The sequence below is a fragment of the Dreissena polymorpha genome, chromosome 9 (genome assembly GCF_020536995.1).
Source record: "Dreissena polymorpha isolate Duluth1 chromosome 9, UMN_Dpol_1.0, whole genome shotgun sequence".
NCBI classification, from domain to species: domain Eukaryota; kingdom Metazoa; phylum Mollusca; class Bivalvia; order Myida; family Dreissenidae; genus Dreissena; species Dreissena polymorpha.
Genome location: NC_068363.1, coordinates 93,578,037 through 93,650,125, shown reverse-complemented (window position 1 = coordinate 93,650,125; position 72,089 = coordinate 93,578,037). Strand labels below are relative to the sequence as shown.

Genomic DNA, 72,089 nt, shown 5'->3' with positions numbered 1-72,089 from the left:
AAAAATATTCAAGCATATAAAGTAATAACTGCATAATTGATTGAATATTGTTGAGCCGTTTTTACGACTAAAGACTGCATAGGTAACATAATGGATGACAGTACACACACCCATGTAATTGCTGTCTGGATGATGAGTGTACACGTATTCGAAATATCGACACAATTCGAAAACGCGTTGCAAAATTTAATGTATAATAACTTAAGAAAGTCAACTGACATCATAAATAGAACATGACATAGATGTTTTGTCACGGAGCGGCTAAACAATGACCAGAACTGCCAAACTGACGGCTAATATTTCTGTTTTGCGATCTTACCGATCGTCATTTATCTTAGTTAAATCGACAATTGTTATGTCTATAATTCGCATAATGATGTTTTCATTCACAGATTCATTACATACATGGCTACACAGTAAACGAGGATACTGAATCAGGCGCTGATATAAACGGTAATAGTTCATAATCATTAATTATCACAGTACAAATTCGATAAATAGTTGCCATCTCAAGCACTTTTAAAGAGTTAATACTAAAGCTGGCGACTATCCAACATTTATACTTATATAAACGACATGAAGAGGATTTTTATAGATACGAATATGGCTCTGATGTACGTGTTTATGTCCCAGTTTACGCAGTGGAGTCACGTACAACCAAAGCTAATTGGAGGGAGGAAACTTTATATTATAAATATATTTATAAGCCTATGAACATGGTAACCTAATTTATATTCCTTTTAAGTGAATAGTTTCATCTTTGAACATGTGATGTTCGTTTCTCGGATGCTATTATGTTTGAGGTGTTGAAACTTATAAACAAAATAAATCAGAACTCGATAACCTGTGTATTTTGTGAATTTTCTTTCGTCAAAGGCGGAATTATTTGCCCTTTTTCTTTGCATTGTGTGTGATCTAAACGTATATAACTAAAGTGATGGACGTTAATTAATATCGTATGTATCATCTGGAACTATGCGTCTGAGTATTTCGATGCAGTTTCTTTTGTGGATATATAAGACAAAAATATTTTTTTTTAAACATTTTAGCCCGTGAGCCGCCTTCGATTCAAACAATTTTACTGCTAAAGTATTGGATTTAAGCATATTCACATATTTGTAAAATTCATTAATCTATTCTGGTTGTATAATTTGTTTCCCAATATAAGGCAGTAACAGAGACTATGGAAAAAAATATATTAACGTAAAATAAATTGATTTAATGATTGTGATAATCTAGCAAATAAATTCATTTTGTTATAAACACATATTTAAATACATTGATACAGAGCTGTAGAACTTTAAATATGTTTACATGTTTCATCGTGATGTTTTGGATTCATTTGTATTGGTAGGGTATCAAGAATATGATCCTTGGTATAAACAAAGTGTTCGTTCAAGATGCGTAGATGTCGAAGAAATAAACACCTGCGCTGGCGCACGTTCGATTCCCAATAACAGACAAGAAAAACGATTTTTAATGGGTATGGTTAACTTATGTAAGATTGTTCTTAAGTTGCATATGCATTGTATAGTAATCGATCCTAACAATTAAAAATATTTAAATTTATATCTGCATTGATTGTTAGCTTTTAGAATCGATGTAAGGACAATCGGATTTTTTCCCTGAGGCAAAGAACATCTATTGCTGATGCTGGATGAAAGTAAGTGCTTACCAAAGGGCATTTAAGGTTCCCCGGTTGGCCGCTAGAATTCAATAATAATACCCGGTCGTTAAAAAACATCCGATAAGTGCAATTTTCAGTAACACAAACTAGACATTCTGACCCTCAAAGTTTTCTGTTGTCGAATTTATCTTCTTGTTTCTATGTAACGTAGTTTCGGTATCGTTATTTGGCAACCAGATCAATTCAGTACCCGAGGCGCCTGCATTTTATAAACCTAGATGCGCCTGTCGATTGGTCATTGTGATAGAATTTGAGCAGTACAAGATGCCCACACATCGTGTCAGTTGATTAACGCATGAACAGTGAGGATATCCCTGTCCCGATTGGACGTCTATTTCATCAAATCTTTAAATAGTAACATATGGCGTAATTTGTTTGATACTGTACTTTTTAAACTGGAACTAGAATTGAATACGGGATTACGAGAAAACTATAGAGATAGGAAAAAATGTAAGTATGTTGTAAATTAAAGAGTATCGTTTGTACCGATGTTTTGGTAAATCGATCGAGTCGTTATTATATGAATATAAAAAAGATATAAACAAATGTAGTTATTGTTATCAATCATCAAAACCGTCATTTTGCATGATGAATGTTTGTATTTTTAAATCAAAGTGACATTGGTAACTCTTCACTTACCAATTCTTATTGTCCTCGGTCATCTAAAAAAAACCTGTGGAAAGCACTAAAATGTATATAGTTGTGTAAAACTTTTGAGATTGTCATTGTTGAAAAAGCAAATTTAATATTCTTTTGAGTGGATAATGTAGAAAATAAAATATGTTTATCAATATATATTATCGAAGAATAAAAAGAGAGTATACAACAAAATAGTTTTGCCTTAATATCATTGAGATTGCATGTAATGCGCAATAAATCATACGCATCTAGACATGAATAACAATTCGGCCTAAGATCTTCGAGAAGTCATCGATCAATTGCCAACCTAACGCCGACTAAAACATGGTTTGAAATAAGTCTGCAATAAGACGTACTTGATCTTCGACAAGTCAGCGACGAATGAATGATGAAATTATTGTTTACATAAACACAATCATGATGTTTTTAATAGTTTAGTTGTTAACAGACTATGTTTTGGTAGTGATTGTTTGTATCTTTTTTTATAAATGTAGAAATGGAAACAATTCCAGTGGTACAAAAATAAGTTAGCACAGGTATGGTATCTACCGATGGGACGATGGAAGTATGGGTTTCATGATATACATTTTCAGCAGCGTTAAGTCAGTATGTGAACGTATACGGAAAGAGTAGTGATCATAGATTCATTTCAACAGAAGTATATACGATGTTCATAGGTGATGCAATATGGACACAGTGGACATCATGGTCTGAATGTGACTCCACTGCATGTAATGTCGAGGGAACGAGGAATCGTACACGACAGTGCTATGTACTGACCCCACATGTCCAAGCGAATTGCAATGGCGGTGACACGATAGAATTCCAGAAGTGCACAAAATCCTGTATCGGTAAATAGTATTGTATTATCAGCAGAAAGCCTTTTTAACTCATCTGAGCACAAAGAGCATGGGATTAGCCAATTATGTCACACGCACAGTGGCTCTCACTCCTCTTATTTTAAATCACTCCTCCTGTTCAAAATGACACTCCCCTTTTTTCTCGTTCCCACGACACACTATTTCGAGGTAACGACTTACCAACTCGTTGGAACGAGTTAGCTGTGTCGTGAGAACGACATACTAAGTCTAGGGAACGAGATAGAAAAAAGTGTTAAACTAAATGAAAGAAGAATGCAATGAAAAAAGAGCGTTGCAGTAAATACAAGAGTGGTGTTGACATGGCTAGCTCGTTCCCACGAGTTAGAATATCGTTCCCTCGAGTTAGTATGTCGTAGGAACGAGATGGAAAAAAAGGAGTGCAATGGAAAAAAGCAGGAGTGCTATGAAAAAAAGGTAGTGAATGTCACCTCTATGCCAACGTACGTACGTCTTCAGACATATTTCATGTATCAACAAGATAAATTTTGATGCAAAGCATCAAAGGGCGTCGGGAATTTCAATGTAAAAGGCACTCAATAAAGTTACATAAAAACGATTTTTTTCTGCTGTAAATATCAATATATTGGCCGATTATTTTAAACAAAATAGAAAAAGTTATTGGTATAACCATTATCTATGATTTTGTGTTATAACCCCCAAATAACCATTATCTATGATGTTGTGTTGTAACCCCCAAATAACCATTATCTATGATTTTGTGTTGTAACCCCCAAATATTTCATAGTTCATTTTATTGACATTGGTTTCCTTTTTTACTGGCATCCGTATGCAGTTTTCATTAATGGAACAGAACTGTGTAGGTTTTAAAAAATCTGCTTCATCTTGTAAGCGTAATTTCATATTTTTCTTAACCTCAAGGGTAGATGATTCTGAACTTATTCTTACGTTGCTCATTTACGATAGGGGTTGAGTACTCATTGATATGAAAACACTGTAAAAGTTTTAATGTGTTTACGAACCCCCCCACCCTCTCACACATATATTTCATGGGCATAATAAAAACAAAAAATGGTTACAATAAAACAGCATATTTATTTAAACTAAAATGACTACATCAAAACAAAAAGTTATCATAGAACACAAATGAAATAATTTGATTCTACTGGGGCTCGAACCTTGGGTCTCTCACATGTGAAGCGAGCGTGTAACCACTACACTACGGAACCGCTTGAAAAATCACCTTGTAACTAAGATATTAATAGGTGACTGTAGTGTAACGGTTATCAATAAAGCAATTAACCGTGTAATCGCTGTCGTCTTGTAAAATTGAAGACAATACGCGTTTACCAAAACTCGAACAGCAAAAGTCTGCGCTATTGTTAGAAAAACCACAAAATAAATATATTTTGATTATGTTTTGTTTTTATGCAAAACCAGAAAGTTTCACCGGTTCGCGTAATTGCCCAGTCCCTGTGATCTTTTATTATTGCCCAGTCCCTGTGATCAGTTATTAATTTAAAGAATTAACTTTGCATTATTGGCAATAAATGTTGTAGTAAATGTAATAGGCACAAATGCAGTACTTATTTACACTAATTTACACAAAAAAATCACCACTTTACAAGATGTTCTGACAACAAAAATATATACATTGATCCGTAAAATAACTTCTCCTCCCATAAGCGGAAAAAAAACGTATTACATACTCGTGAGTCGCCTTACTTTAGTGCGACGCCAATAATATCTTTAAATGACATAGTTGCTTAACCACAAGATTAATTTTTCTAAAACGACACAAATATTATATATTACATGTCCTCGAGTGCTCATGTCAGGATTTAAAAGGTTATTGTGGACATACTATAAATGGCAAAATTACGAACGCTCTATTTTCTAAATATGTTATAAAACTTCTCTCTATGTACCTCTTAAATGGAATGAAAAGCTATATATTATATTTATTACATTATCTTTTTCCATAGTATATTTTACGCTGGCTTTATCATTGTTGCATTTAATACAGAAACGGAATAAAATCAAACATGCAACACTATACAGGTAGTAAGACAACACTATACAAGTAGTAAGACTAAGGCAAGACGAGCATTAGGTATTGTCATTACTACACTACTTAAGCCTATAATGCGGCTCTTCTTGGTAAATAAATAACGCTTGATGGGGGGGGGGCGGATCCCACAGGACATCCTCCGGTGGATTTTAGGGCAATGCCCTTGCTTGTGCACAGAGACCCCGTAAACTGATGTCTTCTTGCTTATTTTTAAAGCTTGAAATGCTATATTATATAGACATTCTTTGAACCAAATACTACTAAGACTATTCCGCTTATACGTTGCTTTTTTCTATTTCCCGTACATACTCATGTTCACAAAAATTGCTTTATATGATATTTAAATAAAACACGAAGAAAAATTACGGACTTCATTGAAGTCCGTAGTCTTTATTATTAAGTTCATTTCTGTACCATCGTCTTGTGGTCTCAATACAATCTTCCTTCATCGCCATTGTTGTTTGCAATTGCATTATCCGATTTAAATAAATTACGTTCGTCCATCCTAGACTCTTGTTTTACTTCATCTTTAAACCCTAGTCCATGTGTTTAGTCAAGCTCTATAGTGACAAAACAATTCAGTTTTGAAAACTGTATTAATTCGTCAGCAATTATAAGGAGAGTTTAAATTATTAAATCATATACTTGAAAGGATCTGCTTAAGACCAATCGTAGTGATATACCGGACACATGGACATTTCAAATTGGGAACGTGCTCTGCGCGGCGCCCTGCTATTTCTTTCTCACGGGAGCACTGCTTCATCTTAACCTGAGAAAATGTTGATCAAACTCGACATAGAATATCATTAAGTAATTCAAATTATTGAAATAGCGCCCTTTCAGAAATAAATTAAGCTCAATATCTTTAAGATATACACTTGACCGACTTAGATATGTTTTTCTTAACTAAGCTTTTGATAATAGCTAGGTTTAACACATATCTTTGTTTTGTAATTCATTTTGTTATAACCTGAACTGTGGTTGCTATGGCAAATGATTGGAATAAAGTTAAAATAATTCTATTTTCATATTTTATCAATATATTCATAATAATTTTATTAATATGACTCTATTTAAGTAACATTATATTGTATTCAAATGATAAACACGGGCGTTTGATCATTTTGTACAAAGATGATCATGCAAAGTCGTTTTATGCCTCAATATTATATAGATGAAATTTCATACTTCTTTAATTTAATAAAAATGACCAGCCTTTTTAAAATGTCCACTAACAACAATCAGTTCGGATTTTCCATCATATTGGTAAACGATGTACCACTATGCACACAGCATCGAAATATGATATGTAATGTTAATATTGATTAATTAGCAAATAACCGTAAAAATGGTCTTCTCTAAAACATAAAGATCGAAAGGTTTAATATTTGTATGAACCAGCAACACTATAACTACATAGGCCCTTTACTAAATGTGTAAAAATCTAATATCAGGAGTCAAAATTGGCATCAACAGGGGGTCACATGCTTTGTATAGACATGCATGGTTTAAAAAATATGTAAAATCACTACTCTCGTATTTGGTTTATGACTTCATAAAGTAGTCATCTACAAAGTGTGTTTAGTTAATGGCCCTTTCGTAGTTTTGTGTAAGCTTTAAAAGAAAAGTGGCGGAGACTTTCAGAATAGGAGTGTTCTGTTTGTTAGATGAGCGTGTTTAATTTTTATATGTTAGTGTGATATAAAAAAAAATAGCAACATATGCGAAAGAAGATTAGGCTCAAACCTGGTATGATTACGGGATTATTTACAAAAATTCCACGAACTCACTTAATTTGGATTAAAATAAAGTCTCCTTTTTCAATACGAAGTTGGTGATTTAATATAGATCATATAACTATATCATAATTAAGTAATATATATATAATATATGGAAAGATGTAAAGCTTTGAGTAGGATAAAGTAGGTGACTTTCGATTCAAAATGAGCCCCTGAAGTCACAGCCATGAGTACAAATGTTAAAAGCAACAACGATATATCTACTTCTCTCTTCCCTGGAATCAGTCTAGTTCAAGATGTGTAATATTTGGTGTGTATCATTATTTAGTTGTTTTCATAAATATTTGTTCAATCATGCTTCAAACCTAGGCCTACGTTCACATATGTAGAATGTATTATTAAATTACTGTGAAAAGTAAAGAGCTCGAGGTGTCCTTGACGGTGTATCCTTTCATCAGGTCTTTAAACACATATTAAAAGGGAAAGTATTTGATATTTGCCGCAACTGTTGCACATTAATTAACGATTACAATGATCATACTATGACTAATGATTAATCGACATAAATATGTGGATAAGCATTATGCTGTGGCCATGATCATAGATATCTGATAAGGAAATGATCCAATTGAATAGTTATCTTTTAAGTGTTTACATGCACTGGCAATATATTCGATTTACTCTTCTTAATATATTTTATTTAGAATTGTGATTTTTTTACCTTATAGTGCCTTGTTCCGACAGCTATACGTGGTCGCTATGGCATGACTGTAACACAGCTTGTGATGGTATTACAACGAGGACGGGAATGTGTGGGAATGGCACTGTAAATGTCACCATTTCAGAGGAAAAAAATTGTACCCGTGACTTATGCCCAGGTAGTCATGTTTTATCAACTTGTTTGATGATATTCAATCCTCGGCATGTTATTAAATTAATTATGTCCACCAAAACAAGTTATGATGCTGAAATGTTAATATACAGATTGGTCTATAGTGTTTCCATGTGTCCGTTTATTTGCTGTTTGACATCAAGTTTCAATATTGGAAAAACACCCTATCTCAAATCCGTATAAAATAATTCCAAAACCAGAAAAACATCCTTTTTAGTAAGATCTTATATTAACCTTGTTACCGTATAGACGCCACGTTGAACTTCATGTGTCGATGAAACTTGATTAGACTGATCTTAACATAACCAAGTTTGATTTCATTCAAGTTTAGTCAAGACAATGTCACCAGGTCAAATCGTAGAAATCTATGATAATTTAACATTTATGCATGACCAAAGAGCGATGAAATCTAACATGCAGGTTTGTATTTACCTTATCTTAGCCAAGTTTAAAGCTAAGTTACATGGAGTAAAAACATGGTCACCTTGTATAATATTTGAGCTCATACTTGATCCGTAGGCTGCGTGACTCTTTTGGTATCAAGTGTATTTGCTGAGCCATTTTGCATCAATTGAAGTTATAGTAAGGCGCATTGTTAATTCAGAGTTTGTGTGTGAATTTGTCATGTGAAACGTAAATGTCACAGTGAACGCTTACAGTTTGTACATCTTATTTAATTGGAGACGATAAAAGTTCGAGTCCGGCTAATAACTTCATTTTTCAAGATGGTACTAAACATACCAGAATGAAGGATCACGTGAGTTTGTGGTGTTCCCCTTTTAACTTTAATTGATGTATACACGACGGAAAGTGGTGCTTTATTTCCAATTACTTTTAAAAAAAAATCTTAAGAATTTCAACGAGTGCATAAAAAACACATTTATATGCAGCTTATGGCAATGTGAAATACATCGGAATTACTTTTAATAAGCCTGTGTTCTTGTTCAAAATTCCGGCATCTACTGCATTCATTGTACACGGCTTTGCTTCACGCAACGTGAAATTCTGTCAACGATTTCAGACGTATTCAATGATTTATTCTTATCCCTTAAGATATCGGCACAAACTGCAAGAACAACTGTCTTTTATGCACTAAAGTTTTTGCAAATGTATTTCAAAAGCTTAAGATATTTTCAAAAAGAAAGTTCTTAACGATGAGTTTACATTCTGTCCAGCCCGTGTGTAAAACCGGGGAATCCCCGTTGATTCTGCAAATGATCATTGTAGCTAGTCGACGTGCCGCGCGCAACAACCATGCTGCTCGTTAAAGGCTCCAGAATACGGTGGACACTTTAAGTTTCGCAAATATTATTTGTGTTAATTGTAAACTACTCTTTTTCATGAAATACAAATTTTATAGCCGTTAAAAAATGTTAGTGCTTTAGTATGTTTGTATCTACACAGTTGATGGAGCGTGGTCCGAATGGGGGACATGGGGTGATTGTTCAACAAATGTGAATCTGGTACAAGGATTTCGTTTCAGGTTTGTAAATAGTTAAATTAGTTGATCATTATTTCCGCAGTTGTTTTCGATAGTTTTATCTGAAAATTCGAAAATGAGTTGAATGTAATAGTTTGCAACAGCTGCATTCAAGGTTTATCGAATGAAGGTAGTCTTGAATCAGGATGCCTTGCCGTCCGGCCGTCGGGTTCTAAGACCGGGAATTGATCGAAATCTGTAACTGGTACCAATTTGAAAAATGTAATAGGTAGAAAGATCCCATTAAAGAAAAGTGCAGTTCAAGAGCCATAACATTTTTTTATGTTAGTGGATTAACTCGTTGAATATTGTAGGTCCCTAAGTTTTGAGAGACATTAAGCGTTGCGTTTGTCCGTCTTTCAGACCATTATTCCATTATTGGATGGAGGTATGGTTATGTAATTGTGTGTTTAGGTAGCTAAGATGCAGTGGCGTAGCCAGACCCAAATTTTAACCAAGGCAGTATATTTGGTCATTCTTGGGTGTCCGGGAGCATGCCCCCCTGTAAATTGTTTTATACCTAGAATGTCTCTGGTGCGTTTTAAAGGCCATTCAAACCACATTTTATACCTAAATTATCGGAATCGTGGACGCTACATATGACCGTTTAGTATCAATAAAGTTAACCAAAAAAAAATCTGCTACAAGTTTATTGTCAATTTTAGATTATGTTACATAAACGGTGTTTGAAGTGACAATGATGTAACAACTTTAATTACAGAAATATAGTCATACAATTCATTTGAAGTCAGATACAAAAAGAAAAAAATTGAGACGCAGTTCTCTCATACAAGCCATAATATATATATGGATAATAATATTGTGCTTTATATATTTATTATTGAAATACTTAAATAATATAGATCTACCTTATAATATTATCCATTTTATGGTTCTTTTATCATAAATAAGTAGATTCTAGACGTAAGCCTATAGACGCACAGCTCCAAAACAAGCATTGCAATAGGCATTGACAGCACAGTTATCTTGTCATTGACATGCTTGATATAATAACATTATATTTACTTTAGATATTATTGGTTACGAGTTTTTTTATAAATTTTATTTTTGAGTTTACATCAAATCAGCTTAATCCTTGCTGTTGTAGTTCAGACAAGTTCACCGTGAAAAAATTAATGGACGATTTTTTTCCATTTAATGTTTCAATACATTACATCAAAAGCGTTGTCAATCATAAGCACATATAAAAAGGACCATTGATGGAAGTTATTTAGAAAAAAAACACGGACCTACTGGGATTCGAGCCAACGCAGTGACAATATAATAGTGTTCAATGGATCCAGAGTCTGACGCCTTACCGATTGCGTCACAGGGATATATTGATTATCTTGAGGAGTACAAATATTTAACTTAAATCAGTAAAGTTTCTGGCCATTTTTTTTTCAATTTTCTTGTGTAAAGTTTTTTTTCAGCACTGCGTCATCATTTTCGGTCAGTTCTATCATCAACTACATTCACTATAAAAAAACACTTCAACTTCTTTATATTAAAAAAGTTTAATACGCGAACGGGATAATTTGACAATTCTAATGTAAACAAAGATTCTTACCACCTAAAACAGTCCCGGATTTAACTTGACGCCGGCCATGAAGAGGAGAATACCTATAAAGCCGAAAACGCCAAACACCCGAAGTTTGTCTAGGTCCGAAATAGACCCAGACCTGGCCGGATTTTCCAAATCATTTTGCTAGGCCATTTTGGCATCAATTGAAGTTATTAAATTGAAATTATTATCTGCCTCAACATGAACCAATTGTACTTAATGCTAATATTTCTTTGAGAATATCAAAGTGCCTGGCTACGGCGCTGAGATGACCATGATTTCAAAGTTAATTTAATTTGGATTAATATATTTGTAAAAAGATAAACATATTTACAACTTTCCAGGCATATGCAAATGTGCAATTGAAAAGATACTCATACATGGCCCAAGTTGTAATTTGTTTGACAGAATTGAGTAATAGCTCTTTGAAAAGGGGTCGGTAAACAACACGTTTATATATTAACACTTATACGTGATGAAGTGCGTTATTAACAAAGGCAAAGTAACTGGCTTATCCTTATATTAATCAATAGCCTTATGAACTTGAAAAATTTGCGAAACGAAGCTTACAACTAACAAAAGTAATACACACGCTTGTCAATTTTAATGTTCATAAGATATTGTTCAATCACCTGCATTTGTCTTTGTAAACACTGTGTTGATTGGGTGACTTTACTAGTGACATTTCTGCCCCATATATTATCATTATATTTGTATATATTATGTTTTAAACATAATGTCAAAATACACGTTAAAATGAAATATTTATATGTTGGTTTATTTATTAACATGTATTATTAAAGAGTATTATTATAACATAAAAAGTTGTACCTCACTCACTTACTTACTTACTTACTTACTTACTTACTTACTTACTTACTTACTTACTTACTTACTTACTTACTTACTTACTTACTTACTTACTTACTTACTTAATCCTCGTCACCTTATCTGGGGCATAGATCGCTACCACAGCACGCCATCGGTCACTTCTTCAAATGACAATCCGGCCTTAAGGAGTTCAGCGTGAAGGGTTCGCCACAATGTGAGAACCAGGACGACTTCTTTTCCTTGTTCATTAAGGGTTCAAATCCAGGACGTTCCGCGCTATGCTGGGCTGGTTTCTTCTCAGTGTATGTCCAATCCATTTCTATTTCCTCTGCATATTGCAGTAGTGTGTTTTGCCTAGTTTGTGCGCTGTGTAGCTCCTGGTTGAAGTTTTGAAGAATTTGTCTTGATGAAGACCATAACTTTTTATCCAGGTTCTTTGTGTGCCTCCTAGTTTCACATCCATATAACAGCATGGCCTTTACATTCGAATTGAAAACATGAACTAAAGTTTAAAGTTGGATGGCCCTGCTGTTCTAAATCGTTTCAGAATCTTGCTTGTATGTCCTCCTCAGAACATCCTGTCCTACTTACGACGCCGCAAAGGTAAATGAGCTGGGAAATATCTTCAATGCTCTCTCCTTTAGTGAAATGGTGCATCATGTGCCGCGATGATAATGAGGCTCTTTGTGTTCTTAATATTCATTTCTTACATTGTGCGTCTTGCAACTGTTTGTAGACGATATGTCTTCGATTGGATGTGCTTAACTAAATGGGACAAGAGGCCGATGTTATCGGCTAAATCCATGTCATCCGGTTGTTGAGTGAAGATCTTCTGAATTAGACTTGCCTTTTCAAGTGTGGTTCTCATCACATAATCGATAACGACCAAGAACATCAGTGGGGACAGTAAGCAGTCTTGTGTGACACCGTTGTAAACTCTTTCGCTATTTTTTCCATTCCATTACACTCTTGCAGGCTTGTTTCGTCAATAAAAATCCGACTCCAGTTATGTGTGGATCTGCTTTTCCAGGTTGTCATGAGTATATAAGTGTGATATCTGATGCACGGGTTCACTTTCCTGCCGTCGCCCAACGTACCTCGCTAAATCCAAGAAACGTACCTCGCTAACTCCAAGAATCTGTATGTCGCACCAGTCCATCGCTCATGCTACCTGAGCAGCTCTTCAAGTCTCGTGTGATGTTCTCACATTACATACTTCATTCCTCAAAACGTTCTTGTAGGAGAGATTTCTCGGAATATTTATCTGCGTCCTTGTCGCCCTGTCGGATTGAAACAGTTGATCCGTATTTGTTTTCGGGGTTAAGGTTTCTTTAGCTGTAATCATTTAACGTGAACAAGGTGCTAGCCTAAAACACTACGTTCCTCCTTTCTCATCCGGGCTTAGGGCCGGCGAAGGCGGCGTTAAGATTTGTAGTATTTTGTTATACTGAACGCAACATTTTCAATCTAAAAGATGCGATTTAACGAACAAATCATTATTTCCTTTGATGATTCGTTGCATCGGTTTTAAAATGTTCTATCCAAGCGGAAGAAAAGTAAACAATCCACACTGTGCAATATATGCATGTTTACTATTTTTTATGAACTTAAATTTTCTTCAACTCCGTGATGGATTTCATTGAAACGTAAATAGCTAAATAACGTAAATGTGTAGATAAATCATTGATTTAAGAGAAACTAGTTGTTCTCTGCGACCAGTTTTAGCGAAACGATTCAACTTATTTGCCCAGTGTAGAATATATGGTGAGTGTGTCTGTGTCCAAACATTCGTTGCAGGGATTATGGGTTATATATAAATATTGTCATGGGCATATCTAAAACTTGTCGAGGTATCAAGTTAAAACTTTTTTCTTTTTTCAAAATGTTAGAGTTATGGAGCTTTGATATTTTTCAGGTGCGTTCCTTAAAAAATAAGCGAGGTGATCTTCATGTCTATATGAATCCAATCTGGGTTAAGTAAATTGCTCACGAGCCATAACTGTTGTTTTTGTGTTGCTTTTAACGTGATAATGTTGTGATTAGTCGGTCATCCAATCCGCGAAAAGCGTCGTTCATTGTCAATATTAACTTGTAAACACTCAAAAGTCCACATTTTTACCCTTCTCAATTAAAACTGATCATAAAATATGTCAAAATGATTTCTTGGTTGAGTTCAAAACATGATGACATGATGTCAAACTTTAGGGAACCAAGTCAAATTAAATAAAAAGGTCGTATCATCATTATTGTTTCTGAATTGTTTTTTTTTTATACAAGTAAGGATTTATATATAACTATAATGTAAGAGGTCAATTTTCTTAATCAAAGCAAAGTGACTCATGTGCAAGTCGTGGCGTTGCACGCATGTTCTAGAAACATTTTCTTTACCATCACTAGTTTTTTGTATCACAGAAAGTATTTGATCAGAGTCATGTTCGGTACACGTTAAATCTCTGCGGAGAAATAGGAGTATTTACGGGTGGTACTGTGAAAAATATCATGAGTAATAATGAAGATGGTAATGGTTATGCTGTTATTATTATTATTTTGATGATGATGATGATGATGATGATGATTATAATGAACTTCATCAACACATGAGGATCGATCAGGATAAGGACTGGGGTTGATTCGTTAATCGTTACAGCAATTAATGCTTGTTGTTAAACAGTTGCATTAGTCTCTAAAAATTCTCTATATTACTAGATACCATCAGTGTTTACCGACAAATCTACATGGTGGAGCTGATTGTCAATAGTTTTAACATTTTATTGTCATATGCAATTTGCTGTTATATATGATATGCAATAACTGTTTTTTTTATAATATCCACAATTTAATGAACTATTTAATCCAGTAAAGACAGGTATAATAGCATACAAAAATTATGAAACATTTATAGAAGAGCGTAAATTATGTTTTTGCTACAGCACTTAAAAAAGTAATATTACATGTTAAAATTATGATTAAATATTAATTCAAACTATTATCAAAACGCAAATCAATACATCGTCTTAAACTGACAAGCAAAAAAGTATTACCTTGTCAACAATTTGATTGTTTAGAATTAAAAAAAAACGTTCACTTAAAATAGTCATTACCCTTCTCACTATTTAACAATGGTACAATATTTAATGTGTCAACGTTTTCTAACTTTTAAAGTATATTTACTAAATTTTATAGGCATGATCATAATATATTCTACATGAGCATCTGTTTTATGAAAATATATGTTGGCCTTTTAATTTAAATAACAATTGGGTAAACAAATGAAATTGTTAATGATAATATTACACTATTCATAAAGGCACTAGAACCCATCAATTTCTGTCGTAATGGTTCAGTATTTACGCATGCAAGCGTTAGTCTGTAAATCAAACTATTTCGTACCTTCAACTTCATCATTAATATTTGTATCTTACCTCGGTTTGCGTTGTGCTGTATGCGTCGTCAAATTTTGGTTTGTTACCTCAACTTTTACTTTAGTTTAATGAAACTTTGTCGAAATATTCACCTCGAAACTCTCTAGCCCAAATCGATTCCGCGAAAAAAATATGTTAAAAAAAACAGGTTGCCAGGTTGAATTTTAGTAAAACGTTCTATTGGAACCCATTTTGGTGAAAGAATATTTATATTGACAATTTGTATAACAAGTTTGAATTTGCGCTAAAAACAATATCACGAGGTAAAATGTCAGAAAAGACACCTAATCACTCTTTAAGCCTTGATGATACTAAATATTGTTCTTCAAAATTTCTAGGCCAAGGTGTAATCTGGTCAAGTTGAGAAAAAAGTATCCTGTAAACCGTATTACACCAACCCCACTCTGACAAGCATGCATTGTGAACATATGTGACATCCTATGTTACGCCTTGTTATGCCCCTTTTTTCTATTAGCCAGATGTTGGACACTTAATATGTAACATTAGAGTTTGGTCAAGTGCAATGCTTATTGAGATAATGGTAAACACAGGTATTGCCTAAGAGGTCATATTTTTAAGAAACATGTTCACATATGTTTGTGTTAAATGTCATTAACATTAACATTAAAGATATCTAAGTTACAATTCTTAAATGTCTAGATTAATCATAGCTTATAACCATAGCCATAAAAAATAGATGAATACACATATTGCCTTCAGTGAGATTCAAACCCGGAACTTCTTGAAGCATTAGCAAGGGCACTACCCTTGCGATACGCATGCATATACTTTTGAGTGAATTATAAACGCTATGTAAATAAAACAGTGTTCGGTTGTGTGTTTTATCGAGAGAAATGGTTATTAATTTACCGATTTCAAATGATGCTTAGCTATTAATTAAGCAATTATTTATACATTTTTGAATATATGACAGTTTTTTCTGCAAAACGTCATTTGAAGAAGAAAAATAAGGCCATTTAATAAAAATAATTATAATATTAATATCTTATTGACAACATTTCCTTAAGATGTCTTCTCTGAAAAATCAATGTCAACAGGTGTAGTTATAAGTGTTCTTTAGTGTGTTTCTGCTTTGTTTGTTAAAATCGTTACACTGGGTTCAATATAAATCATGCCATAAGTATCACATTTAACGTTTCCACATTCAGAGGGTCATAAAGATTCGTCATTCCTTTCGTTAGTCGCAATATTTTGTATTGATACTAAAGTTATGGAGCTTTACAAACATATTAATCACCTCCATAGTCTGTCTAAGGTTGATTTCGACGTAACCAGAGTTATGACTCCTGTAGCACAGAATGGGCGTTTTTTTTGTGTGTAGCACGTAACTCGGAATACATTGAGTAAAGATATATGTATTTGTTACTTTCTTTTCGACAATACGGGAGTTCTGGTACTTAAAAAACAAGAGCACCGCATAACGGGTGCCACGCTCGGCTGCGAAAGCTTGTCAGAATTATTTCTTTAGAGGTCACAGTGACCTTGACCTTTGACCTAGTGACCCAAAAATGGGTGTGGCGTGTAGAACTCATCAAGGTGCATCTACATATGAAGTTTCAAAGTTGTAGATAGAAGCACTTTGATGTTAGAGGAAAATGTCAAGGTTTTAGCACGGCGGACGCCGGACGGCGGACGACGAGCTGGCTATGACAAAACTTCGGGTTTCTCCGAAAACAGCCGAGCTAAAAATACATTTTAGTGCACTGGGCGAGCCTTTGTTGTCGGGCTCAAACTTTTCAATCGAACGACATCTCCTTAATCACTGAGCAGATCATCATGAAACCTCACTTGATAGATGTTTCATTTATTTTCTTTCGAAGTTGTTTAAATCTTTCTGGTTTCTTTATATGTAGATCTTCAGAGATAAAAATAGATTTATTTAAGCAAAATAACAAATCTGGAAGCGCAATGGTCAGGGGTTTAGTAATTGGTAAGAATAGTCTCAAAGCGAGATTTACTAGGGTTGTTCAAATCTTGACCCTAGCTACGTCACAGAAAACACATTATTTATAAACATGTAAAGAATACGTAGTAAATAACGTTTAACATCTCGAACATTTGTATGTAACATCAAATGACGGTCATGTACAACGTAAACATTATGACCTGGGATCAAATATGTCAATGTCTAAGGAATCACTTAACTATCGAGGCTATGTTTTTATATTGGGATAAGTGTGTCGGAAAACGGTGTCACCATGTCTAGAAATACAATATTACCACTCTTAAAACCATATGACTTAATTTTGATGCAACATGGAATGCTTTTCATGAAGGTCTAAAACTATGGTTGAATCTTGATCAAGTAGGGGGCTTGAAACGCGTGACAAGTGGACACATTGTCCTTAAGATCATCATTTATCTTGTTATTTAGTACTGTTAACTTGGGTTTTGAAATATTTATTTACATATTTTGAAAAATAACCTAAACCTAAATTTGAATGAAATTGATAAATATTAGTTATTTGTTTTAAATCCCGTTTTTCAGTATGTATTTAGTTTTATCATATTTCTTTTATCAGCTGATTGGGAAGAATGGGGTCAGTGGACTAAATGTTTGAGTACAAATTGCTCGAAAGGTACAACATTAAGGTAAGAGTTAACAAGTATTTGGGTGTTCGATTTCAGTTGACCTACGTATGAAATGTTGTTGAATTGCACGTGAATATAAGCACCGGCATGCCATGTCTCCTAAACCTAATGTAAGATGTTAATGAAGCTTCAGAGGAAACATAATTGCTAACCCTCTTCATATGAATATACAATTGTTACTTCCCGTTTCATATATAGTTTTAAACGATATGATACAGTCTGAAAATACGTATACTAATAATTGCAGATTTATAGTTTGCGGAGATTTTAATTAAAGTATAGGAGTTAAAGATTATGTGGAAAATAATGATTTACAGCGATTAAATGAATTACCAGAAGATTATATCGCAGATAGTTGTTTACCAAGATTAAGCCAAGATAAAGTTGTTAATGAGCATGGTAATTGTCTACTTGAGTTTTGCAAAATGACTGGGTTAAACATTTTGAACGGTAGAGTAGGTGTAGATAGTACAATTGGAAAATTCGCTTGTGTAACCAGCAAAGGGTGTAGTGTTATCGATCTTGTTATGTGTTCACCTTCTTTATTTAAATGTGTTGATCAGTTTGAGGTCTCTGATCCTAATTTAATATCGGATCACTGTGTAGTACACTTTTGTATAACTACCTGCAATAATGAGGATTCGTTTGATGATATTGATATAACTGCTTTGTTAAAAATAAATATGCTACTGCAACATTCATGTACAAATGGGATAAAACTAAAACCGATCTTTATATACAGTCACTTCAAAATGAAAGTATTATACAGTCTTGGTCTCAGTCTCAGTCGCTACTCCACAGAGTAGCTCGAATTCCTGGACACTATGACGTCAATTCGAACAGGAAGTCTGGTTTCAGACTTAAACATTAAACCAACATATAGGCACCTCTTCCTGCACAAGGACTCGTGTCATACCGAGTCTACGAAGAAGGCCATTCCGTACGGCTTAGGTCTGAGGCTAAAACGAATATGTTCGGAAGCGACGGACTACACAAAACTCAGAGATGGGATCAAAGAGCAACTACTGAAGCGATGATACAATGGTCGATTTGCCGTTACAGAACTGAAGAAAGTTGATAGCAAGAAGCGAGAAGATCTGCTGCGTACGAAGGTGCCTTCGAAAAGTACTTCCAGGGTACCGCTCGTTATCACTTTCTCCAGAGCGCAACCAAATGTCGGCCATATCCTCCGGAAACACCTGCCCACACTCAACACTTCGGATCGAATGAAAAACGTATTTCCTGAACCCCCGTTAGCAGCATTCAGAAAAGACTGCAACCTGGAAGACATATTGGTACTTAAAAACACAACCGAATGTTTTTCCGGGTTCCAAACAGGAGCGGACCTTGTGGGGCACAGAGTTGCGCAATCTTTCCGTACATGATGGAAGCCGAAAAGTTCAGAGATACCACCGGCAAAACATACAATGTGCGGAACGAGGCCACCTGCAAATCCACCAATGTAGTCTACGCTGTGCACTGCGAACGATGTAAGACTTTTGTATACATAGGGGAAACGGGAGATACCCTGTACCAACGACATCTCCTTAACCTGTCCCGGATACGGACTCGACACAATAACCCGGTTGCCAAACACTTTAACACAAACGGCCACAGCGTGACTAAAAAATTAAATGGATCCCGCAGTACCGCAAGACCATTGAACAACTATTATATATACAATTATATATATATATATATATATATATATATATATATATATATATATATATATATATATATATATATATATATATATATATATATATATATATATATATATATATATATATAATAAAAGTAAAATCACGTGTCTGGGATTTTAAATATATATTGATATAGCCAACGCGTTTCGCACCGCATATTGTTAATACAATATGCTACATCAAAATGTCATGGAGATAACGTCATATCAATTATGATGTAATAACGTCAATAAAAATTAAATGAAATTTTATTGGGGTTTAAATACATGTATCAAATGTTGTTCTTCTGCTAACCTAGCTGAAATATTGTTCGAGAATAGCTTATAAAATGAAAATATTTTAAATTTTGGTTCATAATGTGAACATTCAACTAAATGTTTACCTTAAGGCATCTGTCTTGTTGAGGGGTCTCGCATTTGTTGTTCATGGACAGATCGCCTATTTCTAAGTTTATCGCCAGTTTGGCCTATATTATATTTTTTTGCATCCATTGCATACTAATACATAAATCTAATTTTGTATATCACATGACATATTAGTTTTTATTTTGAACACTTTGCCATTAAAATCAAAAGAATTCCCTTCAATAATATAACCACAAAGGGCGCATCTAGGGTCATTACATTTGGATACTCTTGGTTCTTGAGATGAAACGTAAGATTTGGTAAACAGACGTTATAAATTAGGTGGCTGTCGCTTACATTTTATTATCTTCTGATCTGAAATTATTTTAGACATAACCGGGTCCGTTTTTAAAATGTCAATGTTGTTGTTAATACGCCAAACAGTTCTTTATTTTTTGTATTTTGTGTTGAAATAAATGGAATTATATTACTCTTGTCTTTTTGTGTTGATATTGAAAGTAATTCACGTTTAGAGATGGAAAGTGCCTTTTTAATACCTGTATTTATAATAGATTTAGGATATTTTCTTTGTATAAGTGAATGCTTTCGTTCATTTATACGTTTTAGTTCAAGTGTATCATTCGAAACTATGGTACAAATTGGCGTTGGCTATATCAATATATATTTAAAATCCCAGACACGTGTTTTTACTTTTATTATATAATATTCACAATCTGGATTATTACATTTTACGCATATAACTATAACTATATATTACAAAAATAGGATTCAGGACTAATGGGATTCACAGGGATTTACACAAGGGCTAGACATAATGAAAACCACAGTTAAGAGCTTTATTGTGGCAAATATTTAAAGTTATTGACATACGTCAGCAAAAATTAATAGTGCATACAAGTGTTTCTTGCAGTTTGTTCCGATATCTTAAGATTAAAAACTAAATAATTGAATACGTCTGAAATCGGTTCCAAAATTTCATGTTGCGTGCAGCATAACCGTAACTTTACTGCCTCACACATCGAATTTTTTGCCAATAACACAGGTTTATTAAATAAAGTAATTCTGATGTATTTCACATTGTCAAAAGCAGCATAAAAAACGTTTTTATGCACAAGTTTAACAACGTTATTTAAAAAAAAATACACATTACAAACCGGCTTGTTTACATCCGTTAACGTTCAATTGTGAATCCCACAAAGTCGCGTGATCCTTAAACCTGGTCAACAAGCAGCAAGTTTTCAATCGTTGTCCCGAAACTCGTCACATTCCAGCTTAAACTGGTTTGTTTCGTCACTATTATAAATACATCATACGCCTACGTCATATATTGCGTAATTACTTCAGTTGAAACCGAATTAACGGAGTACTGGTTATTGTAGTGAACAAACAAAATATTATGCGTCCGGCCCAGCTCTTCTGTATGTTATTGCCTTAACTGACATTTTGATCGCGACGTAATACTATTATGTTCATTACGGCATCGTTTGATGATGATGCGCGAGACAAAAAATCCGAATTTTACCCAGTATTCATAATCAGTGATGCACACTTTTTACCTTTGAACATAGCTGTATCCGTGGTTTTTTATAGTCACCTTGGTGACAAAACTATAGTTATGTATTATATTGCTGACAGTGCTTTTTCAGTTATATTGGGCGAAAAAACAACATGGAGTTGTTTAAGTTTATTCGTATGTGTGTATGCTGCTTGTGTGTAGGTGCGTGCCTTTGTTTGTGGTGGTGGATGGGTGATTTTAACCTATTGCTTCATCATACATAATTGGAGTCAACATCTCGCAGGAAAAATTAAAGGTCAGAGTGGGCACTTAAAATGTTATTGTTATAAATAAAATGAATGAAGTAAAAGTATGTGGTGTCTGGCATATTTTTCTTGCTATGATATGCAATTTGAATATGTAATTTATTCTTTATAATATTATGCCTTCCACTCCTGACCTTGTTAGTATATCAAGTTAGTTGAAATTTACAGATACATGTATGTTTTTTTAAGTGTCTGTTATAATTAATGTATACATGTGTTCATCCAAATGTCGTTCTGGTCTTTTCAGAATTCGCAATTGCAAAATCCAAAACTGTAATGGTGCTGAATTCGAAGAAAAAGATTGCTATCTCAAAGATTGTCCAAGTATGAAACCCTGTTTATCTCACCTACTCACAACGTGCCCAGTGTGAGCTTTAGGGATCACATTTTGTTCGTAATGCCTTGTCTGAACTCATTGATCTCATTTTGTTCACATATGTTTATCAGTTGTTAATGAAACTGCACTCATTTCTTTGATTATCATTGGCTGATCATCTTTCACATTGATATAGTTAGGCTGTCCGCTGCATAATGAAGGCCAACAAATATAAACAAAGTAATTGTAAACAATTTGAAACACCTGCTGTGAAACCAAAGAAAAGGAAGTACATTATGTATATTTAAAAAAATCTAAAATCACACCGCACCCCTGACCACACCAAACTGATGATATGATACGAACTTGTCTTCCCCTTAATATTTCGTGCTGCCTGTAACTAAAATCGTGTAATTGTCGGATATCTTGAAGGTCAGACTTTGATAGCAAATGTAAAAATACTGCACGGAGGGTCAATGCTTTAGTCTGTGTTAAAGCGATGTGGGTTTTCTTTACTTTCAGTAAAAACCTTACTAGTAATGGGGCATCAGACATTCGTGATCTCCATAGTTTTCAAATCATAACCCTTTTGTCAAAACAGGTCACAACCCAGGTTACCGTTGATTCATATAGACTTATTGACACTTAATTCCAAGAAGTTTGCAATTTGGTAATTAGATACAAGTATTTGTCTTGTACTCAAATCATTCCCCAAACGTCAAAACAGACCACGCCATGTGAGCCGTTATGAACCCGCACAGTGATAGGCAGTGTAACTAGGCACTAAGCATTTCCCTTGTCGGGGGAGCCTTCATTCCTAGGATTGTAGACTCAACTACACAGCCTGTACCCGGGGAATTGATTTCTCTCGAACGATAAGAGCTAAATTAACATTGATATATAAGTGGTGATTAAGGAAGGAATTTTGACTTCTACTAAATTTCGGCAAAATTATTGCCCTTTTGTTGGTTTTTATTCAGTTATTTTAACTCTAGAATATACATTATTAGTAATCAATATTCGCCCTTAATTTTGCTCTAACTTTAACAAATGAATAATATACATGTGATCATGATTCGAATGACTGGCATTTTACTGTGATCGATTTCTTTAGAATTATCTCCCTTTGTTTAAAAAAAATAGCATGATAGTCAACAAACTTGTGTGCCATAATCTCCTCTTTAACTGCTCGGTAACTTGCGCACAATATTTCACAGCTGAAGGACCTGAATTTTAGGTGATCGAAAGGAAAGAACTGCGTCTACTAGAAGTACCTACACAAATGTGGCCTGTGTCGTGTCTGTGACACATCTAATTATTATACTCTTAAATAAATATATATATATATATGAAAAAACATTCACTTAATGCTATTCTCTGAAACAACAAGTCACAGAAAAATAGGTATATGACATGTAGTAAGGGTTGTGTACTAAGGCGGTTCCTGATTTGCCTGGAGGGCGACGTTGATCACGACCTGTTGTTTTATATGGTCTTGAAGTAATGTTAATGTATTATTTGTATTTGTCTGTGTATTAACAAGGCCCATGGAATTTTTTATTGATATGTTGCTTCGAATTATACATTTGAGGGGCGAAAGCGGCCATATTGTGGTTATTGGTTATTGAAGACTGTATAACTCGTCCAAAATCTTTAAACATGTTAGAGATATAGGGTGATCTTCGCCCTCTTAATTAAATCAATTGATATAAATATTTACCTAGAATATAGAACGTTTTTATTTTTCGTTAAAAATAATACTCACAAAAACATGTTGTATGAATATACTGAAATGTGATGAAGGAATTCAAAGAAAAATAGGTGAGTTATAGTGTTATGATCCTTATAGTTAATGGCGCCTGGGGAGCCTGGGATGGCTGGTCTGTCTGTGACTGTAGAGGATTTCGTGGGCGATATCGCCATTGTGCCAGCCCGCCTCCCACAAACGGTGGACAGGATTGTCAGGATTTATCATACGAAGTGGAAATGTGCAAAAAGACAAGCAATTGTTCAGGCATGTAATACTAAACAAGCATTCGTTCTCTACACAGTTTGTTTAAATCTCATGCCTAAGGTATCGTATCAACAGAAACCTTGTCCTAGATCTCCACAAAGTGAAAGGCATTAAGCATTGCATTTGTACGTGGGAAAGTACGTCCCTAAGTTTTTCTCGCAATTTCTATATTTACAGACTGTGTGGATTTCATACCAACGATATGAACTTAATGATTATAATCATTTATGTGTTCGTATAAAGGGAGTGTGTTTGTCCGCTATTGAATATACATGAAGAGTTCCCAAAAGTCCCCATTAAGTGCCTGGCAAATTTCACTTAAACTTTCACAGTTGATTTACACAAACGTGTTTATGATTTAAAGAACGGCAAATATTCTGTGAACAGTTTTGGCAGAATTATCTTCCTTGGTCATTTTTTTTTCATTACATAGTATATAATCCACAAACGTGTGTGCTCTCAACTCATCTTTAACTAATTGATGGATTGCGCGTAATTTTTTACAGCTGAAAGACCGGAATTATAAGTGATCGAAAAGGATTGAATCGAGACTTCGACCAGTTAAGGCATACTTTTGATCTTTTGTCATTTTTGCTTATGAGCAGATAGTGTTCATGGTTAGCTTTAAGGATACCGTGGTGTCAGTTGTCCATCAGAGCGTGAGGTTCGTTAGTTGCGTGCGTAAACTTTTTTCTCTTAACAACTTCTCCTCCTTAACGCCTTGGCAGATTGTGAAGAATCTTCACATGTATTATCCTTGTATGACCCTCTCTCAAATTTGCTCAACTCGTTCCGGTCAATTAAATAAGTATGTAACAAGAGATAAAATACATTAAAAAATATATATTAAAAAAATCTATACAAAAAAACACAACAGTCAGGGCTTTAAAATGTTAAGCATAATATTGCCGTTTGGCCTACTACTGATTTTTTTTCAAATCAAAGCCCTGGGGTCAAAACTTGCCACGTATGAGGGGTCAAATAATTTATATGAACTCATATTCTTGTCGGAAATCATAACAAATGTGAGCCAATTAGTGATATCTTCGCTCTATTATTTAAATCATATGAAATTAATATTAACGTAGTCAAAAGTGCGTTTGTAATTTATAAAACCCACAACATTCAACAGCAGCGCATTGTTTAAAAAACACATGCACTACAATGTGGTGTGGAAATGAAACGAATAATACGTATATATATCTTCATAATTATGTTTCTTAGTTGACGGTAGCTGGGGAGGTTGGGAGGGCTGGTCTGTCTGCTACTGTAACGGATTACGTCCGCGATATCGCAAGTGTGACAGCCCGCCCCCCTTGGATGGCGGAAAGTATTGCAACGGTTGGAATTTAGATGTGGATAAATGCAACCGAACAAGCAATACTAACTGCCCAGGTTTGTACTGCAATATTTTTGTTTATGATGAATAATGTTTAGCTAAAAGGCAAACATATTCATAAGCTAGCAAAATAGTTTAGTTAAAAGACAGACATAAACATGTTCACAAAAAGCGATATGTATTTCTGTATACAAACATAGTGTAATAATTAGACATACATGTCACTAAATGTGTCGCCATTGTTTGATATTAATAGTTAATGGAGATTGGACTAACTGGTCAGCGTGGTCCACTTGCTCCGTAAGCTGCGAGAATGGAACTCAAACTCGAGACCGGAACTGTACTAATCCATCTCCAGCTTATGGAGGACGAGATTGTGGAACAGATGATAGCGCGTTTCGGAATTGCAGTACCTCGATATCTTGTCCAGGTATGATTAGATGCGTAACTTACATAATCAGTACATTATAATAGTCTATGTGAAGTAAAGAACTTTCTTCGGGAGGTAAGATTATAAACATCTTAAATTGATAGACATTAAAACCTCCAGTTACGTAACGAGCCTTTTGTATACACCAATTAAATCATTACAATTAAAGAGCGGTTTTTCGTGTGTGCGAGATGTGTGTCCGTATAATACATTATTAGAAAAAAAAACATTTTAATATTAATAGCGTTTGACTTAAAATCAGGTCGTTAGGTAAAATTTTAGAAAAACCTTGAAATCTTAAAAAAAAAGAAACATTTGTGACTCAGTCTTGATGAAACTTGGTCATATTGTTTATCTTGACAATATTGACAAAATATTTAATTTTGTGTTGATGGCACCATGTCAAATCTTTGGGAAATCATCTTACCACTGTCGCAGCAGCCTACCTTATAAATCAATTTTAATGAAACTTTTTAATGACAATCTTTATCTTTACGATTTCAATGCCATTTAAGTACCTGAGTCAAGTGTGATCAAAACTTCAGTCACTCAGTGAATTGCAATACTTTGTATACTTTGACTATGATAATTTCGTTTGTTAATATGAATGTTTCAGAGAAGCTCATCTGCCACTGAATATTCACACATGACCGTCATGAAAAACATGTAATGCGTCATCTATTACTCTTTAAAGTTTTGAACTCGGTTCTGGTGGCATACACTTATAACGGTGTGATTAACTATTAACTAGAATGTTAACACATTTGATACCTACTTTTTCACAGTATTGCGTTAAGACAAATCCAGTAATAAACCTTTAAAAACCAACACGCACCCATACACAATCACTCATTCATTAAAAGTTTGAAGAGTTTTGACATAAACACGTTAAAATGCTAGCTTGCGCATTGACACTATTTAATTACAGAATACCGATGCTTAAATGTTAATTATTAAATAACAAAAGTTCTTTTTCTCTATTAGTTGCTGGCGGTTGGTCCACGTGGAAAGACTGGTCGAGCTGCTCTGCCACGTGTCAGGTGACGGGTCTGCAGTACCGTAACAGATCATGTGACAGTCCCCCTCCTGGCATCGGTGGAAAAAACTGTACTGGCGATATAGGAGACACAAGAAACTGCAGTGGATCAGGTGCCTGTCCTGGTGAGTCGCAAAGTCACTGTATCTGACTCGTAGCACATGTAAACGGGAAATATATACATCACTTGAGCTTTATTGAAGTTTCTGACATACTATGGTCATTGTTTGATGTTTTCTCTTCAGTTTCTGGTGGTTGGTCCACGTGGAGTAACTGGTCTATCTGCTCCGCCACGTGTCAGGCGACGGGTCTGCAGTATCGTAACAGATCATGTGACAATCCACCTCCTGACAACGGGGGACAAAATTGCACTGGCGATGTAGAAGACATAAGGAACTGCAATGGCATAGGACCTTGTCCCGGTGAGTTGCAAAGTCATTTTTAGCTTTATTGAAGCCTATAACATACTATAATATTGTTTAATAATTAAATGAGATATGTCTTCGATTACCGTAAATTTCCGACCTTCACGTTTTGTGCCAATATAAATAACAAATAAATAACAGCGGTAACAAACACAAGCCTTTTTAAAATCAATGCATTCCACGCTGACTTGTTCTTATAAGAATTCCACACAATGATTTTAATTTCTATAATGTCATTATTGTTGACATTATTGTAAATAGTCAGCCATTTTGTTTTGCTTCCCTTTATTCGCGGGTATGACGCCATACACAAATGACCGGCAAGGTAGAGAAATTATAATATTCTAACTTATTTTAAACTGTTGAAATTAGTTTTTGGTGCAAATGCGAAATAGACAAAAAATCAAAACACGAAATAACAATAGAATATTTACACATGAATAGTGTTAATTCCATTTATATTTCAATACTCTTCTATGCAATATGGAGAGAAGAGTGTCTACGGTCTCCTGACACTCTGATTGGGATAAAGTAGCTTAAATGAGTCCATTGCTGACACGGTCGCTCAAACCATCAAACTGGGCCCATTTGGTGAATATTAATGATGTTGAACCAGACACCCGCTATGGTGTGAACAAAGGGAAAATAACATATGTTGGTAAAGCCAAGCCCACATCACTGGCACAACCAATGAGCGGAACTGTTTAGTTTTTACATATGGTCACTGCATGTGAACAATAGTCATCCCTTGATATAATACTGGGTGTTTTGTGTTAACAAGTGATGCCGTTTTCAACCAAGTTAAACACTAAATCTCAAAGGGATTGTGCTTTTTGCCTGTTTCAAGATTACCAAAATAGTCCATAACAACAGGTTCTTTTGTTGTTTTCGTTCGGGCCAACTTTGAAGACCTGACATTAATTGTCTTCAGTTCAGGCTTCTGAAACCTTATAACAATTAAATGAGAATGTCTGGTCTGGGTTTTTCTTTCCAATGCTAACCGTATACTCTGTTGATACTTCATTTCATTCCTTACATGTATAGGCATACCCGTAGTTGGAATTGGTTTGAAAATGTTTAACAAAAATTGCCTCTTCAAGTTGTGAGAAAATTTAAGCAGATCACAAAACTACTGTGTCTGAGTGGATTTGTATCAAGACCCTGACACGTAATGTATGTTCAAGCATTCTATATAATTTTAAGGCTCTAAGGACGGACACATTCTCTCCTGAAAAGCTTTGTAAGCATTTATAATGGCAGTGGGTGAGGTGGTGAATAAAGCCTATACTTCTTCCGACAAGGTCTTAGAAATGCACAATAGAATATGTTTGGCCTCATTCAAGCTCGAAGCGAAAAAGTTCCTTATGGAAGTCTTACTACAACAGCAGACGACAAAAAATCATTATGTCGTATTTTTTTAACAAATATTAGAAATTCAATTGTCGGATATTATTGGTGTAAAGAAAATAGGGTGTTAAGCCTATACTATTTTAATGCACAGTTTTTACCTGATCTAAAAGATTTTTTTTTATTTTCAAAATTGTTCAAGTGTTCTAATTGAAACACACACCAATCTAAATTTTTCAACGAATCGCAGGCGAAGAGACAAATCTCGCTTCCGAACACGTGACAAAATAAAATTCCGCGAATCAAGGATAGTCGAGAATTTAGGGGAGTAGATCGTATAAAGTAAGTTATTTCATTGACCGCATCCGCTACAACCATACCTTTTAATCTAGAAATATGTAAAGAACTTGAACAACTTAAAAAAAAAATCATTAATAAGTATCTCCAACTCAAGCAAACAGCATTACATCGCAATCTGGTAAAGTCTTTCATGATTTAGGACTTCGCGTTGTATTTTGATTGAGTATGTATTCTGATCCTCACCAGTCGATGGCGGCTACTCTAACTGGCTGCAGTGGTCCGATTGCTCTGCCACGTGCGAAGGAGGAGTCAGATATCGTTCTCGTGAATGTAATGACCCACGTCCCCAGAACGGAGGTAGCGATTGCAGTGTCCTCGGAGAGAGCACTGATAAGCCAATGGTCTGCAATATACAACCGTGTCCTGGTAGGAAAGTGTTTTCGATATTTTAATTTGCGTATTCATATATACTAATTACTTTCTTTGTGACAAAATTCATATCGTCTTACAATTTGTATAGAGAATTAATTATATAATTATAGTTTAGATGATGGGGGTTTTCCCGTGTTTGTGCGTGTGTGTGTGTGTGTGTATGAGAATAAGCATGCGTGCGTGCGCGCGCGCGAGTGTGTGTTATTTTTTAACATAACATAAGCTTTACGTTTATTGTCTTTAACAAGTACCATTAAGCTCGCCTCAGCACAATGTACATGGGGTAAGTTTTTGGAATTGCCTTTGCCTGTCTTGCGGGATACGTAAACATTTAATATATGGTACATCTTCTTACCCGCTGGTGAAATGTTAAGGAAACTTCATCGGAATGATCTTTGGGTAATGCAAATTTTTCTAATATTGTGATCTGCTGCATGTATGTCACCAAAACAGATTTTTTTTATAATTTATAACTACATCTATAATAAGTTGACGGGCACTGGGAATTGTGGTCGAAATGGAGTAGTTGCGACGTGACCTGTGGTAACGGCACGAAGACCAGAGACAGACTGTGCGTGGGGATTAAAAACGATGGAAAGAACTGCTCTGGACATGCGCTTCAAACTGGAGCTTGCCATGGAGTAGTCTGTCCAGGTTTGGATTATAATATGCTTTTTTAATTTTATATTGATAAATTGTTTAAGCACTTACGTAATATATCAACAAAGACAAGAACAAAAATGTACTACGACTACTACTACTACTACTACTACTACTACTACTACTACTACTGCTACTACTACTACTACTACTACTACTACAACAACTACTACTACTGCTTCTACTACTACTAATTAATGATAGTATGATGATAATTTACCATGATATGATGCTCAGGGTTCATTATAGTATGCTCATTGTCCATTCTATGATGCCCATTGTACTTTATATAGTGTACATTATATAGTGATTAGTGCCCATGATATGATGCTCATTGTACATTATTTGATGATACTTTTTTATTATATGCTGCGCACTGTATTTTATATGATGCTCAATGCCCATTATATGATGCTAACTCTTCTTAATGTGATGCTCACTCTTCTTTATTTGATGCTCACTCCCCATGATATAATTCTCACTCTCAGTTATATGATGATCACTGCACATAATATGATGCTTACTGTACATTATATGATGCTTACTGTACATTATATGATGCTCACTGTACATTATATGATGCTCACTGTACATTATATGATGCTCACTGTACATAATATAATGCTCACTGTACATTATATGATTCTCAATGTACATTATATGATGCTCACTGTTCATTAAATGGTGCTCACTTTAGTATATGATGATCACTGTACATTATATGATGCTCACTGTACATTATATGATGCTTACTGTACATTATATGATGCTCACTGTACATTATATGATACTCAATGTACATTATATGATGCTCACTGTACATTATATGATGCTCACTGTACATTATATGATACTCACTGTACATTATATGATTCTCAATGTACATTATATGATGCTCACTGTTCATTTAACGGTGCTCACTCTTTAGTATATGATGATAAGTTTCCATTATATGATGCTCTCTGTACATTAAACGTTGCTCACTCTTTAGTATATGATGATAAGTTTCCGTTATGTGATGCTCCCTGTACATTATACGGTGCTCACTTTTCATTATATGATGCTCACAGGTCACTATATGATGCTCACTCTCCATTATACGATGGTGTTAATTTTAGTATATGATAATTTTTTTAATAACTGGCATATATAAGTAAAACCTGTACTGGCCAATGCTCTACTGACCAAAGTTGCTGTATACATACAAATCACAATATTTATTTTCGTCTAGTTTTGTTTCCATGATGAGTTGAAAATCTTCAGGCGACATACTCAATAGCTTTGTTCATCGCCATAGTCCTTTTTCCTTTAAACACAGTTGATGTAATCAGGTAGTGTTTTAACAAAGGAACGACATATGCAGCAAAGAAATTACGCTTTAATTTCTTCGTCCATTTTCCGTCGACAAGTAAAAAACAAACAATTCACCATGATTTTACGATTTTACACTATTTAAAGTTGCTTTCACTGTTCTTAATCTGCAAATTGTTAAAAAAAAACTTTAATTTAAAGCATTGCGTTATTCGAGTACATTCTACATTTTTAAAGAAAGCTACACAGCAATCTCATCGGTTACATTTGAGCGATATTTTCCTGAACTTGTATTCACACTTACTTTTAATAATTCATATTAAACACACATATACATCATACATTATTGCAATCGCGTTTCAAAATACCAAGGCACTGGAGTCATTGAATTGAATGCATTATGCAATCCACTGACGTAGTGAAAAAAAATTCAAGCGTTAGCAGTTTGGCGATTGGGTTGCATTGAATTAAAACATGTATAAAAACGCTGCACTGGATTAATTAATAACGGCTATTATTCCTATACGGCACATTGTTTTGGAATGCATTCATTCAGTACATGAATATATTGAAATTTAAGAACAAATGAATGAGGATATGCTTTCATGTTAACGAGTTAAATCGTCAACAAGGCTTAAATTCATTTGAACTTCATTTGAACTTCAACCGAAAGTGAAAGGCATAAAAAACGTGCGCTATGCCTATGAATTAGGCGTTTAGAGCAAACGTATATATGAACCATATAAATTTCTCCTATAACATAATTTAGCAGTAGGATAAAGTCATATGCGGGTTCGGTGCTATTCGTAACTACTGTGACATGCTCCAATTACCTATACTACTTCCACCACAACGATCACCATACGACCGCACTACGCTACTGAAAAATATAACATTTGGTAGTAAATGGCGTATGGGGACAGTGGGCAGACTGGTCAGTTTGCAACTGCAACAGCACACAGACACGTGTCCGGAAGTGTGACAGTCCAGCACCGGTAGGGTCAGGTCAGCAGTGTCAAGGATCAACACGGGATACTGTGAGCTGTTCAGACAAACCAACAACGTGCCCTGGTAAATAAAGTTATACATCTGTTTTAGGTGCCGTATAGATGCTGTGTTAAGAGTTTTATTCACACCTTGGTAAACAAAAACAGTTTGAACGCAATTTTCAAAAAAGCATGACGCTTATCTGTTATTAACACAACTATGGTCATTGCTAAAACAGTTTTGGATTTTGTTAAATATGTAAGTCTTATAAGGGTAGACGGGCACAATTCATATATGGTATTGAGGCGACAAAGTATTTTAATAGTACCCGTCAGAAAGCAATATTTCCAAAGAAAGATTTAGCTAGTGTGAGTTTCTAAACACATTTGTGTTCATCGAATGGTTATACAATTCACAGGGTAAATTGCAACATACGCATCTTTTAAATCTAAACATTCCATGAATCAAAATGAGGCAAATATTTCGTTTTTTAAAGTATTATTGTAAGTTTTATTGAATCGATGAATAAGGAGAATTCACTAGATTTATGACTGATGATTTACTTGCAGTGGATGGCCGTTGGGGAAGCTGGTATCCGTGGGTTGTATGCTCTACGACCTGTGGCCCTGGTGAAATGGTACGGGTAAGATCTTGCAACAACCCGCGACCACAAAATGGAGGTCTGTACTGTGATAGTGACGAGAAGGGTGAAGATGAGCGTAAGGGGTGTCAAGGTCCACCATGTCAAAGTATGTGTATTAGTCGTTTAATATTGTTCCATTAATTGATAAATAAGTATTATATCGCATGTTCAACAAATGTATCTTATGAGATAGCTTAATATGTTTTATGTTTTCCTTACGCGTAAAAAACTATACAATTTGCCCGACACATAGAACTCATACTTTTAAAATTTTAACACTGATATCAATAATACTCACATATGACGCCAAAAATACTTTATTATGATTTTTTTTCAAAATCAGTTGACGGAAGCTGGTCAGACTGGACTACATGGTCCGCGTGCAGTGTCACGTGTGGGAATGATTCCCATTTCAGGAACAGGTCATGTGACCACCCTGCACCCGCCTACGGTGGAGTGAACTGTGCTGGCAGTGACAATGAAAATGGGAGCTGCACACAGAAACATTGTCCAAGTATATTAAACAAGCTTTATCAGCCATTAACAAGACAGGAAATATCAATCTTTATACTGTATATTCTAGAAGAAATCGATAAAATAATTTAATGCGTAATGCAAAAAGTGTCTTTTCTTAATCGTGCTTAAATAACGTTTCTGTGTAATTTAGTGGAAATATTAAGTCTTGTTACCGATCCCGAATGGTGTGATGCAGGCACATGCAATTAATATTTGGTGAGAATACTCAGTGAAAAACCCTGTAACGAATTTATCCTATTAATTACTACGTACGTAATTCCGGCCACTTTTGGTGGTTTTATTTTAATTTCCCACGCTGAAGATTTGGGATCGCAATAAAATTTCACACCAATAATCCTGGGTTCATAACTCATCTGATGTGTAAGTTTTATTCGGATGGGACGACTGGAAGATACCCAAATTCTCCAAATTATACACCATATAAATCGTCAATTTTTCTGTGTCAATTGTACGTCAAACATCGGCCACTTTTTGATGTCCAATACATTCTTTATACTTAAATTTATCATGTTTATTACATTCCATGGGTTAAGGCCAACGTGTTTGGTCAACAATGATGCATGTTTCAACAACTTTATCATTAAGTTATTGTTTTTATCTCCACTGAAACTTACCCTTTAAATATGAAAAATAGCGGAAATCAATCTTTTCAAGGTTCCTCTGCAGTTGGTTTGATTTCTTTGTGTGTTTTGTTGTTTTATTAGTCCGTTTAACATAAAATGTTCATGATTTTTTTACAAATGAACAAATGTTTACTTTCTGAATGTCAGAAATAGCTATAAACAGCTATAAATAGCGTTCATCTTCTTGGTATTGGGAGGTCCAACACGGGAGTAAAAGGTTACAAGATACCATAATTTATAGATTGTCAATGCGACGTTCTTTTGAGGGTCCTATGAAAGTTAAAGATAAAAAACTTTCCAACATTAAAATATATTGATTATTTATTCATTATTATTATTCGAAAATTGTTTAAATATGATTTTTTTCTTTTAATGCAATTTAATAATAAAACATACATTAAACTGCACAGACACACATAACCTCACGAACGCGTTCGCACACACGCACTCTCGCCTTCACGCGCACACGCAATCTCGCCTACACGCGCACACGCAATCTCGCCTTCACACACTTCCGCCTTCACGCGCACACTTAATCTCGCCTACACGCGCACACGCAATCTCGCCTTCACACGCACACGCAATCTCGCCTTCGGGCGCCCACGCACTCTCGCCTTCACGCGCACACTCAATTTCGCCTTCACGCGCAAACGCAATCTCACCTTCACGCGCACACGCAATCTCATCTACATACATACTGTACCTCATTCTTCATACTCCCAGGGATTACACCTCTTACATGTCCATTCAACCCCATCACACAAACTTGTCACCGCCATCATCAGCTCATACTGCGTCAGACACCCACCATGATACCAACATTCACACCCATCACACCCATACCACTCAACACCCCTCTCTTCATCATCCACACGTCCTCTCTCCCCGCGATTGGCGAATAAATATGCCGCAGCAGCCGCTTCTGCCATGGCCTCCACACGTGCCCGTTTGCTTTTTGTAGCCTTCTCTTCTCTTTGTCGTTTCTTCTCCAGTCTTTCCGTTTTTCTGTGCTCCTTTTCAACACGTTCTTGTTCTTTCTTTTGCTTTCTCTCCTCAGCTTCTTTTCTTCTCATCTCTATACCTTCTCTCTTCTCTTGCTCTTGTCTTTCTTTTTCCTGAAATAATGCCAATTCAAGCATTGTATATAAAAATGCCATTGTATATATCTTCATGCAAAGATTGCAAGAGTTGTGGATGTTAAACAAATAAACAAGTATTCATTGGTATATTCCACAAATAACTCAACGCTTTATCGATATTTTACGTCACGTACTCTCAGTTCGTCAACAATCTGTCTTGAAGTCAACACTCGGCCTTTCTGAAGCCGCTTTGTAGACGTGTTTTACTGTTGCATGGGTGGCTCTAGAGTTGGGGCCAGGATCTCTCCCAACCGTGCGGGAACAATGCCCATCTCAACCAGTGGGTTTTTTGTATAGTTCCCTCCGTCTTAACAGTTAAAGCAATTGATAATAATATACTACAAGACATTGGTCTTCAATTTCTAAAATGCACCAGCAACGCATGCAATACCTAGAGTACATACAATGCTTAATACGTAACCCTGTGCGCTTTGACTTACGATTTACGTTTGTCGGGGCGAATGACGGAGCCACCAGTTGTGATTTGTCGATTGCTCGGCGATTGCTCGACTGGACACAGCCCCGACACAGCAAACGCATTCTGTACGGAGGCCGGAGTTGCCTGGTCCATTGCATGCCTCAACACCGCAGGAAACTTCGCCTTGGTGACTAGTAACCCTTTTCTGGCGTATGGCAGGCTGGAACAGATGATGTCCACTCTGGATTTGAGAGGTCCAAATATCTGAAAATCAGTAAAACAGGAACGATATTAAAATAAATTCATGTAATAAAACTGGTTGAACTAAACCAACCATACACGTGTTTTACTAATTTGTATAATTACAGTACAGAACGAAAATCACACCACTTTACAAAAATCATAGTTCTACGTTTTATTTTACAGGTTTGTAAAATTACCTTTACATCTAACGGCTGGAGCATGTGTGTGGTGTTACCGGGCTATCCCACCAAAACAATATCATTGTGTATGGCCTCTTCAATGGAAGCTAATGTCACGTGGCTTTCGTGGTTGTCCATGACCAATAAGACTGGTCGTGCATTGCCACAGTGCGGGACGAATATGTGTTTAAACCACGTGTGGAATAAGTCGCCGTTCACGTAACCGGTCTCATTGGCCGCGAACAACCACGAGTCGGGCACATCCTCGATCTCTGTATGGGGGAGACATCCCTGTCAAAAATAAAGTTGTATAACAATCACGTTATATTTACATCCCAGAGCGGTAGAATTATAATGGTTATAAAAAGTTATACGATTTAATCAATCATAATAGTATTTTAACCCTTGATAATTGTTTTATCTTTGAGATTGTTATACTTACGTGTGTTTTTTATTTTAAAGTTTAGTATAATTAATAGATTAATTACTAGCGGGAATGACTATTCTGACTTACTTTGTACACTACCATTGTTGGAAGAAATCTGCCACTTCCGCTGACGCACACTTGAGCGGTGATGTGACCATTCACGGACGTCTTCCTCTTAATCACATTGCTGGAATCTGTCGGAGCGATAACACGTCGTGAAGACTTTTCTTTACCAGTCCAGCCCGTTTCGTCGACGTTGAATATCTGCAAAAACATGTTCGACTTTAAATTTTATTTAAATTTAAATAACCGATTTCTATTCAATTAGTATGCAAACGTATTACGCATTTACCAAAAAAATTGAATATTTCTACTTTTACATGAACACACATAGGTTTAAGTTTTTTTACCTGTCCAGGTTTGTCTTGCAGTCCATGTTTGTCCAAAACTGCTTTAAACAAGTCAAAGAATTCATCGATGACAGCCTGAGTGGACATTGCTGCCCTCGCGGCACTCATGTTCTCCGCTAACCGATCTGACAGCTGGTGGCGAGATAGAAATTCACGAATCCATTTCGCAGAAGGGCCGGACGTGCGGTTGATACAACAGGATTTGTCTATAAGTACAAATTGCAGATGTGACAGATAAAAAAGACAGGATTATTACAGAGAGGAATGAAATGAAAAGATATTTTAATTAATGATTAATCAATGAACTGCAACGAAATAATTGTTTAACACATTAAGCACGATCACAATAGTCTAGTAATATGAATTGATAAATTGTTAAATTATTTAAATGATAACTTTATTATTCATATGGTTTGCATTGACAGTTACACGGCATTTATAAATAAAGTACAGGTGGTGGATAATAAGGGCCTCCTTCCCGAAAACGTTCCTGAAGTTTCATTGTTTCTTTAGTCTAAAAGTAGTTATTCAATTTACCAGATGCATTTATTATGTCTCTAACTTTGGACTTCAACACTTTACGGCTCGCCGGTAACCCCTGTCCAGCCATGTATCTCAGAAGTCCGGCAAGGGCGGCCTCTTCCTCGTCAGTGAGGTCCCTGTGACGCCCACGGCCTTCAGGAACCATCGCTTGGGCCTTCAACCGGTCCATTAGTGTTGACCGCGGCACGCCATATTCTTTGGCCGCACTTCGTATAGTCAAAGTTTTCCTGCGCACGGCACTTATCGCCATACTCATGTTTTCCGAAGCATACGATGTCTTGTATGAGTACGACATGTTTGGATAGGTGCAACTATAAACAACACGTTAAATAAAAAGCATGACTCTTCAACAGGTTTGCATTAACCATTCTCTATTATAATACACGGTAATAAGGGAGTGTATTGTGTTATTAGTAATCAATGTTTTATGTCGGAGTTACCTCCCTTGCATTGAAAATTCGGCAGGAACTCGTTTAGCTTTTTAACTGCATAATATTAGCGAGAACAATACTATTTGATACCAGATAAACTAGTTGAAACAAAATTACGTATTGTGAAAAAAAGGCCTTCATATATGTAATTAAAATTGTATATCATAAGGTTGTCTACGTCGGTAATGAATAATGGTCCAACCAAGAAGACAAATTAAAGTTAAGTTTTCCCCCATGTCGCACCTCATTATCAGTGCGCGCGCTCGATGACGTCATATTCCCCACGTGCTCAAACGTTTCCTGTTATGAAACTGACTTTTCAAACCGAAAATAAACAGGGTTATACTTACATGATTTGTGCAATCTTTGGAATTATGTTGCTATGGCAAGTGCGTTTGATGATACGGATCAAAAAAGTGTAGTCGGTATCGCTGAAACGCTTATAATAGGGTGGCCGATTTTTTACGTACAGGCCGGACTTACGTACACGACCAGTATTCTTAATTAGCTGTACTGTATTGTTAAGATGCAATTAATGGAATTATTAATTAATTCATTATTGGAACCAGAATAGCTGGATCAAGTCCCTGCCTTCATAACTAACTATGTGGTACACTCATTTTACAGTTGTTAAAGCGCATTTTTTTATTATGACCCTAAACTTATTAACTTTTTTCAAAATATTCAAGAAAATGATACTACTTTTAATAATATAATACTTAAACAAAAATACCACTATACCAAATCCTGTAGGGTTTTATGGTGATGGCAGAGAATGTATGATGGTGCAAGGAACGGCAACTCTGCGTGGAGATTGCTGTATTTTATGACGACATTTTGTAACGTCATTAAACATTACTCACATTGTTTGAAAAGTTACTGACTTAATATGTAGCAAATATTTGTTTACTTCCTTATCGTTTTGTAATATATCAGGTGAGGCAAAAAATTAAATTGTTTTAGGAGACATTTTTTTATTGATATCCAGCCTCATGTTTTACAAAACGATGTGAAAGTGACCTGTGTTTTTTTCGACGTATCATACCTCTACGTCCCTATTTAAATAATAATTATAAATAAATAATCGTCACAACTCTTCATTTAGACGGTAATGAAATTGTTGTATGATGTTGATATGCAAATATTGACGACATAATCAACTGAATTTTATGTTTGTTAAAATCTGTTGAAGCTGTTTTTGTTGATTTTACGTATACAAGTATGACTATATTTTGGTTTTAAATTGTATGTTTTCTTAAATATCATTCATCTTTACCAATACTAAAGACCTTATTCTTGAGTCTTTTTTACGTCCATTGATCTGATTAAATGACAATAAGTTTATTAAGCACATTTGTATCAAGTCGATATCAACGTAAAGGTGTGATACAGAAAAAACACGGTCAGCATGCGACCTAGCTTAGCCGATGAAAATCTATTATTCTTTACGAGGTAAGATAACTTTATTTCCGCCTTCAAAAGTGTTTCAAAAATGAATTTTAGGGATACATTTTATAGCTGATTATTTCATTGTAATGGATAAAATACTTGGGATTTTTGTGGAAAACATGTTTGTGAAAATAATATCACTAGATAATAAAGAATTCGTATGAAATGGATTTTTTATTCATGATTATAATTTATAGTATATTATATTTATGTAATTAGTTTTTCGTTCGCTACTATTACATGACCCTACATAGCAAAAAGCATTCAGCAATTATATTATATTCTACACACGTTCAGTCGACGGCAGCTGGTCCGGATGGAGCGTCTGGTCTGCCTGCGATGTGACCTGCGCTACCGGAACCAGACATAGAGTCCGAACTTGTGATAGTCCTGCTCCTAAATATGGCGGAAAACCGTGAAATGAAACAGCGGATCAGTTCGAGACATGTCAGGAGAAAACTTGTCCTAGTATGATACTGCGATTTATAAATGATTTACCAGTTCATATTATACTATATCATGTCATGTATGCATGAATAACTTTGTTTAACTAGATATTATATTTTTTGAAATACCTTGACACTATTTTAAACGCTATAGCTGTATATAGATTGCCCTGATATGTCCAATCTCCCGTCAAGCCGTCCGTCGATTGTTGTGCCACGCGTATCTCTCGTCTCGAAAGTGTTATATTTGGATTTTAGCATCGCATTATGGCCCTCTTTCAAGTGTGTACAAATCATGCCACTGTGATCTCAATTGCATAATAATATTTCTTGTTTTCCTTATATTTTTATACTGCAGCTTGAAATAAATCTTTTCTTTTAGGTGCAATGCCAAGAGATCTTGCATGTTAGATCGTTTTGTGGTAATTTACCATTAAAAAAAAATTATACCACTGAAGTCAAACCTAGCCCAAAACCAGGTGACTCTAGTATTATACTTCAAATCTTTATTTCATCAGGGTTATGTTGTTCGCTGAAAATGACTTGTTTGCTTGTCCTTTTTAAATCGGGACATAGTATAAGAACATTCTTTGGTCTCGGACGGCGTCAAAAATTACGATTCAACTCTTAACTCTTGATAATGTCTGTGTGCATAATACCTTGGCAAAGATAAATAAAGAGTCAAATGGCTTGGAGCAGTTCTAAATTATGGGTTTTGAATTATAAACATAAAATTGAATTAAGCCTGTCCGCTCTCTAACTCAAATTGTTTAATCGTATCATCATAAACGCGATCGCACTTAAGAATACTAATACATCCTCCGTTGGAATCGGACTTGAGAGGGCCTTTATAAGCATATTGTCTTTCACAACACTGAGCTCAAACAACTAGATTCAAACTACACATTTTTTTCGTACAATTTCTTAAAATGTATGCTACTGATTAAAAAGGTAACAGGTTTTTATACATCCGCAAACGATTTGACAAAGCGGTATATCTCTGTCGGTCGGTCTTTGTTAGTTTCTCGGTTTCGACGCATTCAAGTTTTGTTGAGCAAACAGCTTTTACATTTCTAAAGCGATGTGATTGAAAATTAGCTTATGTTGTCTACAGTTATTGTAAATATGCAAGACACCTATTTCATGCCTAGTGATAAACACGGTCCTGAGTTAAATGCCCTTGACCTTAGCAAGTGTTATGTCAGAAGCATGACATGCACACTGTTTGTTGAGCGAACTTCTTTCCATTTCCTCAAGAGTTTGAACTCAAACTTGAGATATGTAATCACCATGAAGCATATATGTGCAGAACACATTTTTCAAGCGAGGTGATTTTTTCCTGAGTTATGTGCCCTTGAACTTATCCACGGGAACGCCTGTCAATCATGTGTCAAAGCTGTTATTTCAGTCACATTTTTGCCAATGCTTTCGTTAAAAGATCTGTTATAAATATATTCTGCAGGTATGTTCTTTCTCTGGAAAACACTGTCTACAGAATAACTAAATATTCAAGATACTTAAAGCTTGTTATCATTAAACTCTCCGCACCCTTCAAACAAAAAAGTAATTGAAGTTTACCAGTATTCACTCCAAATTTGTAACTACGTACTAAACTTATTTCTTTTATCAAACTATCTTCCAGATACTTTTCTTACTTGTCTGCAATAGGTAATGACAATCACAATACTAATATGTTTACTGTATAATGGTATTCTGCGAATATTCATGCACACACAGTTGACGGTATGTGGGGGAGTTGGCAGTCCTGGACGTCGTGTTCCGTAACGTGTCTAAATGGTACCCGGTTTCGTACCCGCCCCTGTGACTCCCCGGCACCACAACATGGAGGCAGCTACTGTACAGGACAACAGAACGGCACTGAGACGTGTGTACCGCGTGGAAACTGCGATGGTACGAACATACCTAGAATATACTCGTTAACTTAACAAGTCACATTTTCAGACCAATCATCATTACAACTTTGTCAAGCGCTTTGTTCGTTTTATATGTGTTCTAGGTCAAAAATTGGTTTCTTTACAAGGCTATATTGAGCTGAATTCATTGTCTTAAAGTCACATTTTTGTCAGATCTTTATATCAGAATATTTGTTCTAATGATAGCTCAATTAAGTTAAAAAACATGGTTCCGGTATGTTTAAAAATACGCTTGCCAATTTGTTGCTTAAGTTTGGCTTGTAATTGTGGCTAATGCAACCACTTAGGAAATGTTATGGTAGTAAGATATTGTAGTTGTTTTGGTAATGGCAAATAGAAAAACATCAGACTTCATATGTTGACGTTATTACCAGGCGTAAATATAAAAAATGACCTATCTACTGCGATGTTTGATGGAGTGGCCTAGTACTTCTTTCGATCACAACACACTATATCACGTAATAAAGAAAGAACGACTCAAACAAGAAACAATTAGTGAATTTATTCTTTTCTAATTGTAGTTTAGTGGAGTGCAAAACCTGATATATTTTATATTTCATTTTTAAGACATAGTTATGTCATTATTCAGTTGATGGCGGTTGGACAGAGTGGGGCCGTTGGAGTGTATGTGATGTTTCGTGTGGAACCGGACACCACATCAGGTACAGACTATGTGAAAATCCGACGCCAGAAAACTTTGGCAAGTACTGTGAAGGACCTGAAGACGAAGTGGGCAAATGCTTCGACAAGCCTTGTCCAAGTGAGTGTCGTATTTTACTACACGAATTCCGCAAAAACCTAGGTTATATCTTTCAGAAAATCGCCTCTGATTGCCTTTGATTTCAAGCAAGGTTCATCGTAGTCTGGCTCGTGAAACTAGTACTTCACTCACTAACATGTTTTGCTTGGTACAAACTCCTATAAAGACATACTGCATTAGCTGAGTTTTGGCATTAACACTGTTTTCCGAATTGTGAAAATAAAGTCATCATACAATTGTTATAAACTATGATAACAGTATTAAAACATGTGTGATTTATGTACACTGCCTCTACATATATAAACATGGCTAGTACTTTATGTACTGTATACACATGTTGTAGTTTTGCATTGAGCCTTGGTACGATATAGTTGACATATTCTCACTCAAATGTTATATTGACACGGTATCTTGTATCATTACCTACAGTTGACGGTGGGTTCGGTGCCTGGATGGCGTGGGGTTCGTGTTTTCCTTCCACTGGAAACGGACTTAAGACGCGCACACGTCTCTGTAACAACCCACAACCATTGTATGGAGGCCGAAACTGTCAGGGAAATTACACACAACAGCTCCAGTGTTGTGACAGCGACTGTCCAGGTATTCGTTCTGCATTCAGATTGAATCGGATGTTAATTTTACACAGAACCATAAGAACGTGTGATTGTTGCATTTTAATAATTTATGATGAAGCAAAGTAATATAAACAAATATGTTGTAGATAATGTGAATGACACACGTCATACAAATATTCGATAATAAATAAAAAAGATGTGTATCTTATTGCGCCTGAAAAAACAACACATGTATTAAATTAACAATTATTTTAAAATCGGATTCAGTCGGTTTTCCGCATATTACTAGTATATCGTTGAAAGAAAAAAACTTTGTTCCGTTATTCAATACTCATGTTTATGTTTAGGCAATATATGTAAATATAATGGCATTTTGAAAATGGTTCTATTCCCATCACAAACCATGAATTGTTTTCCTTCAGTGCCATTCAAGTTAGACCATTTTTTTGTTTTAAGTCAATACATACAAAATGTGTGTTTTGCGTCGCTTTTAACCTTGTATGTTGTATGTATGCTACCATTAACTAGAAACAAACAATACCGTTATAACTGAAACACTATTGTGTCCTTACAAACCTTAAGCGCACATGCCAATGATCAATATACACATGTTTACATGTATGGACGATTTAATATATTTGTCTTAAACTTTATATAAGCGGTGTGGTTCTCCTCTAAAATGTGCTATTGTTGAAACTTTACTGTACGTTTTTCACTTATTCGAAAAAGCTTAACTACCTGAAAATGTACTTAATTTTCTAAATACACGTTGATTAATGATTAAGTAATGAAATTGCCAGTCAAATAGACTTAAATATCCGTTGAAAGTGAAAATCAACTGACATATACAGAAAGCACACCATGGTGGTTGAGACAATTACTTATGATAAGTAAAAAACAATCAAAACTACGTTATCGTTTTAAATACAATTATCGAAAGAAACATGAATTTTATTATGTTTCACAATTTATTAAACAGTATTTTTTTCATCAATATTTTTAAAGATACTGATAAATGAACTATACATATATCAGAAAGTCTATCGCATAAATGTTTGTTGCTCTTCAGTGACAGGTCAAGTTTAAAAATTTAAGTCAACAGTTACTTGAAATTTTTGTTCAGTAACTGTTTAATGCCGAGGTTGAGTTGAATATTATTTTGATTAAGTTAAGATTTCTATTTGATACGATATTTTGTTTGAGTCGTCCTGAAAAATCATTAGTAAGATACCCCTTGGCTCGGTTAAAAACTCATATTTGTGTTTGTTAATGAACATGTTATTTATTAATTTCAACTTATGTATTTAAAGACCTTAAACAGAAACAAATCTTTATTTTACCTTGTTACATTGTGTAACCCAATAGCGCGACTCTGTATAAGTATAACATAAACGCATGTCATGAAACACACATTGATGTTTTCTATCGTAGATCAAATCACTTGTACGTTCGATGCGCCGTTAAATTGTTCTTGGCATAACGTTGACTTGTTTGACAATATGGACTGGATTGTGTTCAATGGCTCGACGAACACTGACGACACGGGGCCTAGCTCGGATCATACGTTTGGTAACAGTACTGGTACGTTGATATTCCTTTGTATATTGTTAAATAGATGCAGATCGTTTTTATCCTTCATACAGATGTTTAATGAACTTGGTGTTTATCATTTTTCGAAATATGTGAAAATGTGTGTTGGTGTTTTTTATTTTTAAAAATGATGTTTAAATAAGTATTGGTGTTTTAATCTTTCATAAAGATCTAATATAATGATGATATGTTTCATAGTTCATAAAGTTGTAATATAGTTTTGATGTTGTTCGTCCTGCACTGCTTTATATGTTTCCCTGTTATGTAGACCTTAATAAATGCTAAAATAAATATGAATATTCAAAACAAAGAATTTGTTTAATTTTATCAGACATTGTTTTAGGCAGATACATATACCTCGAGTCTAGCGCTCCAAGCAAGGAATGTGACAAAGCCTGGTATCAGAGTGGCATCATACAGCCCGGTTTTAAAGCTCCTGTCTGTGTTCAATTCTGGTATCACATGTATGGTGCTGATATCGGTAGTCTCAACATTTATATGGCTACTGGTTCCGAGCTCCCAGGGAAACTGCTGTGGACTGTAAGTGGGAACCAAGGAGATGTCTGGAAGTCTGGACATGTACCTTTGAGCTATACTTCAAATATTTCGGTAAGATGATATCATATTATATCACTACGAGTAAGACCTATTCACTGCACTTGATAAACAATTTTAATGGTTTGAACTTGTTCCTTTCCGGTTTCGGCAGTCATTATTAAAATATGCGAAATGAAAGTGCCTAAGCAAGTTTTATATATTTGTTATGAGTCTTAAATGATCGTAAAAATGTGTTTTTTATAATTATATTTACATATATATATTACTAGGATTATATGTGTTTGTTGCATGTATAAATGGTAAGATAACATATGTTTAAATCATCTAAATCATCTAATCATCTAAATCGTAACCCATTTAAGAAAAAGACCAATAAATCATTAGATTATAGCAGAAGCTACTGTTTGGAACGGTTACCATGGCGATATTGGACTTGACGACCTGCTATTCACACAGTCGACATGCTCTCTGTACCCCAGCATGCCTAACACACAGTCGGCTGCTACATGTCCGACCACGACAACTAGCCCAGGACGTAAGTGGTTATCATAATATATGAAGTAAGTTGCCTCCACAATGTACCTATCGTGCTGATTAAATAATTCGGGCTCATGGAACATGTTGTCACTCATAACAAGTTGCATTTATTCTTTTTTTTCCAATTTCTTGTCAATCTTTATGTGCAAACTGACGTGCAAAATTAATTTGCAATGAGTTTAAAACATTTTCAATAGTAATTGTTACATGTAGAATGTATATGTAACAAACAATGAATAAAATGAATATATGCTGAATAAGCAAGGAACAACAAAATTAACCTCTGAGAATGTAAATATACATGAAATGTGAGAGAAAAACAATCCGTCCAGTTGCTACCGAGACTTGACTGCATCTAAGGTATCTAAAGTACACACCTTTCATTAAGAGGAGAGTTATGAAAGCATCCTGAAATTTTTACACATTTGCATTGCAAACATAAACGGAAAACACTTTGTTATTATTGATTTATCAATGTAAAGAAATACCCGAATAAACGTAGGTCAATGATCATAACATAGTTTTTAATTCAAAATCTGTTATAGAAACTATGTTATTATTTACGTTAACCACATTGTAATGCGTTGTCCCTGAAAATAATTGTACAATATACAATAGGACATTAATAAAATATATTTTGTCGTTAAGGCTGGTATACTTAACATGCGACTTTTTCAAATGTAATAGTGTGTTCAACCATTTGTACTAAATATGAATTATTTATGTTTGTCCTATGAACACAAGTGCCTAAGCATAATATGGTACTTATTATTATGTATTGTCCTTTATAGTAATGCAAAGGTCTTAGACCGGACGGGCCGAATAACACAATAGTGTAGAAATATAACTGTACATGTAAAACATATGGTGGAGAAGGGGTGGTGGCGGGTGTCGAAATTTATGACAATAATAAAGATGCAACTGCGTAGTAAGGATTCCAAAACAAGTATGGCCAGGATCGATTTTTATTGGTAGAAAGAGCCCACGTGATCCTATAACCCGATATGATTGGACAATAAAAATAGAAACAATTTACGTTTTGGGTTACACACAAGTAATAAAAGACGAACAATGACATAAAACTTCTTATGTGTGCATAAAATGTTATTTATGTATTGTCCTTTATAGTAATGAAAAGGTCTTAGACCGGACGGACTCGTATGTCATATAGGAAAGAACAATCACAATATGATGGATCGAAAATGGACATTTATTGCAAAATGCCGTAACATAGATGAAAAAATATCATGTTATTTCCTATACTGACATAATGGGCGGTACAAACACGCCACAAAGGAGAGCCGTAAGGGGAACCCCGCCGCCCATGGAGTACGGGAGAAGATCGCAATAAAAAATAAAGGGAGGTAACTGTTCCTGCACGGATACTAACGCAGCTTGTAAATATGGACAGACATAAATTGAAAATAAGTCTGGAAAAGAATAACTAGGCTACGTGTAATGTTATAAGTTGGAAAATAATAAGTCTGGCTTTAAACCATCACTCTGTGGGTTTACAAAAATTTAAAGCATTTACGTGAACATAGAATTTCAATTTTAAATAAGATGAAAACTTGACATTGGCAAGGTCTAACATGGACGTACTGGCATTTATTGTAATACATCGAAAGGGAGATCATAGAATAATTGAACACAACCGAGTGGAACAAACCCTATATACATGTATAAGAATTGCACAACATATTTTGGCATCTAACGAGACAAAGTGTAAATAAAATAAAATAAAAAATGGACTAGCTGTGACAATGAATAAATCAACAAGCGGAGAAAATAAAGTTGAAAGTAAGTCAATAATATGTACACTGCACACAAACGTAAAAACAAACAAATATTCTAAACTATCATAGCAAGCAGTAATGTAATATGTTGATGAGGCTGTGTCCCGACTGTTGCCAATGACAGAGCAATATGCCAACAAAAATTGGTATGAAAAGCAAAAAACAACCTGCAACCATAAACCGTCAGGTAGAAAAAACAAAAACAGCATCACAAAGATTATCAAATAAAATTGTGAACGAAGCCAAAAGTCATGATGGCAAACACAAAATGGAGCTGTGGCCTTATCCCGTCCGACAACAAAAGATATTTTCAACATATTTGTACATAAAAACCTGTACACGCAAAAATGGTGAATGATGTACCTGCAGCCTTAAACTGTCAGGTAAACAAAAAGTTACAGAAACACAATAATGGTAAAATATTAACATAACGCAATGTTAACAAAGAAAATGGAGCTGCGGCCTTAAACCGTCAGCAAACTAGATATATATACAACAAATATTTACAAAAAGTGCAAGCACCAGCAAAACTTAGTATACATACATGCAGCCTTTAACTGTCAGGTAACTGTAAGCAATGCTACAATTCTAGGTATATATGCACTGGCATTTAGAGTAATACTAAAACTGGCTAGAGAAATACACGGTGTCTATTATGGTCAGTGTCTGACTTGTGGGGGGATTTAAACTGGCAATGGGTTGGCCCGAATGTACTTAAGGTATGCGTTGGACTTCCAACGTCCTAACTGCTGAATCTGAGAGGCTGGCATGTTTTGGGAATGGGCGAGCGTAGCCCCGCCAATACGGAAAGAGTGGGAGGTATAAAGGTGCGGGCTTAATTGCGAAGCAACAACACAGGTTCTAAGATTTGACCTGAAGAAAGTGGCTGTGACAGGCTCCCCGTTAGCAAATTCGAAAAGGGGGCCTGTATCGGAGGGACATATCCGTATGTATTTAAATAATGCGCGGACTGGGCATAGCTGTTTGTTGGATTGACTGGCTAGAGGAATTGAGGTACATTGACCCTTGGAATGTTTGTAATTACGGATTGTAACGACTGCCGATGAGAGTTTGGAATCGGTGTACAAAAAAGTAAGGTCCTGGCGGGAAATAGTATTTTGATGACCATTATGTGAAAGTGACAATTCCCCAACCCGGAAAAGACCAAAAAATGCCATGCGAAACATTGCCTTCAACAGGACTCGATGATAATGGTCTTTTATGTTTGACCGAAGGACAAACAGTAAAGTGCGAATATTGGCAATAGTGAAAAGCAGACGTTTATCTGCGATTGACGTGCGGCGTAAACTGTACAACAACTTTTTAATCACGAAGGATTCTGTGGGGTTTGCCAAATTGTACAATTTATGAATGTAACCCAAAGCCGAAACATATGTGGAAATAGTGTTGGCCTGGAAACTGAAATTGTGACAGAAAGCAATAAATTGGGCTAAACGATCAGTGGTAATAGGCAGGCAGTTTGACAAAGGATAATGAGTAGAATGAAAACGTTGATATTGGAGGAAAGCATTTTTGTAACTGGCTTTTGTGGAGGGAGCCAGGGATTTGTCCAATAATTTGTACACTGTTTGATTCAAATAATGAAATGGTGCTCTGAGATGGGTGTTGGCAGCAGGTCCATGTGGGGAGCCATTGCTTTGAATTCAGAGATCTGTTAACGAGAAAGGAGATCCGGTAACAAATTGTACTTCCCGGGGATATGTTGGGCATGTAACAGGATATTGTATTTCATACTGGCTAGGACTACGCGGCGTACCAGAGACATAATAACTGGTACACGGCATGACTGTTTATTTATTATATGTACTACTGCCTCATTGTCCGTGTGCAAAACGATGCACCCATTGCGAGGTTGGTGACCGCAGATTTCCAGAGCGAGAGAAATGGGAAATAACTCTTTAAAGGTAATGTCATAACCTAACCAAGTTTGAGGCCATGTACCGGAAAACCAGTGTGACTCAAATGTGGCTCCGAAACCTAAGGTTCCGGATGCGTCCGTGTGAAGATGTTAAGTGTCGGAAGTTAGCCAGCGTTGTTCAGAAAGTAATTGTTTTCCATTGAAGTGTTCAAGGAACAATTGCCAAGCACGCAGGTCCCTGCGGCTCTCTTTGTTAAGAGTAAAGTGGTGATGAGGTTTTGAGACCTTGATAGTTAAATCTATGAGTCTACGTAAGAAACTGCGACCAGGGACTGTAACTTGGCAGCAGAAATTTAGAAGACCCAGAAGGGATTGAAGTTCTTTAAGGGTGACTTTACGCGACTTCATAAATGAAGTTAAAAGGGTTATAGCTTTAATTAACTTATCTACAGGGAGTCGCGCTTCCATAAGTATTGAGTCCAATTCAAGACCCATAAATGAAATTGTGGAAGTAGCCGTGACTGTTTTTTTCATGTTTGATGGGAACCCCAATGTGCGCACAGAAATTTAAGAAATTGTCCAGACTAGACTGAAAAACATGAGAATTCTTTGGACCCATAAATAAAAAATTGTCAAGAATGTGACCAATATGGGGGATGTTCAAATGTGAAACAGAGATAAATTGCAAATCGAAACTGAAACGTTCAAAAATAGCACACGAAGATGAAGCTCCCATAGGGAGACAAGTATCGTAATATTAGCTGTTCTGAAATTGAATGCCGAGTAAATGGTGGTCAGAGTGGTGAATTGGAATTAACCTGAAAGCCGAATCAATGTCGGTTTTGCTGAAAAGAGTACCCGGGCCAATACTCCACAAGAGGGTAACGGCGTCGTCGAATGAGCAATAGGAAACAGAAGAGAGATCTGGTTCGATAAAATCATTTATGGACTGGCCCGGAGGATGGCTAAGATTATGAATTAATCTAAACTGTCCAGGAGATTTTTTAGGCACAATTCCAATTGGAATGACACGAAAATTATCTAAGGGAGGGACAGGAAAAGGACCCTGAATCCGACCAGCGTCGAGTTCATCTAGAAGTTTGCAAGGTACAATTTCAGGGTGTTCTTTGCATGATTTAAGATTTGGGGCCGAGAAAGGAACCCGTGGACCCAAATAACCAAGTTTAAAACCGTAGGTGAAACCATCAATCGAATAATTGGCCCAGTGGTAACCTGACAAGTAAGGGGCAAGAATGGCAATTTGAACTGGGGTAACAACGGGTGTTTTATCTGACCGGTTTAGAGGGTCTAGGAGTGGAGACGGCTTTAGCAGCATGTTCTTTGGAAGGGAATGAGCATTCGTATGCTGGGTGGGACCCTCTGCAATAACCACAGTTGTGGGGGTTGGGGCAAGAGGGGGTGTGGCAGAGGGAACGTTTGTTGTAGTTGAAACAGGTGTTCTCAAGGTAATTTTGTAGGACGAAGATTGTCTGTAAGGGGCTCGTGTGGGGTTTCTTTGAGGGCGAAAGGAAGGGCTTGAGTGTTGGGTGGGAAAGGATGTACAGGCCATTAACCAAAATTCCGTGTGAAGACGGTCCCACGGAATGGGAATAGATTCCCTTAAAAGGCGAAAGTGAGTATCGTAGAAGATGAAGGCTGAGCCTGGACGACGGCTGGTGATGTCACGGACAATCTCCGTGTATTTCAGTATAGCCTGAGTTTCAGAGGGGAACTTAAAAGTATATACTGCCATAAATCTGATCATGGCGGTTGTCCACTGTTCAATAGTTGTTATTTTCCGCAGGTTGGACTTTGGAGTTATGGAAACTTGCGAGTTACTGTCCAACTGTAACGTATACTGATTGGCCTGTGTGGACAGTGTTGAAGGGAGCAGAGCTGCCATATCAACAAATTTGTTGCGCCAAATGTTTTTACAGATGGACTTTTTCACCAGACTCAAAATTGGGGTACTTATTGGCTCTGCATAGAGTTGACCAGTACCTGGTAGTATGTCCCTGGCATGTGTATGTAGTGCCTGGGAAAAGCTGAAACCCTGGTCCTCATCGGAAGAACTCGAGGAGTCAATGTCAAAAGAGGGCATGGCTGTGTGTAGCCCGACGTTTGGGTCCAATGGCAAGGGTAATTGACGATTAGTCGTAGCAGTTGGAAAGAAAATGTCCGACTGGACCTGTGATGGGTAGGGGGTGGAGGAGCCTGTGGCTGCTGGAGCACATGTCAGGCTGTCGGGCACAGCGGGTATAGGAACATCCCTGGGTTGGTCCGCTGCCGGCTCCATTGTCGGCCCTGCTGGTGTAGAGTTTTTAGGTTGTTTGCCAGAGGATGTCGTCCCCTTGAAACATAAGCAGGTTGTCGACGTGGCCGTCTTTTTGCGCTGCCTTGTTCGCTTCATCTGGAATAAGGTGTAATATTGAATAACAAATATGGTAACTATAACATCAATATCAGCCTGAACGGTATGACTAAAATCAGGCATAATATTGGAAAATATAAAGCATAGCCTGAACTGAATAATGAAAATCAAGCACAGACATAGTTCTTACGAAGAGAACGATAATATCAATATCAGTCAGAACTGAATAACTCAGGCGTAGTATTAAAGGACGGCCTTAATAAAATCAATTTCATGTGGAAATGATAGCTAAAACCAACCGGATTGATAACTTTAAGTGACAAAAATATGACACTGATTATATATATCTGGTCTGAACCTACTAAAACAGACCGATTTAATTTGAAAAAACCTGAAATGTTATCAGGCAAAATATGATAACTAATCAGATCGATTGTTTCAGGGCAGCGACAACTGCGGCCCGTATGTTGTTGAAAAATCTATGCTGGGCACGAGGTGAAAGGTGACAACCGTCATCCGCAAAGTTAGTACGTATACATTCTGGTGACCTAAACCGCTTCAAACGCCACAGGTATGCTCGGCCATGGGACGAAGAATTCAGCCAGTCGATGAGAAAATTGTTCAAATCATCGACCCTGTTGTTGAACCAATGAATGTCAACTGGATAACGAGTGTGGCAAGTAGGGAAATGTCTGTGCTATGTTTGCAGCACGATAAATTGAGGAATCCCATGAACAAAAAGTAAGGTGTCCACAAAATCACGTATTGCCGAAGCTACAGAGATTGGCGATTGATTTGGGTTGTAGATATCATTGGTTCCCACAACCAAGATCACAATGTCTGGAACGAAATCCAAGATGTCTTGTAATTTATTACGGAGACAGTTCACTGTGGCGCCTGGAAAACCCGAGTATTGTATCATCGGACTGCCGGTTAGGCCCAAATCGTAACGAAGTGACGGATCCTGACGAATGAAATCCTTCAAACTCTTCACGAACGAGTGTCCAAAGATATAAACTTTCTTTGAGATGGGCGCCGCCATCTTGGATCACGTCGCGGGAGTCAGAACTAAATCACGCGAGATTAAGTCGTGCACACAAAGGAAACAGAGGAAACTAGATGTTTGTTCCTTAAACACGTTTAAAACACAAATAATGTAGATCACCGTGTAAAGAAATGCAATCCTTCAAAAACACCACATAAGACTGTGTCATATGGTGTAAAAAATAAACGTTAATATTACCGCTGAAGAGCGAATTTGTCGAAATCTAGACAATAATAAAGATGCAACTGCGCAGTAAGGATTCCAAAACAAGTATGGCCAGGATCGATTTTTATTGGTAGAAAGAGCTCACGTGATCATATAACCCGATATGATTGGACATTAAAAATAGAAACAATTTACGTTTTGGGTTACACACAAGTAATAAAAGACGAACAATGACATACAACTTTTTATGTGTGCATAAAATGTTATAAATATTTTGTGGAAATAGCAATGGTAAATGAGTGCTTTTGTAATAAAACTATGAAGTAGTATATTATTTTGTAAAGCGTAACTGTTTCTGTTTTAGACGACCCCAAGCGTACGTTTCAACAAAATTATAGAACGGCATAATTAATGAAAGAATTGTTTGTTTGGTACAGATTGGTCTTCCTGGTTTAATGGCCAGTGTTCTGTGACATGCGGGAACGGAACTTTTACACGAATGCGTCACTGCTCCTCGGGTCACACCGAAGATTGTGCGGGAACCAGTAGCGAAGTAATAGGCTGCCAAAAACTTCCATGTGGAGGTATTATTTTTCTCTTCATTATTGATATGTATTGAAAACTAATATTGTTATTTATGTTAATTAATTTTCTAGCTCAACTGAGCAAAAGTTATATATTGTGGTGCGTTGCTGTCCGACGTCTGTTATGGGTCGTGTTTGGAGTGGCGTGTGAACAACAATCGGCCAGGCCCCAATCGAACATGGTTTATTTAAAGCGTAACTCGCATCACAAATCAACTTGAATGGATTTCGTCTTAAATGACAATGTTCAGAGATGTAATACTTGGAATGAAACGTTATATAATCAACTCCTAATTTTGATCATGCCTCTGGAGTCCAATTGACATCGCCCTCAAAAGTTAATATTGACTAGAACTGTAAAATATATATTTGTTTAAACTAATCTTCCAAACCTCAACAAAAATGGCTGAAATAATGCCTTACCTTAAAACGCCTTAGGGGTAATACTTTCAATGCACACACTTTATTAGCAAATGTATACGTTACCAATCTTATTTGACCACCAAGGTTGTTCAAATAATTTCCTTGACTGCCTACGCACTATGTGTCTAACACTGACTGTATTCATTATGGGCAAATTTATTGAAAATATCTGAAATCACTTAGGTTAGACGAGTTATATTTGGTGTTTACAACTAAGAGGTCCAAAACAAAGTTTTTTTAATAATTTTTTCTAGGATAACAGAACCCTTTTCAAGTGGATTTCTTCTCTTAAACATCTAGGCTCAGATTTTTACGGTTTGAATGTAACATCAAACAGTGGTCCTGTATTAAAGTAATTCAAATCATGCCACAGGGGTTAAAACTTGACAATGCAGATATGGTTTAATTGCTTTCGAAGCAAAACGACTTCATACATCTAGTATCATGTCTGGTTAGCTGTATCAAACAAGGATGTGTAGCAATCCAGCTCCCGCGTTCGGAGGTCTGAACTGCTCAGGAGCGTGTCAAGAAGCCAACACATGCAGGCTTGCAAGATGCCCAGGTTTTTAGAATAATGTCAAATTGCCATGAATATCAGATTTATGCCACGATTAAACTTTATTTCACAAAAATAATTCCAATATTGAAAAGAACACATTTTTTCTTCTATGTATTCGCAACAATTCAAAATGTATGAGATAGGTACGAACAAAAAGTTAGCAAATACATATCCGTTCAATGTTTATGATGTAATTGAACTTTTGTTGCTATTTGATATAATTTTAACCCCTATACCTACGATATGTCCATACATGTCAATGCTAGCAATATTATGATCAATACATGTATGTCTGGAACAGATTGGTCACCCTGGTTCAACGGCAAGTGTTCAGTGACATGTGGAAACGGAACTGAAATCCGTGTACGTAACTGCTCCACGGGTCACAAAGATGATTGTGCAGGCAATAGCAGCGAAGTGGTGGGCTGTCAAATGGCACCATGCGAAGGTACGCATTTCAGCTGATCAATGGCGAGGATTGTCTTTATATATCCCTATATTTGTTCATTTTTTGGCCAGAAGTAATCAAAGGATATAGAATAACATTGAAATTATCCAACATTATGTTTACAATGTAATGGGTTATAAAATGAAGTTTTGAAAGACAAGCGTTAATACTTTTGCACATTCTGAAAGTCAATGGTTCCTGGTCTTCGTGGTCAACATGGTCGCAATGTGACGTCACATGTGAAGACGGTCACATACAACGAACAAGGACGTGTACCAATCCAGCTCCCGCCTTCGGAGGCCTGAACTGTTCTGGAGAGAGTCTGGAAACAAGCGCGTGCAAGCTTGCAAAATGTCCAAGTACGACTCATAATACAATTATTGGAACTGATCAAGAAAGTGGCACTAGGGTCTATTAAAGAATTAAACCACTAAACATTATTCTGGTCGGTATAATACAGTAGGGAATATTAGTAGTATACTATTCAATTTATTGTATACCACATTTCTTAAAAACAACACTAAAGAAATTCTGCTAAAAACAACGATTACTTTTTAATTAGTAACATTAACAAACAATGAATATACATCATTTGTTGCGAACATTCGTGCATGCTGTCAGACATCATCTTATGTTTTCGCTTATTTTCTATCCTTGATATTGCAAAGTTATACATTGATAAAACAGGAAATGAATTTAAGTGTATGTGTTTAGGTATCTTTCAGAAAATCTTTCGCAATTTTATTAATTATTAAACCAGACATGTATGTATGTGCTTGTTAATTAAAAACGTTTAAATGATCAGGTTGGAGCGAATGGTTCCTCGGCGACTGCTCGGTGACGTGTGGTGACGGCACCCTGTCGCGTATGAGGATGTGTTCTTCCGGGCACGACGAAGACTGTCCGGGGTCTGCCTTTGACACCGTGTCTTGCTCGCAGGCGCAATGTTGACGATGTTGGGCTCACCGCAACAAATTACGAAGGCTTAATGCGACTAAATGTTCCGATTGGAAATGTATTACTGAGAAAAATATAAATAAAAACATGAGTATTGCCATGCCCTCTTCGTTATTGCAAGAGTAAAGTATACAATTCGTCATTTCATCCGTAAGTCGGTTTCTATTGACAGTTAAGAGACATTTGAGTGGTCCTGGACCAAAAGTGATCACACTCGTCCGATCTGTTGCTCTAGATGGCCGACGTAGCTATGATGAATATATCTAACAACACCATATCTCCTGCTTTACTGCTACAGGAGATGAAATAATTTAAACATAATATTCTTTCATCTATTCGGTCATCTTCTAAAATTGATAAGAAAACATGGTCACTAGCTTAAGCGTGGGTTTATTTGCTGTATATATTACAGATAAACATGGGATCAACATAGGATTGTATTGGTGAGCTCAAGTTTTCGTAAATGTCTGCGACAATATGTGGCAGTAATCTTTTATTGAATTTCAATACCATTTGAATAGAGATTTCTTTGTACATGGTACTTTTCTATTGACAAACAATAAATATGGTCATATGACTGTTATCTTACGTGTCAATCTCCGCATAAACACTCATCTCATTTTTATAAAACATTGTTTATTGTAGAATGCAATAAAATGGCCACCAATTCATGGTGTTATTTTGCTTTTTTATGGCGATACTGAATAATTTTGGGATAGATTTTGTTGGAAGTCACTGACTACAAACACATGCAAAAACCTTTGTGAAATGATGATATACAACAGTTTATTGAATGGTACCTCTCTTGTAAAATACATAGCTACCATGGGGTTTAGAAGGCGAAGATTTGAAGCACTATTTCCAATTAAAACGTGATTGAATGTATGGCAAAAGGGTTATGGCTTTGCTTAAAAAACACTACGCAGCCATGTTTATATTTTTCTGTAATAGAAACAACTAATACAAAGTCGTAAAAAATAATATTTGGCATTTATATATATCATTTCTTATTGTTCAAATATAACATAGTAGTCTTAACTTTAATTTAGTAAATACAAGTGTGTCCGCAAAATTGCATGTATTTTTGTGAATTAACAATGTGTATGCACTATTATTTAGTAACCTGAGCAACATGTTTATGTTCTCTGGAAGTTTCTGTTGCTCTCAATACAATTAATGACGCGAAATTTTAAAAAAGCTTACAAGGCATTCTGGTAGCTTAAATCAGCGGAAATTCGTCGGTAGATGGTATTAACCCTTAGATTGCCGTCGCAGCTTGCTGGAAACATAATTATGTTATTTAAGTGGTTCAGTAAACATTCTTCACTGACGGATGGAATGGAGGTTTTAAAATATTCATCGGCAGACTTAGCGGTTGTTTTGTGATACTTGCTCCGACATTGCAAAGCAAATGCAGAAACATGTTTTGGGACCAGATAAAGTAAAACTCTGTTGTCAAATTTGGTTTAAGTAGTCACCGGAGAGTATAAAGTTCGTCAATATGTTATGTCAAAGGTTATATACATGAAAGTGACTCGTTTTCCATAGATAAACACACTGCGATTTATTTTATCCACTACGTCAGGGTGAACTGTTTTCACATGCATTAGAGCATTAGAGAGGATAATTAACATTCGGTCATAAATGTATACCAGAGATATAAAAACAAATATTCACACGGGCAAGGTGACGAGTAAAACATTTGTTTCTTATCTTTGAACACAAATCAGCGATATTTAGTGTAGTTCGTGACTGTGATACAGTCCCATTGCCTACGGAGTTCAAGTATGTGCCATTAACGCGACCAATGCGATTTATTAACGTGTTTTGTTTCACACATGTAAGTCACATAATATTATTTTCTCATCTTTTGGGCGGAAAGTTTTACAATTTGAGTATTCAAGATGTGTTGAATCACAACAACCGATACGTTTCATTATTATAAAAAAATAAAAAGAAGTTTGTTTTAACGGATAATTATCAAGATATAAATTAAGATATGACATAACTTTTAACATATACTTCTCGTAGTAAGTTTTAGAAAATATGAAAGTATACACCAGACATTTTATAGTCATCTGAGTTACTTTTTATAATTACTTATTACGATTAAATATTGTCACGAGTTACTGCGTTATTTGCCGAGTTATAATTAAGTTTCCGTTGGTCGAAAGGGTCGAATAATCTTAACTAAATCTATCCAGGACATAAGCTATTATCAAGAAAACATGACACGTGTATATTCCTGCGTCGCATTATATCGCAAATGGTCACTTGCCTCAAGTAAAAGACCTTGTTGTGAATTTACGAATAATCGTCTGCTGATACAACTGAAGTTTAATTTTGCTTACATTTTGCTGTTTTATTCCTTTTGAAATTTCAGGATTGTGTTTTTATTTGCAACAATTTATATTTACTAACTAAACATGAAAACAATGATATTGATGAAAATATATTTTAAATCCTATTTTAATGCAAACATATAACTAAATATCTTACATTCTGAAATCGTGTTATAATCTTCAATTTGTATATTGCGTAATCATGTTCGGGGGTAATCATGGGGGTATCAATTTAAAACCACATCCACTGCAGATGAGACAGTTTCTGGCTGTTCTCGTATTTGCGGGATGCCTAATTCATGGGGCCATTGGGGCAACCTACTGTACAGTAGACGATGACATACCTTAGTTCAGCGCCCCTGAATTCAACTCCAGAGTTGTCACACTGGTCGAGAGGAACACGTGCTTCCATGGTGTCATGGAGGGGAAATGACTAGTTCTGCATGATAATCCAGTAAATATAAATATATTATAAACTTTACGTTTTTATAAGTGCACGTTTGTGCACATTTATAAATTCAAACATAGACCATCAACACTATTTTATTGGCAAGTTTAAATGATTTCTGTATAATGTGCGCATGATTTTACTTTCAGGTGTTTTTGGATAGTTCAGAAGCAATAGTTTTTTTTCGCCGTTGAGAATTAAGCGTAAATCATGTCAGCATATAAAGTAATAACTATAAAAATTATGAGAATCTTATTGAATTGTTCCGTGGCGAAGGCTGTATTAGATACACCATTTATGACAGCGTCAAACACTAATGATATTGCTTTTTGTATGGTGCATGTACTAGTAGTTTGACAAGAACACAACTCGAAAGCACATTGCATTTCACTTTTAAATATAACTTATTTCAGAACGAAATATAACGACATTTTGAAATATTCAAACAATAAGTAATTGGCACAAAGCTTTTGTCACGGAGCGGCTCGATTACTAAGAAATTTTAGACGAGTATTACTGTTTCATTATCTTGCCGATCGTCATTAATCTGTGTTTAATCGATAATAGTTGTGTGAATAATTTGCATAATGACCTTTTCATTGATAGATTTATTACATACATGGCTACGCAGTAATCGATGACACTGAACCAGCCGCTGACAAAAACGAAGCCAATGGTAAAAGTTCATACTCTTCTTCTGCCACTGTACCAATTCGATAAATAATTATCATCACATGTTTATTTGAAGGGCGCTGTGGAAAAAAAAACTGGCGACTATCCATTTGTTTTCTTGCATAAACGACAAGAATAAGTCTTGTATTGATACGAATATGGCTCAGATGTATGTGTTTATGTCCTCATTTAAGAGATGGAGTAATGCGAAATCAAAGCTAATGGCTGGAAGGACGAAACTTTATAAATATATTGATGAGCTTATGAACCTGGTCACCTAAGTATTTTTTACTGTTGCCAGCCACAGAGTTATATCCCTTTTAAGTAAAAAGTGACATCTTTGAACATGTGTTGCTCGTAACTCGGATGCTATTACTGTTAAGATATTGAAGGTTAAATAACATATAAGTTGATTACCAGCGTATTTTGTGAATTTTCTCTTGTCGAATGTGAAGTTATGAGCTTTTTAAAAATATTATTATTTTGGACCTGCGTCCTGTGACACTCTAAAAGTATTATGGCAGAAGTGATGGACGTCAATAAACAATATGTACCATTTGCACCTATATATCAGAGAATTGTGATGCAGTTTTTCCTCGACATCAGAAGAAAACAAGAAACCGTCGGAGATGGGTGATGCTCCGCAAAGGTTTTTTTTTCACAATATTGCACTTTATATTCAGATAAAAGGAAACGTCTTGAGGGCACAGTAGTTGGTGGGACAAGAATTTGTTTATAGAAAATTTCAAAGGGCCATAACTCTGTGAAAAATCATCCGACCAGAACCCGCCGATAATATGAACATCTCCACTTGGTATTGAAGCTTTCCATAAAGTTTCATTGAATTCCGGTCATTATTTGCTGAGAAATAGCCCGGAAAAAATTGGTCTTGAGGGCACAGTAGTTGGGGGGACAAGAATTGTTTATAGAAAATTTCAAAGGGCCATAACTCTATAAAAAATCATCCGACCAGAAGCCGCTGATAATATGCACATCTCCTCTTGGTAGTGAACCTTCCCATAAAGTTTCATCGAGTTCCGGTCATTAGATGCTGAGAAATAGCCCGGACAAAAATTGTGCACGGACGGACGGACAGACAGACAGACAGACGCACACACGGACAGACGAAGCGGCGACTATATGCTCCCCCCAAAATAAATTTTGGGGGAGCATAAAAAGAACCATTTTTAGCGTTCGAGCTCGTAAGTCGCATTCAATTTGAACATTATTACTGCTGTAGAATGGGATATGAGCATAATTCATATCTTTTTTACGGTTATACATTTTTTCCCACTATAAAAAAGTAACATAGAACGTGGTAAAAAGGAACACGCGTGAAATTAAGTGTTAAATTATTGGGAATAATTTAGCTACTTAAAACCTTTTCAGTTCGGAAAGAAACCAACACCTATTGGAAATATTGACATATGAACTGTTCAAATTTTAACATTAATAAAGTTACATGGTTAAGATCAAGATTCCTTTTCTTTGGTAGGGTTACGGGAATATTATCCATGGTATGGACAAAGTTTTCGTTCAAGATGTGTTGCTGTCGACGGAATAAACACATGCATTGGCTCACGATCGATTCCCGATAACCGACAAGAAAAACGATTTTTAATGGGTATGTTTTACTTACGTAAGATTGTTCTTAAGTAGGATAGTAATTGTAAAATAATTTATACCAATAATAAAAATGCAAAAAACATATCCACACTATTAGTTATTGAATCGGTGAATGACGAATCGGATATTTTGCTGAGGTCAAGATCATGCCTTGCTGATGCTGGTTGACAAATACATAGTTTTGTAATAATGTTGAATGCCGTTGTTCAAACAGCAGTTGTATATATAATATCATTTATGTTATGTTTATCGATATATGTTATAGAAAAATAAGAAAGGGGTAAAAGGCACACAAAATTCATAAGAAGCATGGATATCACATTATACATAATAAATCATACTCATCTGGTCATTCATCTATTCGGCATAAGGTCTGTAAGTCATTGATAAATCGCAAACCTGTCGCCGACTAGGCTTCGATTTGTTCTTTTTAAGAGGAAACTCTGGCGGTACTATATATAGGACAGTGAAAGAGATTGTGAAATTTCCACCGATGGGACTGTGTCAGTGTGCGTCTCATGATATACATTTAACAGCAGCGTTATACAAGTTGGTATGTGAACGTATACGGGAAGAGTAGTGATCATTGATTCATTTAAATAGCAATATATACGATGTTAATAGGTGATGCAACATGGAAAATTGGATCGAATGGTCTGAATGTTACAACGCTACATGTAATATCGAGGGAACGAGGAATCGTACTCGACAGTGCTTTGTACTAAAACCGAATGCACACGCGAATTGTAATGGCGGTGACTCGATACAATTACAGAAGTGCACAAAACCCTGCTTGGGTAAATTTTATTTTATTATCAGCAGAGAGCTTTCTTTATTCAGCTGAGCACAAAAGTGCTTGGGATGAGCGGTGTATGGAATACGTCTTCAAACATCCTTCATTTATCGATAATATCTTTAAAGGACATAGTGGCTTAAACATACGACCAATTTTGTTCAAACTTCAAATATATTATATGGCAATGTTATATAGAGGAGGAGTTGTTCAACAAAAGAATTGATAATTCTGGTTGACTCCATATGTAGATCAATGTGACTAATATTTTTTTAAGGTAACAATATCAAACGACATTTTCTCAAGTTTTCCAGCTAGGATTCAAAAGGTCAATGCAGACATTTTCTAAAAAAAAACTTAATATATTTTTCAGATATAAACTTGATCGACTAAATTAAATCGTTCTTAACTACGCGTAGGGTTTATGCCAGATTTAATACATATCTTTCCTTAATCGTTCTGTATAAAAGTATTGTAATTCATTTTGCTATAATCAGAATCATGGTTGCCATGAAAAATGATAGGAATAAGGTAAAAATGATTGTTTTATTTTTTTTCAGATTTTCAGAATGATTTCATAAGAATTATATTACTGATACTCTATTTAAGTAGCATGTTATTGTATTTAAAATGATTAGTACGGGCCGCTTGGCTCATTTTGCACAAATATGATAATACAAAGTCATTGTATGCTTTAATATCAATAAGATGATATTTCATATAGCTTAAATTACTAAACCTGGCCAGGTTATTTATATGGTCCATTTTCAATTATTTCAGTTGTCACTGATATCTCAAAACGATGATCTTCACAATTAACTAAATCATGCTATGTATCGAAGATTTGTTTAAAGACAATATGTAATTGATATTGATTTTGTCGTTCCTAAACGAGTGACAATTATGTTGGTCTGGTTTGCATCCAACGATTTCAATGTCGAAATGAATACAACATTTTTGTCTGACAATGCAAGACGCACGGGTATTTGTTAGTCCGTATTGTGTTCCACTACTACTTTTTTCAAATCATGCACCTGGGTTCAAAATGTCCCGCCGCGAACGTAAACTGCATATATTATAAGTATTTATTAAAAAAATCTTCTCCAAATCTATAATACTGAGAGCATAAATAATTTGCAATAACCATAAATAGTATTCGTAGTCGTCATGTGCCACATAAACTTATATAATGCACCTGCGGTTAAAAATTATGTAATGGTGCAGGGTTACATGGTTTGTATATAATGAGTCTAATGACCTAGCAAAATGACAGTCAAATTATTCTCTGAAACTAAAAGGCCCACATGTTTCGTATTTGTACAAAACATCGTATAATTGTCTTCTTCCAATTTTAATTAAACCATGTCTCCATCGTCATTAGTTGCATCGCATCAGTGGTGACATGATTGATATAGACTTATGTGACGAAATAACGTCCAAAACTGATAACGTTTACAGTCTTCTTTTCTGAAAACAAAATCATGAAAAGACACAGCAGTGTTACGTTTGTATATTAACATAAATTGTGGTCCTTTTCTATGAATTTACAAATCTTCGCACTTGCAAAAAACGTACCTAAACATAGGTTATATAATGTTTTAAATATACTTGTACAGCACAGACATCTACAAGCTCTTCTCGGAAACCACAAAGCACACAGCTTATAAATGTGGTATGTCAATTCAATATTGCTTAATTAACAAAATAAATGTTAAATGTTAAAATGTCTTCTTTTTAACATTAAGGTCCAGAGGTTTAATATTTGTATTTTCAGTAATAGTATACAGTGGCCCTTTACTTAGTGCGTTCTAATCAAGACTCATGTGTCAAAATTGGCAACTAGGCGGGTCAAATACTGTGTAAAGACACTTCAAAACAAAGCTTGAAATTATATATATATATATTCCATGAAACCAGTCTAGGTCAAGATGCGACTTATTCTATTTGGTGTGTATCATTATTGTTATTTTTATTAAAAATTTGTTCAATTCATGCTTCAAACCTTGACATACCGTGAGGTTCACATATGTAGACTTTATAAGAAAATTACTTTGAAACGTAAAGAGCTTGAGCAGTCCTTGCTGGCGTATCTTTTCATAGGATCTTTGAACACATATGTACACAGGACGACTTTTATACTTGCCCAACCTGTTGCACCTTGATTTCGATTAAATGATCACACTTTGACTAATGCTCACTCGGAATAAATATGTGGATAAGCATTCTGCTGTGATTATTATCAAAGACATCTGGTAAGGAAATAATTCAATGGAATAGTTATGCTTATAATGTTCATATGCGAAGAACCTTATGCACTAGTAATACATGCGATTTACTTAATTAAATATCTAATGAAATATGTGTTTCTTTTCTTAAAGTGTCGTGCTCAGATGGCTTTGCGTGGACGCAATGGCATGACTGTACCAAAAAGTGTGATTGTATTACAACGAGGATTGGATTCTGTGAGAATGGCACTGCAAATGTCACCACTACAGAGGAAAGAAAATGTACTCGTGACTTATGCCCAGGTAATCATGTTTCATCAACGTTTTGGTATGATAAGCAATGCCCGGCATGTTACTATATTAATGATGTGTGTAAAAACAATTGTTGATGCTGACATTTTAATATACAGATTCGCCTATAGTGTGTGTACGTTTTATACTCTGTCTGTCCGTTCGTCCCTTCGCACTGAATTTACAGTACCAAAAATATAACCTGTCTTCAGCTCCGATAAATCCTTATAAAACCGCAAATAAGGTAATATTTAGATTACGAAAAATCATTGAATGGCAGGTGTTTTCACCGGTTCAGCAAATTAATATGATTAAAACATGACAATTATTTATTGTTTTCCTTACAAAATATATTTGAACTTATTTTTGTTGATCAAACAAATCCCACTTCCTTGACACATATATTGGCCTACAATAAAAAAACTACATGTGTCTCTGTGTTTCGCGCAAGAACCATACGCATGGCTATCAATTATGTCAAACTTACCGGTTAAACTGCAACCTTTTGTGTAGAAATAAAGCTTGTCTATATTTAATGAACTTTTTTTCCCAAATAACACAACACAAATGTCAAACTGTGTAAGATGTTCCGTTGCGCACAAAATATAAAACGCTATTTGGCAGTTATAGTATCTACATATATGAAATGCTTGAACATAGTTTTTACTAATAGTGTGACATAGTCATGATCATTTATTTATACATGGAAAGTTATTCATTTTGATGAAATCACATAACCGGCACTCTCTATATATTTACAATACCGCAATTTACGGGTATAAGGTAGCATATGAGAACATATTGTTCTCATGTCAAATCATTGGGTTATTTTAAGTATTATATTAAAAAAATGTAAACAACTGCCGATTTCATTTACAAACGATAAGATATTGCCTATTATTTTATGATTGTGCGAAATGTTATAGAAACCGCCTTGTGTGTAAGTGAATCTATACTATCGTGCGAGTTCACATCACTCTATAACACCCCATAAATTAACGTTAGTTATAATTATAAATCTGATACGTCCAATAAAATGTATATTTTTTATTGGTTCCGTACATTACATTTTACAGTTTGACAGCGGTTGTTGTATACAGATATATTTACTGTTACCCTTAAAGTTTCGATATTAACCAAAAACACCCCAGACCGAATCGGCAAAAAATTACCCCCAGAATCGGAAATTCAGACTTTTTAGTAAGATGTTATTTAAACCCTGTTACCTCTTAGACGACACGTTGCAACTCAGTTTGTGATGATACTTCTTTAGACTGTTTATCTTAACATTATCTGAGCGAAATTTGATTTCAATCAAGTTAAGTCAAAACAAGGTGAAAAACCACATTAACACGTATTTATTACCAAAGAGCCATGCTATATTATCTGGATGGTGGTATTTACTTTATCTTAGCCAACTATAAAGCTTGGTTACATGAGGTAAAATAATGTTTTATATTTAAACTCATTTTAAAGTCGTAGGCTACATGGCTCTTTTAGTATCAAGTTTATTTTTAGAAGGGCACATTGTCTGTGTGTGTGCGTGTGTGTGTCTGTGTATATTTTTCATGCGTAAAGTAATTGTCAAAGTGAACACTTACAGCGTGTGCACCTTATTTAAATGGAGATAATAAAAGTGCTTGTCCGGTTAATAACTTCAATGTGAACGATGGTACTACACAGACAATAGCACAAATGAGGAGTGTAGCAAGTCGACGTGACGCGCGTAACAACCGAGCTGCTCGACAAAGGCACAATTATATGGTGGATACTCGCCGTTTCGCAAATTTCTTTTTTATTTTATTTTACACAACACTGTTTTATGACTTTCCAATTTTATAGCCGTTAGAAAAAAAAAATGTTACAAAATATTTTAGCATGATTATATCTACACAGTGGATGGAACGTGGTCCAATTGGGGGACATGGAGTTCTTGCTCAACAACTGTGAACCTGGCACAAGGAATTCGTTTCAGGTTTGTAATTGGTAAAATTATTAGATTATTATTTCCGCAGTATTTTCAATCTTTTTTATCTGAGCATTGGAAAACAATGTGAAAATAATAGTTTGCAACCGCCGCAAAACGATTTTATCGCATGGAGGTAGACTCGAATTAGGATGTGAAACTGGCCATCCAGCCGTCGGGTTCCTAGTACGGGGAATAAATCGAAATCTGTAACAGGTATCAATTTGAAATTTAGTGGCTTTACTCGTTGAATATGTTAGGCCCGAAATTGTTAGAGGCATTAAGCATTGCATTTGTCCGTTTGTCAGACCACTATTCCTTTATTGGATCGAGGTATGGTCTTGCAATTATGTGCGTAGGTAACTAATATCACCCTGCTTTCAACGTTTATTGAATTAAAGTAAATATATTTATGAAAACTAAAACATTACCAGACATAGTGTGATTTTTTGTTTCAATTTATACATGTTCATGATTAAGTTAACATATTCTAAAAACGACTAGTGATATTTAACCTCAATTATGTCTCTGTGGGCATTATATTAGTCAAACAATCGATTCATCAACTCGCGATGCAACGACATTTGGCATAATTCTATGAATCAGGTTTCCGATCCTATCCAATTTCAATATATATTTTACTTAACACAGATGCGATGTAACCAAAACGCAGTAGAACGAAATATGCGATTTTACGAATTTTCTGACCCTTCTTTATCATTGGAAATTGGCTGCGATATAACGAATAAGCTTGCAAATATGACTTCACATCCAATTGAGAAGATATTCATATCTGACCCAAACGGGAATTATTTTGCCAGCATTGAGTCATAGCTCTTTGAACAGAGTGTGGTAAGCAACACGTCTATTTATTACTTACGCACGTGCTATATGTAGTTATTAACAGAGAAAGGAACTCGCTTATCACTATATTTATCATAAACCGTATGAATTTGCAATTTGCAAACTTATATTGCGAAATGAAGAATTAAAATAAAAAAGTCATACACACACGTCAGTTTTAAATGTTCATAACGAAATGTTCAATGACTTGCATTTTTCTTTGTAAACACCGTGTTGATTATTCGACATTACTGCTCCATGTATTGACTGCATATTTGTTCATACATGAATATGTGCTTTAAACATGATTATTAAAATAAACATTTACATACAATACTTATATGTTGTTTTTATGTATTAACAGGCATTATGAAAGACATAGATAAGATGTTGTAACTTATTTACATTTACTTACACAATTCTCTTCACCTCATAGGGTCGCCACCACAGAACGCCATCAGTCCCGATCTTTGGCCACATATTTGGCTTCTCCAAATGACATTCTGGCTTTTTGAAGTTCATCGCGAATGGTTCGCATCTGAAAACTGAACGGCATATTTGCCTTGTTCATTGAGGGTTCCAATCAATGGCGTTCCGCGCTATATTTGGCTTGTTTTTTTTCTCAGCGCATGTTCAATCAATTTTAATTTCTTCTGCATAGTTCAGTAGTGATTGGTGTCTGTTTTGTACGCTTTGAGGCTCCTGGTTGAAGGGTCGAAATATTTGTCTTTAGCAGGTGTTGCTGAAGACCTGTAGCTTTCTAGTCAGGTTATTTGTACGACTCCAGGTTTCCGATCCATACAACAGCACGGTCTTTACATGAGAATTGTAAAGACGGAACTTAGTTTGAAGCTGGATGGTCCTACTGTTTCAAATCGGTTTCAGCATAGAGAAAGCGTATTTTGCTTTGCAGATTCGTGCTTGAAAGTCCTCCTCGGTTCCTCCTCCTTGACCTGGGATACATCTTCAACATCTTCAATACTTTCTCCATTCAGTTTGATGTGTGTCTCCTATGCCGCGTTGTTTCTGATGTTCTTTGTCTTTTTAATGTTCATTTCTAACCGTGTGCGTCTTGTAGACGATATTTCTTCTGTTTGATATGCTGATAAGTATGGGGCAATCCAGGTCTTCCACTTGCTGAGTGAAGGTTAACTAAATCCCTCTTGCCTTACTCAATGTGGTTCTAATCACATAATCGATAACGATTGAGAAGATCTATTGGGACAGTAAACAGTCTTGCCTGACACCGTTGTTGATTTAAAGGGTTCTTAGAGGCTCATATCATGGATGACTTGACAAACAGTGTTTTTGTTTATGCTGTTATAAGGTTGACCCTCTTATCTAGGATGCCATTTTGTCTAAGGATCCTCTAGACTACTGTCCTGTCTACCATATCGAACTATTTTATGTTATCAATTAAGTTTATATAGAGCGGAGTTCACCACTCGATGGACTGTTCCATAATGATACGTAATGTTGCCATCTGGTCTGCACATGACATTCCTTGACAGAAGCCTGCTTGTTCTTCTGTCAAGGTGAAGTCCATGACAGTCTGTATTTCTGGTATCACTATTTCCGCGTCACTATCTTGCTTGATAGGGACATTAGTTAAATTCCCCTATTGGAAGTCGCTCAGATCTCTTGTCTTCGGAAGCTATACAATGTATCCTTTCTGGCATTCCTGTGGCACCTCTTTTTCATCCAAAAGTGACCGCAAAATACCAATTGGTATGTCAATTATTGTTTCAGAAAAGACATTCAATACCTCTAGTGGGATGCTATCTGGACATGGATACATTGTAATGTGATATATTTGTTGACAAATCTGGTGATGTCCATGTGGCTTTGTGAATATTATTATGCGGAAAAATTGTAACTCCAATGACCAGGTCATTTTGACCACATAAGTCAGCAAAGAGTTTCCCATTCTCGTTCATATCACTTAATTTCTCCTTGCCCATGGTGAATTCCCTTCCACTGTTCTTGTTTCCTATTTTCGCGTTTATGTTGCCCATAACTAAGCTAGAATTTTGCTTAGGCGCTATTTCTAGTTCACCCTGTAGGCGATAGTTGAAGTCTTCCTTCGCTTCCTGATCTTCAGTATTAGTCAGTGCGTAGCAGTGTACATTTGTGACCTCCTGGATTTGGACTTGAATCTGTCGGTCGGATTCTCTCTTAAATAGATTCCCATTCCATCAGACTTTGTGTAGATCTGCTTCTCCAGGTGGTACAGAGTAAATAAAGGTGAGGTCTAATGCTAGTGTCAACTTTCCTATTGTCGTCAAACGTACCTCGCTAAATATAAAAATATGTATGTCGTTCTGGCCATCTCTCGTTCCACCTGTGCATCTCTTCTAGCATCGTGTAATGTTTTCACATTCGATACCTCAATCGCTAAGACGTTCTAATAACCTTCGTCATTTGCTCCCTGTCTGTTTGAAACCGTTCATCCAAAGAAGTTGTTGTGGTGTAGGTTTCTGTAGTGGTAATCATTTAACGTGATCAGAGTGCTAGCATAGCGAACAACATTCCTGCTTTCTCATATGGGCTTGGTACCGGCCATTGCGGATTTAAGATATTGAAAGGCACATGTTTAAGATTTGTTATATTATGTTATACCGTACGCAGCGTTTAAAAATCTGAACGATTGCGATATAACGAACAAATCCTTATCTCCCCTAATGATTCGTTGCATCGCTTTTCAACTGTACTGTCCAAGCGGAAGTATAAAATGATAGTCAACATTGTAGAATAGATGCATGGTCCCAAACTTTTATGAACTCAATTTCTTTTCAACCATTTTGTGGATTTCCTCGAAACTCAAATGACTTAATAGCATTTACGTGTAGATGAACTCTTGATTGTAGAGAAACAAGTCTTTCGCTGCGACCAGTTTTGGAAAATTTTCTGTTGATTTTCTATTGTAGAATATATGGTCTGTTTGTCTGTGTCCAAGCATTTGTTGTGGGTGATTTTGGTTATATATAATCATTGTTATGGGCATATCTAAAACTATGCGAGGTATCAAGTTTTAATTTTTTATATTTCATTTGGATAAAGTGTAATGCAAAAAGGAACATTATTTTTTATTTTGAAATTTTAGAGTTAGGGCGCGTTGATAAATTTGTGGGACATTTCGTAAAAAGATAAGATGTAAAACTAGAAATATTCATGTGAAAATGAATCAAATCTGGGTAAAGTGCAGTGCTCAACGAGCCAAAACTCTTGTTTTTATATTTTTAGCTTACAACGTGATAATTGTTGTGAGATGTGATCAACATTTGTCGGTCAACCAATGCGCGCCTAACGTCGTTCGTTGTCAATATTTACCGTGTGAACACTCATTAGGCCTAATTTGTACCCTTCTCACTGAAATCTGATAATTAAATATGTCAACGTGATATATTTGCTGAGTTTAAAACTTGGGCAAGTAAGGTAAAAAAATTAGTGGACCAAGTCAAATTTAAAAAAGGTATAACTTAAATTATTTACTCCCCATGAATACAAATTATGTAAGGTAAAACTCCTATGATTCATGTGAACAAACATTGTTACGAATTAAGGTCCATGGTCATGAACCTTTGTTACTGCCCTAAATATGTAATTGCCTTGAGAAAGTTTAATGTTTTATTGAATCGTTTGTCATATAAGAGACAATTTGGGGCGTACTATTGCCATGCATCTTGGTTTAAAGTCAATGACACAGTTAAGGAAAAAATGAAACGCATTACTTTTTTGTATAGTAATTTGTTAATGTTTCGAATGATGCTGATATTATTCCGGATTATTATATCTTTTGACCAGATGATTTATGGCGTTTAAGTCTTGTCTCCTCAGTTCAACATCCACGTAACAGTTCAATGTCAAAGACCAGAAACTCTCATATCAGTTCTTTATTCGAAATAACAAGTAGGATTTTAGTATTATTTCCAACAATCATTCTATGTAAAAAATGAGGTGTATTGTAAAAGCGAATGTTCCTGAGTGAAAGATAAAGGTCACAGTGTAGGTAAAAACACAATATGTGTTTTAAAAATTAAGTTTTAACCGCTCCTTTTTAGTATTCAGTCATTACACCCCTACCACTGACAATCATATAATAAGAGTGCACATATTTTAATGCGATACGCATTGTTTCTGATTTGCATGTATACAGACGTATTGATATTTATATGCCAAAATCATAAGTAGTTTCTATTGTAAACTTATTTTTAATTCACCGACTGAACTGTGTGCTACTTACTAACCGACAGACTTGATTAATAAACGGAAACATTCGTTTTTATGAACCAATCTTATTTCCAATTTTTGGTAGGCAGATTCCAATATACAATGTTAGCATGCAGTTATATTAAAAAATATATATTAACTTCAAGGCTTTTTTTACATATGTGTCTAAGACTAATATTCCACAATTTTGTTGGTGAACAATCATTCCGCATGTTCATCGTCAAAGTGTAACTAAGACATAATATGGAGGCATGCTTTAATTATTTTTCGAAAGTAAACATCCAGTATGATAAAAAGAGATAATTGTTCATCATTAAAATTAAATAGAAGTTTCTGTTCCGCATTCTCAAATTGGATGAACATGAGTATGCCAATAAAAAGCCATTAGACGTATGCCCACCAAACACACGCATACCTTCCCCACAAGCTAGACAAAACACGCAAATATGGTTTGATAGTAAATTACAGGAGACTGTAGATCCAAATTTGGTTTAAGATTAGACAAATGAAGGTCAATGCCAGAGGTCAAATTACTTAATCATTGCCGTGGTGGTGCATGCATGTTCTAGAAACGTTGTTTTTTCACCATCACGATTAAAAAAAAATAACGGTAAGGATTTTATCAGAGATATGATGTGATGATGATGATGAGGAAGAGGAGGAGAAGTAAGATTATTATAAGGATTATGAGTGTGAACTTAAGATGATAACGAACATG

At 35.6% G+C, this 72,089-nt stretch overlaps 2 protein-coding genes and 1 long non-coding RNA gene across 3 annotated transcripts in view; 2 read left to right on the top strand and 1 right to left on the bottom strand.

The window, feature by feature from the left end:
* Positions 1–14,500, top strand: part of LOC127846272 (thrombospondin-1-like) — an 18,756-nt gene extending 4,256 nt beyond the window's left edge. Inside the window, exons 3-8 of the mRNA XM_052377442.1 lie at positions 393–453; positions 1,355–1,483; positions 3,004–3,177; positions 7,704–7,853; positions 9,272–9,350; positions 14,449–14,500. Coding sequence (XP_052233402.1) covers positions 393–453; positions 1,355–1,483; positions 3,004–3,177; positions 7,704–7,853; positions 9,272–9,350; positions 14,449–14,500 — 645 coding nt within the window. The remainder of the gene's footprint in view (positions 1–392; positions 454–1,354; positions 1,484–3,003; positions 3,178–7,703; positions 7,854–9,271; positions 9,351–14,448) is intronic.
* Positions 14,501–17,710: 3,210 nt separating this feature from the next.
* LOC127846740 (SCO-spondin-like) lies at positions 17,711–56,035 on the top strand. Its single transcript, XM_052378234.1, has 22 exons — positions 17,711–17,777; positions 21,917–21,993; positions 23,835–23,999; positions 25,224–25,394; positions 25,595–25,768; positions 26,753–26,929; positions 27,050–27,226; positions 29,123–29,302; positions 29,798–29,962; positions 32,183–32,350; positions 32,836–33,015; positions 33,253–33,423; positions 41,492–41,665; positions 42,278–42,448; positions 42,878–43,048; positions 44,455–44,604; positions 44,957–45,222; positions 45,556–45,706; positions 53,402–53,548; positions 54,832–54,978; positions 55,167–55,337; positions 55,784–56,035. Exons 3-22 carry the CDS (start codon positions 23,972–23,974, stop codon positions 55,927–55,929), a joined length of 3,285 nt encoding a protein of 1,094 aa, XP_052234194.1. The 5' UTR covers positions 17,711–17,777; positions 21,917–21,993; positions 23,835–23,971; the 3' UTR covers positions 55,930–56,035.
* LOC127846765 (uncharacterized) lies at positions 34,504–35,504 on the bottom strand. Its single transcript, XR_008033654.1, has 3 exons — positions 35,343–35,504; positions 34,732–35,184; positions 34,504–34,547 (listed from the first exon to the last, which is right to left on the bottom strand). It is a non-coding gene; the product is annotated as an uncharacterized LOC127846765 (long non-coding RNA).
* Positions 56,036–72,089: the final 16,054 nt, after the last annotated feature.

Excerpts from the sequence above, each read along its gene's own strand:
- LOC127846740 (XM_052378234.1), top strand. The coding sequence starts at position 23,972 with ATGTGCAAAAAGACAAGCAATTGTTCAG. Across the intron at positions 26,930-27,049 it reads TGGATCAGGTGCCTGTCCTG|TTTCTGGTGGTTGGTCCACG; the intron begins GTGAGTCGCAAA and ends TTTTCTCTTCAG. Across the intron at positions 43,049-44,454 it reads TTGTGACAGCGACTGTCCAG|ATCAAATCACTTGTACGTTC; the intron begins GTATTCGTTCTG and ends TTTCTATCGTAG.